Source organism: Mesoplodon densirostris, chromosome 6, assembly GCF_025265405.1.
Source record: "Mesoplodon densirostris isolate mMesDen1 chromosome 6, mMesDen1 primary haplotype, whole genome shotgun sequence".
NCBI lineage: Eukaryota > Metazoa > Chordata > Mammalia > Artiodactyla > Ziphiidae > Mesoplodon > Mesoplodon densirostris.
The window spans coordinates 51,003,007-51,057,400 of record NC_082666.1 but is presented as its reverse complement, the minus strand read 5'-3'; the positions used below and the strand labels follow the sequence as shown (position 1 = coordinate 51,057,400).

At 38.9% G+C, this 54,394-nt stretch overlaps 1 protein-coding gene across 1 annotated transcript; it reads right to left on the bottom strand.

The window, feature by feature from the left end:
• Positions 1-1,243: 1,243 nt before the first annotated feature.
• Positions 1,244-25,358, bottom strand: C9orf72 (C9orf72-SMCR8 complex subunit). The gene is made up of 11 exons (XM_060101060.1): positions 25,203-25,358; positions 20,059-20,546; positions 18,867-18,926; positions 15,057-15,152; positions 14,055-14,119; positions 12,699-12,771; positions 10,820-10,936; positions 7,235-7,470; positions 4,617-4,674; positions 3,110-3,219; positions 1,244-3,004 (listed from the first exon to the last, which is right to left on the bottom strand). Exons 2-11 carry the CDS (start codon positions 20,500-20,502, stop codon positions 2,818-2,820), a joined length of 1,446 nt encoding a protein of 481 aa, XP_059957043.1. The 5' UTR covers positions 20,503-20,546; positions 25,203-25,358; the 3' UTR covers positions 1,244-2,817.
• Between the last annotated feature and the right edge of the window lie 29,036 nt (positions 25,359-54,394).

Here is a 54,394-nt window from a genome sequence, read left to right as displayed (position 1 = left end):
GGTGGATTCCCAACCATTGCACCACCACGGAAGCCCTCATTTAGGTCCTCTTAACAATCATAAGGTTATCACCATGTCCTCATTTCAAATATTTAACAAATGAGCCTCAGAGAGGTTAAATAACTTATCCAAGTAGCAAAGCAGGGAATCACACTTGGGCACTGCAGAGTGCTAGTAAGCCTGTATGTAATACTTGCTTCCTTCCCCTCCCTCCAATTCAACAGCACTGAGTACCTGCTACATGGAGGAATTGTCCCAGGAGCTGTGCCACAGGACAACTCTGATAACTGTTTGGGATGAAATCCAGCTTAACCAACTGAGTGACCACAGGCTGTGTATTATACTTCCTTAGCTCTAGTCTCCTCATTTGTAAAATGGAATTAAGCATACCTGCCTCATAGTGTTGTTGCAATGATAGATTCAGAAAGTCCAGTGGATAGTGTGTGTCACGTGTGGATGGTGAACTGCTTTTGGTACTTTAACCTGCACCCTGCAGATCACACAAGAAATATCAATTGGTACAATTCCATGTAAAAACCAAAATAGTATTAGAGAAGAGTGACATTCACTGTCTTCCTGTTTGACCTGCAGCACTACAGAAATAGACCATAGAGGTCTCATTTTTAATTTCCAGCATTATATGAAGTTTGGGTTTCTTCTTTGAGAATCTTAGCAATGCAATGAATCAGTCTTCTTCTAGAGAAACCTTTCAACTCAACTATTACATTTATGAATTAATTTTGTTTTCCTGGAGTAAAAGTGTCAATCTTCTTTTTCAGATTAAGGGGTTTAGGTTCCTTACACTTTCACTTTCATACTGGACACCTATACTGGGGACCTGGAAGGAATAACTTCAACTTAGGTTGTATTTATATTATTATAACAATAATTTTAAAAGAGAATTTACACAAGCATTATCTTATATCTGATATATTAATATAGAAATTAAAAAATCAAAATGCAGTCCTGGGAGTTAAGCAGACAAAAAAATAAAAAAACAAAACAATCAAACCACATATGATTCCAGCATCACGCAGAACCTTTAAATATATTTTTTTCAAAAGAGGAAATCAATAAAAAAAATTGTTTAGATACAACATGACTGTCAGCAGAGCAGGAAGCCAATCAGTCTTTCAATATCATAGCACTGCTTTTCCAAGTAAATAACTGAAAGACACAAAATTTCAAATATATTTTATTCAAAATTCTCCATCTAGGAGAAAAGATATATAACGATGTACACACATGCTTTAATAACTTATTTCACTGTACAACTTGCATCCTATACAATGGTACAATAAATCACCAAAAGAAAATAATGCACACTTAAATAATCTATCATGTAAATAGCACTGAATACGGGGTTCAACAAGGTGGAATCTGTACATTTTTTCATGACTGATTCAGAGCATCTGTCAATCTAGTTGGGTATGTTTCTAAAAATCGAGATGTCTACACCTTTCTTATTAGTGATGTGAAAGGCTATTAGGACCTATGTTGGTTTTGGTTAAATTAGGTGGGCGAGGGCAGAGGGTGTCTATCACTTTTATCCCTTTCTTATAAATACTTTTTCCCTTTTATGTTACTTCCACAGTTTTAAATAAAAATATATTTTATGCTTGCGTATACTATTTTGTCAATACTGTTCTAGCACAGAATTATGTTGACTGGTTATTTTACAGCTAGCAAAATGGTCCAAGCACATTAAGGAAACAAAAGAAATTGACCACTTAGTTCTGCCAAAGTAGCACCTAGTAAAATAGCATGTCAGTAACATTTGTACTGCTAGTCCTCCTAGGATGCAGGCAAAGAGATGTGGCAACAAATTCAAAAACATGGGCAGAAATTTAAGGAAGAAGATACTATTCTTGTTCCTGAAAAAAACTTACTAGTTAATATTTCTCTATTGCATTTAATAATCTCAGAGTTATAATGATTGCTAAATCAGAGGAAGACTATACAAGAGGAAAACAAGATAAAAATGAGTGACTAGTAAAATCTTAACTTCTTCCAAGAGATTATATTTTCCAAGAACAAAAAAAGGCACAGGAGGTATACATTTCAATTTGGCTCAAAAATAATGAAAATTAACTGAAAAACTTGGCAATAACTACTGAAACATAAAATCCAATTCTCTACATTTTCTGTGACAGAGCTCAACAAACAAACAGAAAAACACCCTGACTGTGGTTCACCATAATTGGGACTATACATACTGCCCGACGTTTCTACACAGACTGAATCCCAAGGACTAAGTCTGCAAAGTAGGATCGAACAATTGATTTCAATAAAATATCTGCTTGATCAATATTTTCTTTCTAAAACTTAACCTATGTTCAAGCTAACTTCCTTTTGTGGAACTGACACGATTTAAACGCTCTAATTTTTAGCTGATTGTAGAAGTATTACAGTAATCCCACATATCAAGGAACACCAAGAGATGGAAAGTCAACTAGTATTATATCTGTGAAAGCTAACTCAGATTTCACTTGGATACTTGTAAACCATGAATCATAAGTTTCAAAAAACAGTAGTTGTGGTCAAGTTTATATCCTATATCTTTAAAAGATAGCAATAATATTTATTATAACTGTAAACATACGTCTGTCTCCCAAGAGAGCACATCTAGGAAAAGGTGCATTTATTGTAACTGCACCTAACATCCCCTTACAGGCTTTCTGTGACAACTGCAGTGTAATTAACTACCATTGCTGAGTAGGACTCTAGGGCATAACCCGAGGGAATCATGTTTCCCAATACCACGGAGCTACTTTACCAGCAATTATGATCATGACGCCATATTAACAAGTTACACATTTAAAAAGTCATTAAAACATCTCGTTCTTGGACACTAGTATAGAAAGGTCTTCCAAAGATAAAGGAATGGAGGCCTGGTTTAATTTTCTCAGCTAGAGCCATTATTATGTTAAGATCGCCCTCTGCTGTTAAATCAAGGTCTATCTTCAGGTTCCGAAGCGATTTAAAGGGCTTTTTCCCCTTCTGCCTACAAATAATAATAAAAAAGAAATTATAATACAGAAAATGTCCAAAGGGAACAAAAGAAAAGCAACGTATGAAGGTTTATCTTCCATTTAGGAGTCTGACTTACGTATCATCTTCTATATATTTTATTAGTGTCAAGGCTTTTCTGTGAAGGACGAGCAGAAACTGTGCAAGGAAAGTACTCCTGAGAGATAGACCGGGTTTCAAATGAAAGACCTGCAGGATAATGAAGCGTTTTTATAAATAATTTGCCCCATTCTACTTATACACAGCATGTTTCTGTCTCAGCACTGACAGTGCCTGGCAGATAACTCACGTTAGAGCAGCTAACCACTTCCATAGATGCGCCCTGACACACAGGAGGAGGTGGAGGTATGGGTCTGGGAGTGATCTAACAGTTCTGTTTTATCTTTAAAAACTGACTCAAATTTTTCCTTCTGCCTTAGACTATATCCGTGTTCATTTTATTTATTATTAAAAATCATGATATAAGTTACTTCTAGCTGTGTTATTTAACTTTTCTCTGTCCACGTCTTCAAATAAAATTGGAGCTACCAGAGGTGAGCCATGCTTAGACTATGGGTTTTTTTTAAAATAAATAAATAAATTTATTTATTTTCCGCTGTGTTGTGTCTTCGTTGCTGTGCGCGGGCTTTCTGTAGTTGCGGTGAGCGGGGGCTACTCTTCGTTGCGGTGCTCGGGCTTCTCATTGTGGTGGCTTGTCTTTGTTGCGGAGCACGGGCTCTAGGCGCACGGGCTTCAGTAGTTGCGGCTCGTGGGCTCTAGAGCGCAGGCTCAGTAGTTGTGCCGCATGAGCTTAGTTGCTCCACGGCATGTGGGATCTTCCCAGACCAGGGCTCAAACCCGTGTCCCCTGTATTGGCAGGCGGATTCTTTATCACTGCGCCACCAGGGAAGTCCTAGACTATGGTTTTGAGATATTCATATTTTTCTATTCTGGGGGGGTGGGGGTACATGTGTAGTGGTAGAAGGATTTTATTTCTGCTTGGGAAGCATGGAATTACATGACTTGGAATTATCCTTGAACTTTGCAATATGTCACAGACCACATAGACCTGGATCCAAAATTCCTAGTCAACCTAATGATTATGTTATTTCAAAGCTACATCTCTGACACTGTTTCTTGGCCTGATCCCCAGAAAGATAATTATGACAAATCTCTGTTATCTTAAGAAGTAAGACCCATATAATCTAAAATTTTCTTCAAAATCTAGATTTTTTTCAAAGGAATGAGACGATAAAGATGCTATCATGTAAATAAGTTTTAAAGACATTTTTTGCTCAATTAAGGCAAATAAACATCTGTATAATATCCCCCTTACCAAAAGAAAACACCCTTGGGTTATAAGTTAGTGCTTAGAATTAAAACATTTATTATTTGAACTGGGGGATGCTGCATCTTTAATTGTTAATTTACAGGCTGCTCCCCTCTAACAATTCAGAAGAAAAATAACTTTGATACTTTAGAAAGGTCAGAGACTCTACAAAAGGACTTAATTCTAAATTATATATATAGTATAGGCAGTGTGGGATATACTGAAAAAGAAAACATGTCATACCATTCACTCTGACAGTCTCAGGTTTAACATTTACCTGATCCAGGAAGGCTTTTACTAGAGTGTCTCTGTGTAAGACATCTTGAAAAATATTCCTATGAAGAAAACAGGACAAATGTTGAAATGATTTCCACAACCTCTCACACCAGTCAATAAATTAAATTCTTAGAAGTGGAATTATAAACATATTTTTAAGAATTAGATATATATATTTGAAAATATAAAATACATACTTATTTTAACTCAAGGATACATTTGTCTATTACTGGAGTCTGTCAGGCCACAGTAATTATTTTATCTTAAATAGTATAAGCAGTCCCAGGAAGGGTATGTATGTATCTATCATACACTTTATAAAAAAATACCAAGAGCCTTAGGCAATTAAAATATAATTACCAATTCCCGCTATCTCAAAAATATAGAACAGCAACAAAAACACACATACCACTACCACCAAAAACCAAAACAAAATAAAAGGTTAACTTCACATACTAATAACTTCTAATAAGCAGTTTAGGAAGAAAAAAAGGTAAGAGGATGAATGCTGGGAAACATTCAAGTGGGATTAAGGAACACACACAGATGGTTATCTGCAACGTCTTGACCACTGGGTTTGTATCCACAAGCCCATCATCTGGCAAGTAACATGAATCAGCTACCTAAGAAAATGTGAGCTACATTGGCAATGAGCAGAGTAAGAAGTTGTAATTCACACTTGAGATAATGTTTATCTACCACACAACCTAGGATATAGTAGGTTCTTAAAAGAGACTGTCCCTTTCCCAACCCCCTTTGATCTTTTCTCTTCTTCCTTCCCTTTCCTTGCCTTCTACTTCCCTAAGGAATTTACTGGGATGCTAGGTTATACTCAAGTCAGAGGGTAATATAACATTTACTAAGGTAAGCAATTTTTTTTTGTGGTACGCGGGCCTCTCACTGCTGTGGCCTCTCCCGCTGCGGAGCACAGGCTTCGGACGCGCAGGCTCAGCGGCCATGGCTCACAGGCCCAGCCGCTCCGCGGCATCCGGGATCCTCCCGGACCGGGGCACGAACCCGCGTCCCCTGCATTGGCAGGCGGACTCTCAACCACTGCACCACCAGGGAAGCCCGTAAGCAATTTTTAACTGAAAAGAAAGACTGAAAATAGTAGGGATCATCATATAACAGACAGGAGTAGCAGGGAAGGAGGTGTGTGCACAGAGGTAATCGGAAAGTACCTAAAATTTCCTAGTTTTAGCAGATGGGTGTTCCCTACTACAGAAGAAGGAAACTCAGAAGGGGCAAAAATCAGCATTTCACAATTACTGGCTGTCCAACTGGTGGCCAGTGTGGGCACTGACAACAACCTTTCTCTGGCTTTGGAGAGAGAATTCAGCTATTTAAGTCTAGTGTTCTGAATATATCTGTTTCATAAATTGATTGTATTGGTCATATGTGAATTAGGTGAAGCAAAGTGTTAAAAAATTCCCCCAAAAGCGCTCTCCAGGAACCCACCAAAAAATAGAAAAAAAAAACCCCAAACACTTCAGGAAAGAAGAAAATGCCTGAAGGATCAGATTAATTTTGAGAATTTTGACACGTGTGCCAAAATTACCTATATGTGAAAACTTAGGGACCCGAAATTCTTATCTTGACCAATTTGTTTTCTAAACCAATTCCCCTAAATCTTTCAAAGGACCCAACAAGAACACCAGAGAGCTGGGAAAAGCTGGGTCCTAATGAAGCCATCTTTCTGCACCTAGAGACACATGAGGCTGGGGATCCCTTGGACATGGTGTTTCCTTGCTATGCTTCTGGGCAACACCTTCTGTCTGACTATTGGTGCTTCACATGTCTGTTGCCTCAGCTCAAAATTTTTCTTCAAGACACAGGACAGGGTTGCTTGCTCCAATTTTACTGCTGCCTTATACACTCGAACCTGGATTATACTAGTTAACATTTATTGAGCACATTCTATGTGCCAAGCATTTTAAACTGATTAAAGAGAACCATGATGGTATACTACAATTTCTTTTCCTGATTTCAGAACATCATTTAAGTGTTTTATAATTCAGATTTATCATCTTTTTTTTTTCTAGTTGAGTCCACATTCAACATGTTATTATCATTACTTTTTTTCTTGTTAATTTACTGATCAGACTTTATGGTAAGAAATGAATAACAATATAAAATGCAAAGTAAAAGAATGCTCTATTAATATATTTTGACAGTTTTGCCATATTTTATATTTATATATCAAGGAAAAACAGACTTAGAATTACCTCTTTAGTTAATAAGGTTTAGCTAATAAGCCTTTTATGACTCTTACACACTAGTCTATAAGCAATGGAAGGAGCTGTGGCTGTCTGGCTGGCTACCATTAACCTTAGCACCAAGTACTGCGCCTAGGGGCTCAATATACATTTGTTAAATAAATACTTAAATACTTATTTTTAAGGACTAATCTAACCTATCTTATGGGAAACACAATTATATTAAGAAAAGCTGACATTTAAGAAAAAATGCTTGATTAACCAAATACTTCTTCCAGTATAATTCCCCTAGTAATATTTCTTTCCTTTTAAACACCAAATGGCTTGTTTTCTTTCTACTCATAAAAGATACAGTTTCCTAATATGGCTTAATGACAATATCAAAAAGCAGGGCACGACATACAAATCAGGAGTGAAGCTTTCGTCCGTGTAGATGATGGTATCCTGAGCCATGTCTTCTTCTGAAGTGGCTCTCCAGAATGCTGCCAGCTCTGATCTCATGTATCTACGCTGATTATAAATATGTTCATGACAGGGTGGCATCTGCTTGACGGTGTTGACGTCCACATCTATGTGTGTGGTGGGATAGGGCGCATACATGACTTGCCGGAAGGGAAGCACAAAGCTTCCAGTTGAATCCTGTTATAAACGAAAAGAAAATTTACTGAGAGGAACCAAGATGGTGGAGTAGAAGGACGTGCTCTCACTCCCTCTTGCGAGAACACCAGAATCACAACTAGCTGCTGAACAATCATCGACAGGAAGACACTGGAACTCACCAAAAAAGATACCCCACATCTAAAGACAAAGGAGAAGCCACAATGAGACAGTAGGAGGGACGCAATCACAGTAAAATCAAATCCCATAACTGCTGGGTGGGTGACTCACAGACTGGAGAACACTTAGACCACAGAAGTCCACCCACGGGAGTGAAGGTTCTGAGCCCCACGTCAGGCTTCCCAACCTGGGGGTCTGGCAACAGGAGGAGGAATTCCTAGAGAATCAGACTTTGAAGGCTAGTGGGATTTGATTGCAGGACTTTGACAGAACTGGAGGAAACAGAGACTCCACTCTTGGAGGGCACACACAAGGTAGTGTGCGCATTGGGACCTAGGGGAAGGAGCAGTGACCCCAGGAGAGACTGAACCAGACCTACATGCTAGTGTTGGAGGGTCTCCTGCAGAGGTGGGGGGTGGCTGTGGCTCACCGTGGGGACAAGGACACTGGGAGCAGAAGTTCTGGGAAGTACTCCTTGGTGTGAGCCCTCCCAGAGTCTGCCATTAGCCCCAGCAAAGAGCCCAGGTAGGCTCCAGTGTTAGGTTGCCTCAGGCCAAACAACCAACAGGGAGGAAACCCAGCCCCACCCATCAGCAGTCAAGTGGATTAAAGTGTTACTGAGCTCTGCCCACCAGAGCAACAGTCAGCTCTACCCACCACCAGTCCCTCCCATCAGGCCTCTTAGACAGCCTCATCCACCAGAGGGCAGACAGCAGAAGCAAGAAGAACTACAATCCTGCAGCCTGTGGAACAAAAACCACATTCACAGAAAGACAGACAAGATGAAAAGGCAGAGGGCTATGTACCAGATGAAGGAGCAAGATAAAACCCCAGAAAAAGAAAATTTACTGTCTTTTACGCCAAAAGGTATAAAGAACTATCTTTTTTTTTTTTTTTTTTTTTTTGCGGTATGTGGGCCTCTCACTGTTGTGGCCTCTCCTGTTGCGGAGCACAGGCTCTGGACGCGCAGGCTCAGCGGCCATGGCTCACGGGCCCAGCCGCACCGCGGCATGTGGGATCTTCCCGGACCAGGGCACGAACCTGTGTCCCCTGCATCGGCAGGCGGACTCTCAACCGCTGCACCACCAGGGAAGCCCTGAAGAGCTATCTTTTAATTAAAAAAAAAAAAAACAAAAAACTGGCTTTAACTTAGCAAGTACAGCTCTAGAAATTTATCCTGGAAAATGAATCATGATTGTGTGCCAAATTCCAGTGATGTGTGTTACAGCACTGCGTTAGACAGTAAAACGCCAGAAACAACCTAAGTATCCAAAAAGAGAAATGATTAAATAAAAATGGTTTATTGTTTAGCTGCTAAAAATTAAGTTGCCAATGTTTATGTGCTCATATTGAAAGATGTTCACAATACAGTGTGAAAAAGGAAGTTAAAACATGCAGAGTATAATCTAATTTTGGGGGGTGGGAGGGGAAGATATGAAAAAAACACTAACGGAAGGAAAAAAGACCAGAAAGATATATGCCAAATATTAACAGGGGTTATTCATTGAATTATGAGATTACAAGTGACTTTTTACATTCTTCTTGATTATTCATATATTCTGTTAAGTCTCAATGAATATGTATTTTTACAGTAAGTAAAAAATGTACTTCTTTCCAGGTATAGTCAGTTGGGTAGCCAGCTACCATATAACAAGTACCTACTGTTATAATGTCAAAGTATTCTCTGGAAAGCTATACAATTTAAACTTGCATGGAAAACTCTTTTAACAAATATTTTTTCATTAAATTATAGTTTCAAGTTTTCCACTATGCATCTGGCATAGGTCCCTTTTAGGGATAAAATTATACAAAAAATGAGATGATGCTGAGGAAATAAAAGTACTAAGTACCTTATTATGCCTTTGATAGGAGAAGTTATAATTTTCAGATTTGTACAATTCATATAAAAAATGAGGGCTTCCCCGGTGGCACAGTGGTTGGGAGTCCGCCTGCCGATGCAGGGGACATGGGTTCGTGCCCCGGTCCGGGAAGATCCCACATGCCGCGGAGTGGCTGGGCCCGTGAGCCATGGCCGCTGAGCCTGCGCGTCCGGAGCCTGTGCTCCGCAATGGGAGACGCCACAGCAGTAAGAGGCCCGCGTACCACAAAAAAAAAAAAAAAAAAAAGAGTTCCCCTTAAGTAGTTTCTGTATTTAAACAACATTATTCTCAGCTCAGAGCATGCACATTATTGAAAATGTAAAAGCTGAAAATAATTTTTATTTGCAACAATTTTTAGTATTTTTTTCTTTCATTTTACTATGCCTATATCCTCAAGAAAGCATTCACTCTGAGAGACTCACATAGCCATTAGGAAATCTACTTCTTCACACCTTTGACTATAATTGAAACATCAATAATAGATTCAATAAAGTGAAAAACAATTCCCCATAATTATTGAAAATAATTGCTAACTTATATTTATCTGTTTTGCTCCTTGAAAAGCAGACTCAAGTAAATAAAGAAAAAATATAAAATAATTTTTTCTTTTGTATATATGTGTGTGTGTATACACACACACACATACATACATCCAGGAATTGCTCGTGTCCTGTACACTGTTTCAAGATAGGAAGCAGCTTAACATTTTTTCAATAAATGAATATGGTACTTTAAACATAAAATGGTAACACAAAAATTCAAATCCGTTCAGTAAAAAAAGAAATGTTCCCATTTAGTTATGGAACCTGATTTAAGAACATATTAAAAAAAAAAAAAAAATCCTGAGGCCAGACAGGCAGCTACAGGAAACCAGAGAGAAACACAAAGAAAGCTATTCTGTGATGTTTCACAGATACTAACTATAAATTCATACGACATATACTCCATGTTCAGACCTGTGTAAAGGAAGTCAGCTCCTTGGCATATAAACATGAGACACATTAAATGCTAATGTTCAAAATATATGTATAAAGATTCTAAAAAATGATTTTTAAAAATTGGGTTGGGACTTCCCTCGTGGCGCAGTGGTTAAGAATCCGCCTGCCAATGCAGGGGGTACGGGTTTGAGCCCTGGTCCGGGAGTATCCCACATGCCGCGGAGCAGCTGAGCCCATGTGCCACAACTGCTGAGCCTGCGCTCTAGAGCCTGCGAGCCACAACTAGAGAAAGCCCGCACACAGCAACGAAGACCCAACACAGCCAAATATAAATAAATAAAATAAATAAATTAAAAAAAAAATTGGGTTCACCGTGTTAAATGGAAACTATACCTTTAGTAGGCCTTGTACAAAGAGCCCTGACTCGTATTTAAATGATGATTCTGCTTCACATAATCTGGAGCATTTTCTCTCTGCTGGAGTCAGAAAAAGGCATAATGTTCTTACTATCTGTAAGTGAAAATATTTTAGCATTAAAATATGAAGTAAAAAGGTCACTGGTTTGCTTATGAAAGAGATCTGAATAGAAATTTCAATTGTTACTGTCAATAAAATCTATTCTGAGAAATAAGTATTCCATAGTCACCTGGAATAGTCTATGAGATATCACACTTGTTGCTTAAAATAGGTGTTCTGTGGTCAAGTAAGTTTGGGAAATGTTAGTAAATTTGCTGTATGGTATCTCAAAACCTTTAACATTTGAATACATATTGTGACTCTCCAGGTGACTGAAACAATATGCAGACTTTCTCAAACTTACTTGACCATGGAACCCTTATTCCTAATCTTATATTAGGAAATAATGACCTAATATAATTATTGATTGTATCTCCACCCAGCAACAAACATGTTTCAAACAAGTAAACAGTTTGGACGAGAAAACTAAATGCAGTTAAATCAAGCAGAATTATGGCTTCTGTTAATAGTTCTATATGTAAAATCCCATTACTATGAATATCTAAGTGTCTAACTTCTTCAACAGAATGAGAATTAATTCTTTCAAATTTAATTTAAAATAAGCAAGCCATTGGTTGGGGACTAGAAACCTATCATTCTAACAGGATTTGATCATAGTTCTATTAGGAAAAATAAAAAGCCATCTAACTACCTTGGAATTCAGACTATATTCAGAGTTTTTATATTAAAGCAGTGGTTTTCAAACTAGTGATGGCAACCTTTTCTTAAATTAAAAAGAGAAAAGATAAAAGAGAAGCTATTAAGCTAGAAGAGGATGTGGGATGAGAAAAATGTTTGAAAAACAGAGCCCCAACCATGGAGGCTTTCTCCCTCCAAGAAGCAACTGGGAAGGCCCTGTGGAACCTGAAGGCTTTGGAGGACACAAATTGAAAGCTACCTTTCTTGGGTAACAGAAACAATAATAAGTCACTAGATGCAATATAATAACAGAGGTAAGCTAACCTGTCATAAATGGTTGTACCAGAAATATAATTTTGGTAAATCAAGGGTCAAGTAATTATACAGGGTAGCTTATTATATTATAGAAAAAAATTATGAATATATTTGTCAAGCAAATAATCATTCCTAATATATTTCCTGTGTAAAACTTAGAAAAATTAGGTTTGCTTAAATTGATAGATATGTGCACTTTTCTCTCTCTAATTAATGATCAGTGAAGAAAAGTACAAAATTCCTTAGTTTATTACCTAATGCTTGGAAAGGTAACTGGTCATTAATTATTTATTAACTCATATAGCACTAAAAGAAATGGTCACAAATGTCACTGAATAAGATATAACCTCCATCGATCACTTAATAGCAATAGGTCCCTAAAAGGAATAGACTTAGGGGGAAAAGCAAGATAGTGAAATCAAGATGAATGATCAGATACCATTTCTTTGTAATTAGTACCAAAAGTACATGGCTATCTTCACATTTATTAAAGATAACATTAGGAAATAGAAGAAAAATATTTTTAAAAACATCTGATTTTAAAATATTCTCAAAACCATTTATACAGTACTGAGACTAGTATTTATGAATTATCACAATGAAACTGATAAATGGCTTCCTATTCAAACAGTTTACTTTAAACTTACTTTTGCCACATGGTGTCACAGTAATTTGGTCAGATTATATTGCCTCCTTACACTATTAGATCATCTTGATGACAACCTAACCTTTAAATGACAATCCGTAATATGTTAGCAGTTTTAAAAAGTCAGATTGTTTGCTGGATTATAAAATAAATTACCTTATTTACTTTCTCCGCACTGCTACCTACTACAACAGAACAGCCACACGTCTGCAAGTGGGAGCTGATGGCACTATAAATTGAAAAAAAAAAAAAAAAAAAGATTAAAAACACTGACTGTAAAACAATTTCACAAACTAAAAAAAATAATAATAAAGTGAGCTTCAAATAACTCTGAATAGCTTTACATAATGAACACCAAAGCTCTGATTATAATGTCATCTTTTATTTCTATAGTACTTTGCATTTTCCACCACATGCCTCTCACACATTCTATTTGAACCTTATAACAATGCAGTCAGTAAAATATTACCATTTTACCGTGGAAGAAACTGAGGTGTAGAGAGGTTAAGTGGTTAAAGTCAAATGGGATTAAAAATAACATGAATGGCTGACACTGATCAGAATCAGGACTAAAGAGCTCCTGATTCAAGCCATGTAAGGCCTGGAGATTAACCAAACTCATGCCTCTAAGACTCCATCATGAACCTAAAGGAGAAGACTGTAGACATAAAAGCGAATACTTTATCCTTTCACTCCTTATTTTTTAAAATAAAATTTTGTGATAATCTGTAATTGTAAAGAAACACTCAAGTAGGAGATGAGATTATACATGTAGGCGTAGTACTCAGTTAAGGGACTTAGCACATAGGCACTCAATAAATACTGGCTATTATTATTGTTATTATCATTTTCTTAGAATATAAATAGAAAATGTAAGCTATTAGCTACTATTATGTGCTTATATGTGCCATGCACTGTTTTACGTGCTTAATATGATTTATTTCACTCAAGGCTTACAACAATCCTATGAAGTAGGTACTACTAATATTCCCATTTTATAAATGAGGTAATGGAGGCACAGAGAGTTCAGGTGGCTTGCTCAGGGTTACACAGCAGTAAGCCAGGAAGTCTGGTTTCAGAGCTCACACTTTTAAGCACTAAAATCTATTGTAAAATGGAAAGGATCAGTACAAATATGAATAATTTTCTTTTCTAGACCGAAATAAGTCTATCCACAATGCAACTTAATTTGAAAGGATTCTTAGTTTCAGCTTTAATGAGAAGAAAAACAAGAAACCGGAACCAAACAAGGGTCCAAGAATTCTTGTCTGGGTACTACGGAAATTCAGCTTCTTTAAATATTAAATAGAGTAACATCAAATATATCATAGGCATGTGATAAGTAAAGAAGTAACATAAAACTAAGCAATAGTTCAAATATGCATTTTTGACCATAGAATAATGAAGGGAGGCATTCTGTTATTATTTTCTTCCTTCCCAATCTTGTCACAGGTGAGCATAAGATTTGCATCTGCTTCACCCAGCTTTTACAAAAAGAAACAAAGTTCTTACTTGAGAAGAAAGCCTTCATGACAACTGTCACCAATATCATCATCATTGAGAACTGTATCAGCTATCTAAAATGAACCAAAAAAAAAATTTATTCTGGCTGTAACAAAACGCTGAAATAACACTTCTTCTTTTTTTTTTTGTGGTACGCGGGCCTCTCACTGTTGTGGCCTCTCCCGCTGCGGAGCACAGGCTCCGGACGTGCAGGCTCAGCGGCCATGGCTCACGGGCCCAGCCACTCCACGGCATGTGGGATCTTCCCAGACCAGGGCACAAACCCGTGTTCCCTGAGTCGGCAGGCGGACTCTCAACCACTGCGCCACCAGGGAAGCCCTGAAATAACACTTTTAATACACAAGTTTTCTGAAGTCTAGGCTCAATATAACACACTGCCCTCATTTCTGAGCATCACAAATCCCCATAAAACAATCTGTGTGCATCACTATAAACTTGCAGAACAAATGATGTGAAAGCTGGTCAGACAGCTTAAGCAACAATGTTCACAAGAACAATTTCCTCTTCTGAGCCGTCACAATCAGGAGACACATCTTAATTACCAAGTCAGGGAGCAACAAGAATAGTTTCCTAAAGATCTCTCTATACATGCATAGTGTGTAATTTCCTAATGTCCTCAACAAATGAATGATTAAGGAAATCAGATTAGTGAAGGTAAGTGAACTTCCATTAACTGCCAGTGATTTGTACACTGCTTTGTTACAAAAAGTACTGCATTAAATACTGATAGATTCTCTAAGGTCTGAAATTCTCCCACTTAGGAAATACAAAAGTGGAGAAATTAACTTAATAAACTTAATTTTATCATATTACCATTACTGACCAAAAAGCCTCTGGCCATAAAATTCAGGATTTTAAGTGTGTTTGTTAAAGTGGCTAATAATTCATATGAACAGTATATATGACAAAAAAATGTATATTACTAAAATTAGAATATTACTAATACACGGCATAGTAATATCCTATTTAACATTACAAGTGAGAACTTACATCTATTTCTTCAGGGACACTGTGGGATTTCATAGATGAAAGCAGTTCCATTACAGGAATTACTTCTCCAGTAAGCATTGGAATAATACTCTGACCCTGCATAAAAAAGTAAAATGAGGTGAAGAAAAATCACACAATATAGGATAAAGTGGGCAATAAAAAATCAAAAACTGAAAGCAAAGAATAACACCCTTTGATAGAAATACTTGATAACTTGTTCAAACACAGCCCCAAACAAGTCTACTACTCCAAAATATTTCTATTTCTAAAGGATTTACATGCTGTTTAAAACTCCTTTTCATTCTTCCAGGAATAATTTTCTTTTTTTCTCTTTTTTTTGGCTGCACCATGTGACATGCGGGATCTTAGTTCCCCAACCAGGGATCGAACCCGTACCCCTTGCATTGGGAGCACGAAGACTTTTTTTTTTTTTTTTTTTTTTTTTTGCGGTATGTGGGCCTCTCACTGTTGTGGCCTCCCCCGTTGCGGAGCACAGGCTCCGGACGCGCAGTTTCAGCGGCCATGGCTCACGGGCCCAGCCGCTCCGCGGCATATGGGATCCTCCCAGACCGGGGCACGAACCCGTATCCCCTGCATCGGCAGGCGGACTCTCAACCACTTGAGCCACCAGGGAGGCCCTGTTTTTCTTTTTTTATTGGGGCTACAGTTGTTTTACAATGTTGTGGGAGCATGGAGTCTTAACCACTGAATCGCCAGGCAAGTCCCAGGAATAATTTCTTTAGTCAGAATGGAACCATTGGTTTATCATTTACACAAAATAATTAAATCACCACACCAAATTTAGAAAGGTTCTCCTTTGAAATTGTACTTGAGATATAAGAACTTTTGTTAATCAAAGGTCACTAATGCATTTTATATTAAAAATGAGGAAAGCCAAGCATAAAAAGGCTTTGAAATCCTCAGCAGATAACTCAGTAGTAAAGTGTGAATCAATACTCAGGACTTCCCTGGTGGTCCAGTGGTTGGGACTTCGCCTTCCAATGCAGTGGGTGCAGGTTCGATCCCTGGTCATGGAGCTAGGATCCCACATGCCTCGCGGCCAAAAAACCAAAACATAAAACAGAAGCAGTGTTGTAACAAATTCAATAAAGATTTTAAAATTGGTCCACATCAAAACAAACAAACAAACAAACAAATCTAAAAAAACCCCCTCAATCTCTACATTCAAAATAAGGTATAATCTACCCAAATGCAAATCAAAGTCATAACATATATTTTTAAGAATCAATAAAGCAGACAAATTTCCTTCAGTGTTCTTTCAAGGTAATGCTACTACTTATTACACCTCAAAGATGTAATTTTAAAATCTGTAGTTTCTAGAATGAAATTGAAAATTCAGTACAGAACACCACACACATAAAGTGTCTCAAATACAGTGCTCCTTCATTTATTCACTGCCACCACCACTCCCCCAAAATGTTTTGCCCATCCTGAATATGTAAACTTTTAGAGGCAGATGAAATTGTCATATGTCTATCAATTTTTAGCTACACGTTTTAAAATCACCTATTATTTAAGATCTAACAATAAAACTTTTCCCCTCATTCACGTTTTATGAAATGATTATATTCAAACTCTTTACATGCATATTCAAATTAGAACCTCTGACATCTTTGCAGTCAGTCCTTTTTTTGAGTGACCAAACCTAGTTTTCAGAGCCCCTTATATCATATTAGTTGCTTCAGAATTTAAATGTGATGCTGTCTCTGGAAATTTTATCCTAATAGGCCCCCTTGCATCACACAGGAGGTTTTATTATTTAAAAAAAAAAAATCCATCCTGTAGTAACTTACAAACATAAAACCACTCATTGTTTTTGCTTTTCAAAGTAACTTTTTAAATGTCTGCTTATAATTACAACAATCAACACATGCAATTCAAGAAGATTAATAACTGAAGCTGTGTTACATTTGCTTCCTTGTAAAACGATTTTATCAGATGACGGCTATAAGCATCTAAAACTAGCACTGATTAAAGTTGTTTTAGACTAAGTATCATCCTCAAACAGTATTTATTGTTCAAAATAAAGTCACTGCAAGCACATGATATGAGATTTGCAAGAACTCGATTATCAGGTGACTCCTCCTTTTCAGAAAGGATAGTTATGGGAAAATACCCTCCCTTAGGTGTAGGCATATATAGTATGTCATACACAGCATCTCAGACATTTATCATCATAAGCAAATGGATATGCTCATTGAAGCTTAACAACAATGACAAATCCTAGACGGCTGAACACAGAAGAGGCCCTAAAAGAAAATGCTTCCAGTTATTTCCTCCTTGGACTTCTCTAACTTGAACTTTACAGCAGGTGAACGTTTCCCCTTTAAAAACCTCCAGTTTGTCCAAGTATACTTTCCTCCTGACATAGAAGGGATAGGATAACATTTTCAAGAAAAGCCCTTAAACGAGAAATAAACCTAAATGTTAATAGTGGTCAACTTTCTAAGTACAGGTTTCTGGTTTGAAAAAAAATCCCAGAAAAAGTAGAATTTTACTGGGTCTTAAATTTCGTTATTTTGAGATAACCTGACTAGTTACTCTGAAACTAGCAGGTACATCTAGAAGTTGGTGAAAGTCATCCCATTCCTTGGCACCCTGCTTACTGACCAGCAAGCAAAGGCTGGACTTCTCTGAGTAAAGGGAAACATTTCCTTGTAAGTCTTAGAACTTGCCCCATAATTACCTCCTTCTGACTTTTGTAAAAGTTATTTACAAAAGCACAAACTTAACAATTTTGTAAAGAAGATCATTTTATAGGGTTTTGTATTTCCCTTGTTCACGTTCCTGTATTTTGACAAACTTTTAGAAAAAGTTATTGTTTAAAATATCATTTGTCTCAGGAAAGCTAAAGAGAACCAGGGAGAAGGCTTGATTAGACTGGAGGTTTTTTTTTTGTTGTTTTTTGGGTTTTTTTTACATCTTTATTGGAGTATAATTGCTTTACAATGGTGTGTTAGTTTCTGCTTTATAACGAAGTGAATCAGTTAGACTGGAGTTATAACAGAGGAGCAAGGAGGGTGGCCAGAAGCAGTGAGAGTAAAAGCAAAGGACACTTTCTCCTTCGGGGATTCACCTTTGGAACGCCTCTGTCCTAGGCTGAAATGTTTTGCAATTAATTTCCATAAGGGAAGCCCTACCCTTGCAATCATGCTTCTCAAACCCTGGTGCCTGCTCCCTAAGGATGTTCAAAACCATGGGATAAACACAGCATGTTTTCCTGGAGACTTGATACCACTGGAAGCCCGAGTGGTAAGAAGGTGAGGAATATCACTGGCAAACTGTAATATTAAAACAAAAAGATATATCATGGAATAAAATATAAATTGCATGAGTTTTAAAGATACGAGACTTCAAAGAAATATTATGCTTAGAGCTGTGTCTGTACCCCCAGATACTTTAGGGGCACTCAGTCTCCTGTTATAACTACTTCTGTGGAAATGTTTGAGAAGCAATACCTTAAAAAAAAAAAACTCATATAGAATTTTAAATTTTTACTATGAACAAGTTATCCAAAACTTATCCCATGCAAACAGAAAAAAAGGGAAGCAAAATATTAATTTGTGGATGCAATTATTATTATCCTTTACTTATTTAACTCTTCAGGTCTAAGATATGGAAGTTTTCATCCAGTTTATTCCATTTATCTCCATAAAGATTCTGTTCGTGCTCAGGCTCACTCTGTCAAACTAGTATGTCTTCAAGGCCTTAACAGAAGCAGCCCTTAGCTTTATACAGACATATGTAGTGGGTTTGGCAGTGTCTTGTAATATGCAATCTGCACCTTACCTGATCTTCCATTCTCTCTGTGCCTTCTAAGACGATCTTCTGGACATTTTCTTGCCTTTCCTGAGGGAGAGAAAATTCATTAAAATTTAAAAAACACAACATTTTGATACTTGCTTTATTTTTCACAATACAGTTAAATGGCAGACATCTTCTTGGGTAATTTAGTTCATGGGAAAAACACGTTCCACTTTAAGGCAAAAAAAAGCGCGGGGGGGATTAACCCAACAAAACCATGCTCTCATAGACAATACGAAATAAAATAAAAACACCCATTTTGTCTGCAGTTAAAAACAAATATGACAGAAAGAGTCAATGTAACATCTGCATAGTTTCACAAAGGAAACTAATGATTTGTACTTTTCAAATTAGATAAGATCCAGACGAATCTAGTGACTATACAGCTTCCAGATTTTAAAGGATTTTCATAAGCATGTGAGAAATAAGGAGGCGAGCCTGCAAACACAGTAAAAAAAAACTCTTCTTTTAAAAGATACTATTTTTCCTTACTATTTGGTAAAAGTCTTATAAAATCAGTAAGGCTTTAGTGGACTTCCATGTTAGTATCAAACTGCAAAGCAGAAAGGAGAATTAAATTTGTTCTTCTCATCTGCCAATATTACAGTATATGGAAATATAATTATCACTATATATTAAACTATAAGATTAGGGGACAACAATGATTTCCTCTAGCTCAATCTACAAAATTAAAAGGAATATCTCCTGAAAACCATTTGGTCCAACTTCTTCATTTTACAAATTTGGGAACTTGGCAAAGAAATTAAAGGGACCAAAGGTTATTTGGGCAAAGGCTTACGAAACTACTGTTCTGAACTGCTTACACCCACACAGTGGTAAGTGAAAGACAGGGTCATGCACTGCAGAAACAAAAAGCTTTTAGAGTCAAAGGCTCCCAAGACAAATCCTTATTTGTCCCAAGACAAATCCTTGTTTCCTTATTTCTCTAAGCTTTGGTTTTCTATTTACAATGTGAAGCTATCATCTCCTACTTTCCAGGGTTAGAAGACCACAGACATCAGCCTAGATCTATCTGTACCTAATAGGGTAGAAGCAAATAACAGCTCCTGTTTGAAGTTAATTGCATATAATTTCTAAAAATTAGATTAAAATGTATCAGAAGGTAAACTTGCAGTGGCTAGGTTAGCATGCTTAATAAGCTTCCAAACGCACTCACCTTGTGCATCCATATCCTTCCCTTCCGGATAATGTGTGTTAATCTGTCCACACACACTCTGTGAAGTGGGAGATAGAAACTCAGTTCCGTCTGGGGAAGTATAATTGATAGTCCATAGGTGCTCCTATCCCCATTCCAGTTTCCATCGAAGATTAATGACACAATAATTACTCCTTTTTCAGACAAGACAAAAAACTTTACGTCTATCGCCCCACTCTCTGCATTTCGAAGGATTTCTCCATTGAGGGTATGGTTGGCAAGAAAAGTTATTTCTCCATCGCTTAGAAGTAACTGTTCTGTCTTTGGAGCCCAAATGTGCCTTACTCTAGGACCAAGAATATTGTCCCAGTAAGCAAAGGTTGCTGCTAATAAAGGGGATTCACCACTTAAAGCAATCTCTGTCTTGGCAACAGCTGGAGAAGGTGGTGGACAGAGAGTCGACATCACTGCATCCCAACTGTCACATTATCCAAAAGCGCCAAGGTTGTCTAAACAATGACATACAAAACCAGTGATTAGGTTCAGCAATTTTAAGTCATCCATCAAAAACGCAAATTTTGGGACTGACATATATACACTTCTATATATAAAATAGATAACTAATAAGAACCTATAGCACAGGGAACTCTACTCAATAATGACCTATATGGGAAGAGAATCTAAAAAAGAGTGGATCTATGTATATGTATAACTGGTTCACTTTGCTGTACAGCAGAAACACAACATTGTAAATCAATTTTAAAAAAGAAATAAAGGGCATTCTAAGGTCAAAAAAACCCCAAACCCTCAAATGATTTACGTATATGTGGTTTTCTCCTCTTCAGTCAAAACGATCTGGAAGCATGTCTCCTACATGAAAGAGACATTAAACTAGCATGGCAGGTGCATATTAAGTGTTTGCGATATGATGATGATGTACTACCATACATAGTAACATGCCACTTATATTCAGGGCATACACTTAGAAATCCAAAATAATAATGGCCTTAAAAAAAGCCTCTGAACCTTAATATAAAGTATTATATACTAAAGCTCATAGAATAGATCCTCACTGTTTCTAAATATCCAGCCTATATGCAATTCTAATATGATTGGATATTTGGTTCCTAAACCATAGGAACTAAAGAGAAACAAATTGAGAAAGGGAGGGCTCAGCTAGAGACCATGACACTTCTTGTGGGCTGAACTATGTCCCCCGCAAAAATATATGCTCAAGTCCTAACCCCCTGTATCTGTGAATGTGACCTTATTTGGAAGTAGGTGTAATCAAGTCGAGATGGGGTCCTAATCCAATGGCTGGTGTCCTTACGAGGAGAGAAAGATTTGGAGACACACAGGCAGGGAAAACAGGGCCATGCGAAGATGAAGGCAGAAACTGGAGTGATGCAGCAACAAGCCAAGGAATGTGAAGGATTGCTGGTAACTATCAGAAGCTAAGAAGAGGCAAAGAACGATTCTTCTGTGGAGCCTTTAGAGGAGCATGCCCCTGCCAACACCTTATTTCAGACTTCTAGCTTTCAGAACAGAGAGAGAATACATTTTTCTCATGTTTACATCACCCAGTTTGTCGTACTTTGTTACAGCAGTCCACACCTGACAGTAGAAAACCTTAAAAGCTGCTTAGAAAAGAGAAAAAAAAAAAAAAAAAAAGCCCAAAGCTTGCAAGAATACAACAATCTAGAACCATAAGAGAAAATAAGCAAAAAGTCCTCAATGCACTCAATGATTCTCTTTGGGTAACAGGGTGCTAAAGCCCAATACTGGTGTTTAAAATGACAGATAAATACATTTAATATGCTATTCAAGAAAGCAGCGTAGCCTTTTATCATTGCAAAGAGAGTTATACTAAACGGGTAAAAAAGCTTTAGTTATTTAAAACATGTAGAGAACTAAATGATTGAATGGGCCCAGTCAACCTTTCAATCTACTGAGAAAACAGAGAAGAGGAACTGCCCAAGGTCACCAAGCCAGGCTGGAATCCAGGTTTCTTGTATATCTTAACCCACCCCATTGTATCACTCTGACAGTGTACATTCAATGTGATGTTAATGTAAAATGAATCATTCCTGCCTAATATTAAAATTGAATACCTATGCATATTCAATACCAATTTCATTTAAACAAGTCTAAAATTGTGGAATCTATTCGTCATATAATGGTGAAAGATAGTAGTTAATAATAGGTGAACTATGATATATCTATCTTTGCCTGTATGATTGCTTTGGGAATTAACATTTTATCTGTAACTAAATTCATGTCAAAGTAAACCATTTTACTTAAAATAAAGAATTTGATCTACATCTTGTCAGGAGAGTTCAGAGATTGATGAAAAGCAAAAAAAAAAAAAAAAAAAAAACCCAACAAAAAACTACTCTAATTTTAGAGTACTGTATGAGCACTTTTATAATGATGTCAAGAATAGTTATACAGTGCTTGGCAAAACGCTTTACAGTAGGTATGTGCAGAAATGGTTTAACACAAGAACAGTTCTTGTGTATTTTTTTATTTTAGAAATTCATTTAGGAAATATTCACTTTTTTAATGTTATATCAATTTAATAGACTTAAGAGACTACACTGGGTATTAGTTGTATAGTTTGTTTAAAATATCCACTGTTATGGATACAATTTAAACAGCGAGTTTATAGTGACAGAATATAGGAATATAATCTGAATTGAAACTGTAATGATGCTATGATAATTAACAACAGCAAACTGGAGGCCAAGGAGACGAATTAAGTAAACACAGAGCTATACAATTATATGGTAACATATTCTTCTTTTGTTCTTCCTTTTTGGATAAAAAAAGGTGAATAATCGTAAAGGCAATATTGCAACTCAAACATTTCATTATTATGTTGAAAATAAAAACACTTCCTTAAATGGAATTGAGCCCTGGAGCAAATATGGTTAGATTGTGGGACAACTTTTTACCTGATTGTGAAAACTCAACTATTATAGACCACTAATTACATTCAATTTCATTGCTAGTATCATTAGAAAGAGAATAAGGGACAAAGACTACGTTGAATTATTTAGCTTTAAATTCTGCCAAAAGTCACAGAGGAGTACAGTTAGGAGAGTAGTAAAATGAGTCTACTAACACTTAAACTCATCATCTTTGGTAAAGAAAGTCCATACATACAGACATGGCTCAAAAAAATCAGTTCAAAACCAAGAGTCTTTTATCTATATATCTTATTTACATGCAGTGCTGGCTACACCAGAGAGTTATCAAACAAAAGCCGTAAAAGTCTCTGAGGGAAGCCAGGATTCAAATTGGGTGACCCAGTGGCTTGCCACATTCCTGTAAACAAAAAACAGGGTTCATGAGGATGTACCCAATATAATTCCTGAAAATCATCCAACATATGTAGATGTAAAGATTATACTAATTATCATCTGTTAAAACTGTTAGCGCAGGGCTAGTTTTGAAGTTTTGCTTTTTCTTAAACTTTGCTAAAAATCATCCATCTCTTCTCTGATTGATATTTAGAAAGTTGGTTGGTCCACTGCTGTTGCAAATCAGAATTCAACCATCATAAGGCCCCCACTTCTTGTAACCATGTTTTCTGTTTATTTTCTCCCAGCTCGAAGAGAAGCAGGATCCTAAACCAGCCCACCTTCCAAACCAGGAGCTGCCCAGACCAACTATTGACAGTGATCTGCTTGTAACACAAGATAGCTTGCAACACTTCAAGACTCAGAGGTTAAATTCACATCATTATCAGACCATCTCTCACAGCTCCAGTTTCTCAAATAGGCAGGCTAACCTACTACTCCTTAGAATTACTTAGTTAAAATAGAGCCCAAGGGCAGGCTTGAAAGATAGGAGTCTCCTCTGGTTTTCTCTCTCTCTGAAAGTAAATTCTGAACTGCTAACAGGGCCAAAGAAAGACACTATTTTATCAACTTTATAAGGTGGGGAAAAAACACTTTAGCCCCCATGTAACTGTTTCCTTGGAGTAGGTTAGCCCTGGCATAGTGCACAATCTGCAATGTGGTCTATCACTTCTCTTGTTTTTGTTTCATATGTGTAAAGAGAACAGGCATCATGAGGTAGTTTCCAACTGATTCAGGGCTTTCCTAGACTGCCAAGGTGCTGGCAACAGTGTCTGTGTCACACAACACCATCATACTTCAAGTATTCTGCCTCCATATTATTAATTTCCCATATATTGTATTCTTGCTTGTGATGTTCCCTTTATGTTAATAGTTTTCCAAAGTCTAAGATCGTATCTAACAGTATTTTCCAATTTCTTTGTACAAATTAAAGTGCCAGACGTATTGTGTCCCCTTGCTTTGCATCACAAGAGAGATGAGAACAGTTTGAATTGAAATTTATCCAACTGGCCACAACCAGACTGTTTTAACGAGAGCCTAACAATCTTCATTGTTTCTGAAAGGGCCATCTCTCTCGGGCAAGTGCATGACCTCCCGGTCTCCTGAATACAGAAGCCTGTTGGAGTTCACCGGGGCCAGTCAGACCCTGAGTGGTCACAGCAGACGCGTAATCAGTGCACTTCTTTTTGCAACCGATACCATCAGTCAAGTGATGCCCAAGTCATAATGGTCACTTCCTTTAGGTCTGTGTATCCTCGGAGAAGTGAAGTAAGCAGGTTATGAACCACAGAACGGGAGCAAAAGACAGTCTAGAATTGCTGCCCAAGTTTGCAAGACATCAGCAGTCCTTAGAAACTTCAACTTCTGTAGACGAGTAATATTACCCCACGCCACGCCGCTTTATCCCCTCTCGGACCCCGAGTTGGTACGGAGCAGCCGCGCGCCGCCCGCCCCCTGGTTTTCCCCGGGCCAGGCCTCTCAGTGCCCGAGGCTCCTTTCCCTTGAGCCCGCGGCACAGGGGGTCCAACGGGTCCCTCTGAGTGTCAGCTCGGGGACTGTGGGAGGAAAAACGGACCGATCCCTAGCCCCCTGCCTCTGCGCCGCCACTGCCAGAAAGCCCGGATGAAGGCAACTCCGCTGGTCGCCGGGCTGAAATTCCCGATGCCGGCTTTCGATCAGGGAAGAGAGCGGCAAAGAGAGGACCAGCCGAGCAGAGCCTTGGCGAGAGCCTCCGCCGCCGCCCCCGCGCGGTCCAGGCACCCGGAGCCCAAACAGCCACCTACACGCCGGCTTCTCACTCACCTACTCGCCACCGCCTGCGCCTCCGCAGCCACCGCCGCCGCGGGCATAGGACCGCAACCGCAGTCCCGCCCCCGCGGCCCTGGCCCCGCCCCCGCGCGCGTTGCGTCCGCGAACTCGCTTCACGCCGTGGTCGTTTCCCGCCTTGTGCTCTTCTCCTGGTAAATTTTATCAGTTCTTTCCTCATTCACCCTTAGCGAATACTGTGAGAGCAAGGGGAGGAGAGAAAGGGCGGGAAAAACAAAGCCACACATCTCCTAAACACACCCCCTGCTCTCTAGGCCCCGCCCCCTTAAGGAAGAAACCGGGCAGCAGGGATGGCTGACGCGTCAAGCGCCATCTTTCACGCGGGCGGAACAAGTCGCTGGTGCTGCGCTACCGTTTCCTCGTGGGACACCGTAGCTACGCCTTGGTGTTTTCGAGATGCGATTATACGTAAACACACGAGGTCTGCGCAAGGCGGGGGTCGGGGCGTACTTGCTCTGTCCCTTTGCTCAATGGCGCGCTCGGTAAATTTAGCGTAAGCTGATAACCAAGCTAGTTCCGTTCCTAACGGGGAAGACTCCTGGGCCCCAAGAAAGCAAAGAAGAGTTGGTGGTTGTGAATGGTTTTTTTTGTGCTTGGAAGGTAGCAGGCGCTCAACAAATGTTTGATGAACGAATGGATTTGGATTTTTTTTTTAACTCTTTTTCTTTTTTTTTTTTTTTTTTTTTTTTTTGCGGTACGCGGGCCCCTCACTGCTGTGGCCTCTCCCGTTGCGGAGCACAGGCTCCGGACACGCAGGCCCAGCGGCCACGGCTCACGGGCGCAGCCACTCCGCGGCACGTGGGATCCTCCCAGACTGGGGCACGAACCCATGCCCCCTGCATCGGCAGGCGGACCCTGAACCACTGCGCCACCAGGGAAGCCCTGGATTTTTTCAATGACACAATTCAGTACACTGTAACTTCACCCCAAGCCTCGTTAGGTAATTTTCTTTCCCACAATATATAGTCACAACAATTTTGTCTTCTTTGCATGTAAGCATTTTCTCAAGGATGATTTTCATGTCTTTAAACATCCTATAAGCTAGTTGCACAATGTGGATGAGTTGGGTGGTTTTTTTTTTTCACCTTTGAAAATGTACTTTATTGTTTTGTGATGTGCTGTAAGATTTTTTTTTGTTTTAATCTCCAGTTAAATCAGCCTTTTGATCTACAAGTGTGTATTTTCAGGTTTTTCGCTACAGATGAGTGGCACTTAACATTTTTCAACTTTAAAAATCGCGTAGGACATCTTTATCATTCAGAGGAAGAAATACACAAAATGACTCCCTCAAACCTATACCCTCTGCAGAAATAGACCCTTTACCTATGCTTTATGCTTATATCAAACACCAAAAAAATCTACCATTTATCTAGTTCCTACTGTGTCTTTGGTATTGTGCTTCTCAGCCTACATAAAGAATTACGCTCGGGGCTTCCCTGGTGGCACAGTGGTTAAGAATATGCCTGCCAATGCAGGGGACATGGGTTTGATCCCTGGTTCGGGAAGATCCCACGTGCCGCGGAGCAACTAAGCCCAGGCGCTACAACTAGTGAGCCTGCACTCTAGAGCCCACGAGCCCCAACTGCTGAAGCCCACCTGCCTAGAGCCGGTGCTCAGCAACAAGAGAAGCCACCGCAATGAGAAGCCCGCGCACCACAACGAAGAGTAGCCCCCGCTTGCCACAAGTAGAGAAAGCCCGCGCGCAGCAACGAAGACCCAACACAGCCAAAAATAAATAAATTAAAAAAAAAAAAAGAATTACGCTCAATCCTCCTAACACATTTAGGATATAGATATTATCATCCCTGTTTTACAGAGGATATGACCAAGGTTCAGAGAGATTATTTACCCGAAGCCACTTAGCTAGCTGATTCAGGCCAGTTTTGTGCAATTCTAGAGCCCACTGAGTCCTGAGGACACCAGGCTGGTACTGAGTGGATGACAACCTTTCTCAGAATACCTATGGGGGACAGTACCAACACCTCCAGCTCAGAGTAAGATTGGGACTCAGATTAAGTGCCTAAGAGAGGAATACAGTTTTTCCTACTTCAAAATTCTGCCTAGGGACAAAATTTCCCTTGTCTCCAATTCTGGTTTTGTGCAATATCAACCCTAGAACAACTATGCTTCCTAAGAGAGAATCAAACACCAAGGTCTAAATTCTGCATGACCATGAGAATAAGATACATATTGAAAGTGGCTCTGTATGCATGATGCCTTGTAGTTAGTGAATGTGCATTTTCCCCCTCACATCTAATTGAACAATTGTTTAGGCATTGTGTAGCAGTAGCTTGTATGTCTTTCAATGGATCAGAGCAGGAAAAATCCAGTCGGAGGGAGAAAGTAGTTGTGACTTAGTACTGTGGTTCATAGTATTTTCATGCTCCAAGGTGTAAAATAGGAAGACAGGTATCCTAGCACACATTGCTTCTTCAGGAAACCAAAAAAAAAAAAAAAAATGATGTTAAGTATGTAGTAATGTGATCCATACTAGCAGCACCAAAGGATGGCTTGGGAGGACTTTAAACCTTAACCCCTCCAAATTCTGTTAATCAGTCCAACTAAGCCACCCCAAATAACTATACTGTTTAAGTGAAAATAGGTTTTGCTACTGAAACATATCTTCAAGCAAGAGCCCTAGTTCCCCATTTCCAACCAGGATGATATGCCTAAGACCCTACTTAGAGATGTTTGAGCTAACCACCAATCCACATATAATTAATGAGCAATTATACAAAAAGGCTTTACCCTAGGGGAGCTGTGGAGCACATGTTTAAGAGCTTGGGCTCTGGCATCAGAGTTGTTGTAAGTATTGTCTCTGCCTTTGATTAGTTATGAGACTTTGGGCAATACTTAACTTCTCTGTGCCTCAGTTTCCTCAGCTGCAAAATGGCAAGCAGAATAATTTCCCGAAGGGTTGTTGTGAGGCTGACCTGAGATCAAGCAAACTAAGAATTTAAAACAGACAGTCAAGAAATTGGGGCTCTAATCTCAGTATTAGTAACTATGCAGGGGTAACAGAAGCAATAACAAATTACAAACCATGTAAGCAATGTACGTATTTATAATTCCAATAAATAGAATGTCAGAACTCAGAGAACCTTCTTGCTACATCACAAATGTCAGTTATGGTCAGAAAGCCTTTTCCCCATCCTCTTTTTATTAATGTATTTCAGAAATGTGTTATGTGTTGCTTCGGACCTGGAGCTGAGGACTTGTTGATTACCTCCTATTTACCAAGATTACAGCAAATTAGATTTAACTGTGACTGGCACGTGAACAATCTGACTTTGGACATCATGGAGGAGGAATATTGCTGAATAAACCACAGTGAGTTTAATTTCTTTTAAGTAATAAGATTTTATGTGGTTGCCTTAATCATTTCAGACTTATCAATATGCAATTTATGTTACCTTTTGGTTGGAATATGAATGAGCCAACACCCAACTGAGGTACTTCCAGTTGGAATCTTGGTTCCTGGATATATCAAGCTAGTGAGCTAGTGTGATATAAATGGTTTAGAAAGCTGTAGTGGGTCCATGATTGGAACTAACAATCTATAGTTCTAATAATGCTCAAAGTAGGCAGTGCCCCTGCAAGAGAACATCATTAAGATCCAATATGTATTTCTTTTCGGGTCCTCCTGGGACTCACCATTCTATAAACAAGTCAGTAAGCCTCTCAGTGGGAGGAATCACATTCTTGGCTAGGTATTAACCTCTGTTCCTTCCATTCTGGTGATCTGCAAGCAACAGTTGTGAGTGATCTAAAGCCTCAGATAAAGAGTCTCCAGGGGAAGCAATTCCTAGTTCACTGCAGCCCCATGTAACACACAACAAGAAAGACAAGAAGTACGAAGACAAGCTGACCATTTTCGAAAATCTTAAGACAAGATCATTAGCTAATTTATTATAGAAGACAGATTATGAAGCTTTAGCTTGATGAGTTTATCATTTGTTTATGGAATTTGGGTGGAATCAACAGTGCACAGTGGTGGTGTTGGTGCTGCCCTACTGGAGGCCTGAGTTGCAGTGGACCAGGAGCAGATAAGCGAAAGTGCTCTCAACGGGCAATGACTCCCTCACTAGCCATAAGCTTCCCAGACCCACCTCAGAATGTGCCCCGGAGCACATCTGCCTGTGGTCACCCCTCTGCTTGCAACTCTCAGCATTTTTCTGTGTTTATACCTGTACTTTATTGTACTTACTAGGATGTTGCTTTGTAAGTAGGTTCCTTATTTCCTGTGTGACTCCTGCCTCTCAGCTTTGTCCCAGGCTATTTGAGACCCAGGGCAGTGTGCTTACAGTTTCATGTTCTGACTCCTTTGTTTTTAGCTCATATCAGATGATGGGCAAATGCCAGGTGGCTGATTGAAACTTCACTCCAACTCTTATTATCCTTAGGCCAGGCTGCTGTGGTATAAGTGCTTCTTTTTGAAACTAGCTTTTGTCTTTATTTAAGAGTCAGGGTCGTTCTGTTTAAGGATCAGGGTCACTCTGATTTAAAGTGGATGAGGAGCTGTGCAGGAGACCATTTCTTTTTTGTCATGTGTCATTTTTCCTATCTCCCTTCTCCACACTATTTCTTTAACCCAACAAAGAAATATAAAACCACAACTAATGTCTCTGAGCCAAAATCACAGGTCACTAAGTTTTGTTTTTTTCAATAAGTTACAGGTGTACAATATAGTGATTCACAATTTTTACAGGTTATACTCCATTTACAGTTATTATAAAATATTGGCTGTATTCCCCATGTACAGTATATCCTTATAGCTTATTTTGTACATAATAGTTTGTACCTCATAATTCCCTACCCCTATCTTGCCCCCCCACCCTTCCCTCTCCCCACTGGTAACCTCTAGTTTGTTCTGTATATCTGCCTCTGTCAGGTCACTTAGTTTTAAAATGTTTTAACACCGGGGCAGTTTTGACATTTATTCTTTTTCTTCTTCAAAATCATCTTGACCAACTTGGTCATTTTTCTTCTGTGAACGTGAGGACCGACTGGCCTGTAAACTTCCACAAATAACCTTTGTGAGATTTTTATTGTTGTTGCATAGAATTTATAGATCAGTTTCTTGTCTTTCCATTTATGAGCATGGTCTATCTCTCTTCTTACAACTTCTCTTGTACTCGTTAATTAGGTTTTATAATTTTCTTGGAAAAGACACTTCACATCTTTTGTGAGATTTTTCCGAGTTATGTTTTAATTGTGTTGCTATTGAAAATTGTTTCTTCTAAAAATGACATTTTAAATTATTTGTTGCTAGTGTTCAGTTTACACTAGCTTTGTATGTTCATCTTATTTTTGGCAACCTTGCTAAATGTTCTTATTGGTTGTAAATAATAATTAAAAACAACAAAACAAAGAAGTAAGCCTCCAACAAAAAGGTACTAATCATTTCGCTTTCATGTTCTTTAACTTTCAGTAGCTGCCCATATTTTTTATAGCGTCCAGGGTCCTTAGTATGGCTCTCAAGGCTCTCCCCAATCTGCTTCCGCTGACTTTTCAAGACTTCATTCTTACTGCCCTTTCCCCTCATTGCTTTCTGATGCACGACTGTTCACTGCTCTGTAACCACTCAGTTCTCTCAGCCTGGAATACCCTTATCCTTCCAATTCTGTGCGAGGAAATCTTGTTAATTGCAGCCACATGTTGCCTCCTTCAGGAAGGAAAAGATGTGTCTTGGGCACCTTAACTTCCACTATTAATATAAAAATGAAACACCTTGTATTTATACTTTACATTTTTAGGGCAAATAATGGTCATATAATATTGAAGTTAGAAACTTTTGGAGATGGTTACAGCAACACAATGTAGGGTTTAAAGGTATCAGCTTTTAGGCTTGAATCAACCAAAGCTTGAATCCTGGCCCAACCACTTTGTAACTTTGGGTGAGTTACGTAACATATTTTTTGGCTTTTGTTTTTGAAAAAGGGTTTCAGAAATAGGTTATAGACTGAGAATTGGAACAAGAGATTGCAATACCATCCCACATCACAAAAAAGCATTGTTTCCTGACATCATGAATTTGGCTCTGTCACAGCAAACATCAAACTGACCAAAGTTAAACAGGTGAGGAGGACTTTGTGCAGGCTACTGCAATAGGGAAGAGAGACAGAAAACTCCATTGAAACAAAAGTTGGGAACTAAGGAGCAGGCAAGCCACAACTAAGGAGCACATGTGCCGCAACTAATGAGCCTGCGGGCTGCAACTAAGGAGCCTGCCTGCCACAACTAAGACCTGGGGCAACCAAATAAATAAATAAATAAATAAATAAAATATTTTAAAAAAACAAACTGACTTGGTACTTGTAGAAAAAAAAAAGTTGGGAAAGTTTTTAAGAGCTGAGGTCTTTAAGACCTGAAGGGTAGTCTTAAGTTACCTATATTTGTTAATTGGCAAAAGGAAAAGCAATCATTCCCTTATCTTTATGACAGGAGGTAGTTTTACAACCTGGAGCAAGGCTGCCTGCCTACTGAAGGTGGGCTCCTACCCTCCTACAGAGACTGGGAGATGGGCTGCTATCTTCCTTGATGAATATATTTCAAAGGTATGATCCCAGAAAGACATTCCGTGTTGTAAAACTTGCAAGAGGCTTTAAAAAATTTACATCTCAGAAGGGAAGATAAAGAATTGACAAGTTTTCTAATGTAAAGACTCTAAGAAAAGGGAGATCGGGGCCTAGAGTTAGAGAGAAGCCAGTTTGAAGTTTAGTCAAGCTGATGGAAACATTAAGGCCATCTTCCCATCTTGATCAACTCATAACAGCATTACTCCTTCAAAGTAGAATGAGGGAGATGGAATCCAGTTATATTCCTGCAAAATAGACTGTTTCTGAGTATAGGGGTGTGTGTGTGTGTGTGTGTGAGAGAGAGAGAGAGAGAGAGAGAGAGAGAGAGAGAGAAAGGGAGAGAGAATGAGATGGAGATAGAGACAGAGTTATTTTGAGATAATGGGCACTGCTTCCAAATAAATATAAATCAGAATGTTAGTAAATACCAGCAAACCAAAACAAAGAGCCATTGAAATGATTAGAATTCTTGAGATCCAGAAAGACTTAAGAAAATTTTCCTTTATATTTACCAGATCTGATTAAATTAATTACTAAATAATGTATTTGTCAACAGGTATAAGTTTTTCCAACAATCTTTTCAAAAAAAATTACCATTTCTTTTTCAGTCTATCTCCAAAAGAAATGGTATGTCATCCAATCTTAATGTAAGCACTGACTATACCACAAAGAAGGAAGTAAATTCAATGTCATTCTTTTTAATCCCCCTCTGTGGAAATGTGTGAAATATCTCAACATAATATTTAGTTTGACAAAGATGCAAACATTTTCATTGTTAAAGTACGTCTATTTTAAGTGATGGTGACTTTTTTTTGCGTATGGAGGAGAGTAGATTGTTTGAAGTGTAAAAGTAGAACTTCTTGATGATAGAACACCAAGGTTAATGACATTATCCTTTTTACAGACCTCAGTTTATATAGCAACACACACAAATATGTTTGTTTATTTATTTGTTATAGGTGATGGTCACAATTTACTAGGCAATAGTACACTGTTTTCTTATGTTTCTTAGTAATGCACTGTGTTTATTTAATCCTTTTTTAACCTTCGACCCATTTCGCCCATTTCTCCCACTCTTCCCCACTCACCACCTCTGGCACCCACATAATCTTTTCTTTGCATCTATATGAGCTTGTTTGTTTGTTTTTTCCCAGATTCCACATATGAGAGATAATACAGTATTTGTTTATCTTATTTCATTTAGTATAAGGCCCTCAAGGTCCATCCATGTTGTTGCAAATGGCAAGATTTCCTCTTTCTTATGGCTAAATAATATTCCATTGTATATATCCACAGTTTCTTTATGCATTCATCCATTGATGGACACTTAGGTTGTTTCCATATCTTGGCTATTGTAAATAATACTGCAATGAACGTGGGGGTGCAGATGTCCTTTCGAGTTAGTGTTTTCATTTTCTTTGGATGAATACCCAGAAGTGGAATTATTGGATTATGTGATAGTTCTATTTTTGATTTTTTGAGGAACCTCCATACTGTTTTCCACAGTGGCTGCATCAGTTTACTTTCCCACCAACAGCACAGGAGGGTGCCTTTTCCTCCATATCCTCATCAACACTTATTTCTTGTCTTTTTGATAACAGCCATTCTAAACAGCTGTGAGGTGATATCTCATTGTAGTTTTGATATGCATTTCCTGATGATTAATGACATTGAGCATTTTTTCATCTACCTGTTGACCATTTGTGTGTCTTCTTTGGAAAAATGTCTATTCAGATCTTCTGCCCATTTAAAAAATCAGATTGATTTTTTTGCTATTGAGTTGTATGAGTTCTTTATCTATTTTGAATATATACACATTTATATGTATCTTAACCCCTTATAAGATATATGATTTGCAAATATTTTCTTCCGTTCACTAGGTTGCCTTTTCATTTTGTTTATGATGTCCTTTGCTGTGCAGAAGCTTGTTAGTATGATGTAGTTTCACATACTTATTTTTGCTTTTGTTGCTTTTGCTTTTGCTGTCCGATTCAAAAACTCATTGCCAAGACCTTTGTCAAGGAACTTACCACTTGTGTTTCCTTGTAGGAGTTTTATGGTTTCAAGTCTTATGATCAAGTCTTTAATCCATTTTGAGTTAATTTTTGTGTATGGTATAAGATAGTGGTCAAGTTTCTTTCTTTTTCATGTGGCTGTCCAGGTTTCCCAGTACCATTTATTGGAGAGACTGTCTTTCCCCATTGCATATTCCTGGCTCCTTTGCTGTAAATTAAATGGCCATATATGTGTGGGTTTATTTTTGGGCTCTCTATTCTGTTCCATTGATCTGTGTATCTGTTTTTATGTCAATATCATACCATTTAAATTACTATAGCTTTGTAATAGTCTGAAATCAGAGAGCATGATACCTCCAACTTTGTTCTTCTTTATCCAGATTGCTTTGGCTATTCAGGGTTTTTTGTGGTTCCATACACATTTCAGGATTATTTGTTCTGTTTCTTTGAAAAAAGTCATTAGAGTTTTGATAAGGATTGCATTCAATCTGTAACTTGCTTTGGGTAGTGTGGACATTTCAACAATGTTGATTCTTCTAATTAATGAGCACAGATTATCTTTCCATTTGTGTCTTCTTGAATTTCCTTCATTAATGTCTTATAATTTTCAGTATACAGGTTGTTCACCTCCTTGGTTAAATTTATTCCTTGGTATTTTATTCTTTTTAATGCAATTATAAATGGGATTGTTTTCTTTATTTCTCTTTTTAAAATTATTTATTTATTTATTTATTTATTTATGGCTGTGTTGGGTCTTTGTTGCTGTGTGCGGGCTTTCTCTAGTTGCAGTGAGTGGGGGGCTACTCTTCGTTGCAATGCGTGGGCTTCTCATTGTCGTGGCTTTTCTTGTTGTGGAGCATGGGCTCTAGGTGCACAGGCTTCAGTAGTTGTGGCATGTGGCTCGCGGGCTTTAGAGCTCAGTCTCAGTAGTTGTGGCGCACGGGCTTAGTTGCTCCGCGGTATGTGGGATCTTCCCTGGCCAGGGCTTGAACCCATGTCCCTTACATTGGCAGGCAGATTCTTAACCACTGCACCACCAGGGAAGCCCTCTTTATTTCTCTTTATGATAGTTTGTAATTGGTGTATAGAAATGCAGCAGATTTTGTGTATTGATTTTGTATCCTGCAACTTTACTGAATTTATTAGTTATAATAAATAATAATGAGACAAAGATGGCATTACATGATGATAAAGGGGTCAATCCCACAAGAGGATGTAATATTTGTAAATTTTTATGCACCTAATATTGGAGCACCTAAATATTTAAAGCAAATATTAACAGACTTAAAGGGAGAAATGGATAGCAATGCAATAATAGCAAGAGATTATAATATCCCATTTATGTCAATAGATAGATCATTCACACAGAAAATCTATAAGGAAACATCAGGCTTAAATGACATGTTTGAACAAACCTATATAGAACATTCCATTCAAAAGCAACAGAATACACATTCTTTTCAAGTGTGCATAGAACACTTTCCAAGCTAGATCATATGTTAGGCCACAAAAAGGCTTAATAAATTTAAGGGGGTTGAAATTATGACAAAATTCTTTTCTGCCCACAGTGGTACAAAACTAGAAATTAATTATATAAAGAAAACTGGAAAATCCACAAGTATGTGGAGATTATATAACATGCTGCTGAAAAACCAATGGGTCAAAGAAGAAATCAAAAGAGAAATGTAAAAAAATACCTTGAAACAAACAATGGTAGAAATACATCAAAATTTGTGGGATGCAGCAAATGCAGTTCTAAAAGGGAAGTTCATAGTGATAAATGCCTCCCTCAAGAAACAAGAAAGGACTCAAATAGGGCTTATCTGGTGGCACACTGGTTAAGAATCTGCCTGAAAATGCAGGGGGCACAGATTTGAACCCTAGTCCGGGAAGATCCCACAAGCCGTGGAGCAACTCAGCCCGTGTACCACAACTACTGAGCCTGCACTCTAAAGCCCGCAAGCCACAACTACTGAACCCATGTGCCACAACTACTGAAACCCACGTGCCTAGAGCCTGTGCTGCACAACAAGAGAAGCCACAACAGTGAGAAGCCCATGCACTGCAGTAAAGAGTAGCCCCTACTCACTGCAACTAGAGAAAGCCCATGTGCAGCAATGAAGACCCAACGCAGCCATAAATAAATAAATAAATAAATAATAAAAATAAATAAATAAATTTTAAAAAGACTCAAATAAACAACCTAACTTTATACCTCAAGGAACTAGAAAAAGAAGAACAAATGAAACCCAAAGTTAATACAGGGAAGGAAATAACAAATATTAGAGCAGAAATAAATGAAATAGAGACTAAAGAGACACTAGAGAAGATTAATGAAACTAGGAGCTTGTTCTTTGAAAAGATAAACAAAATTGACAAATCTTTAGCTAGACTCACCAAGAATGAAAGAGAGAGGACTCAAATAAATAAAATCAGAAATGAAAGAGGAGATGTTACAACTGATATCACAGAAATACCAAAGACCATAAGAGATTGCTATGAACAATTATATGCCAACAAACTGGACAATCTAGAAGAAATGAATAAATTTCTAGAAACATATAATCTACCAAGACTGAATCATGAAGAAATAGAAAGTTGGAACAGATCGATTACTAGTAAGGCGATTGAACCAGTAATCAAAAACCTCCCAACAAAGCAGCCGCATAGCACAGGGAGATCAGATGGGTGCTTTGTGACCGCCTGGAGGGGTGGGATAGGGAGGGTGGGAGGGAGGGAGACGCAAGAGGGAAGGGATATGGGAACAGATGTATATGTATAACTGATTCACTTTGTTATAAAGCAGAAACTAACATACCATAGTGAAGCAATTATACTCCAATAAAGTTTAAAAAAAAAAAAAAGAAAATAGACTGGTGGTTGCCAAGGAGGAGGGGGTGCGGGAGGGAAGGACTGGGAGTTTTGGATTAGCAGATGCAAACTATTATATATAGGATGGGTAAACAGCAAGGTCCTACAGTACAGCACAGGGAACTATATTCAATATCCTGTGATAAACCATAATAGAAAAGAATATGAAAAAGAATGTATACATGTATAACTGAGTCACTTTGCTCTCAGCAGTAATTAACACATTGTAATTCAACAATACTTCAATAAAAAAAATAAATAAATAAATAAAAACAAAACCTCCCAACAAACAAAAGTGCAGGACCAGATGGCTTCACGGGTGAATTTTGCCAAACATTTAAAGAAGAATTAATATAACAATTCTTCTCAAACTCTTCCCAAAAAAATGGAAGAGGAGGGAACTCTTTCACCTCATTTCATAAGGCCAACATTGCCCTGATACCAAACCTAGACAGGGTTGCTGCAAAAAAAGAAAATTACAGGCCAATATCACTGATGAACATAGATGCAAAAATCCTCAAAAAAATATTAGCAAACCAAATTCAACAATACATTAAAAGGATCATATATCATGATCTAGTGGGATTTATTTCAGGGATGCAAGGATGGTTCAACATCTCAAATCAGTCAATGTGATACACTACATTAGTAAAATGAAGGATAAAAATGATATGATAATCTCAATATATGCAGAAAAATCATTTGACAAAATTCAATATCCATTTATGATAAAAACTCTCAACCAAGTGGATATAAAGAGAGCATACCTCAACATAGTAAAGGTCATATATGACAAGCTCACAGCCAACATCATATTCAATGGTAAAAAGCTGAAAGCATTTCCTCTAAGATCAGGAACAAGACAAGATGCCTCACCACTTTTACTCAACACAGTATCAGAAGTCCTAGCCAGAGAAGTTAGTCCAGAAAAAGAAATAAAAGGCATCCAAATTGGAAAGGAAGAAGTAAAACCCTCACTATTTGCAGATGATACATTATATGTAGAAAACCCTAAAGACTCCATCAAAAAACTGTTAGAACTACTTAACATCTTTGAATGTCTGTTTTTTCCTCTTGAATATGGTATTGCTTTGAGGATTAAAGGAGATGATCTATGTAAAATGTTTACCCTGATACCTGCCACATGGTAATTGCTCATTCAGGTTGGCCACTATGATCATATGGTACATACTCAATTGGCATTTGTTGAATAAATCTATTCCCAATTCCTAGTTTACAGATGAAGATATTGAGAGGGCAAAAAAGAGACCTTCTCAAGGTCATACCTTTAGTTTAGGACAGATCTGTAACTAACACTTTTGTGTGCTAACAACTAGGTGTGGGCTCTTTCTGCTTGATCAACATAAGGTGAACGTAAGTTTATCTCCTCACTAGACTAAGCTTCCTGAGGGCAGGGAGCCTCTCTGGTTCACCTTTGTCTGCCCCTTGCCTCCAAGCACAGTGCCTTGCTCATGTTAGATTCTCAGTAAATGGTGAATACAACTTAACCTAAGAAAATTCCCATCAGGAACAAGAATAAATTAAGAAAATTCCTTTAATCAGTGCATAGATTTGACTTTGAAGAATTTTTCTAAGCTCCAAATATAGCACATTATCAGGTGATCTTAATAAGGAAAAGCTTAACTTGAATGTTACTGCATTTTTAGGTGACACAAACAGGCCACTTGCATCAAGATTTCTAGATAAACATTTCATATACTGCTAAGTGAAAAGGATGAGAAATTCAGACACATCATTTTTAACTGGTAATTGTACCCATGGCATTAATCACCAGTTTAAAATTTGATTATGAAAGATGAGAAAGTATTGCCTTTACGGAAGTAATGGAATTTGATGAGTTGTTATCATGAAGGGTAATTAGGAGTCTTTGTGAGAGCAAATAACTGAGTCACAGGCAGTAAGTCTGTTTTCAAAAAACATAAAAAGGAATGAGTTATCATGTCATTGTTTTTCATCTTAAAATATGTAGAGAGATATTCATCTCTTTAGTAGCTTGCCTGGGAAATTACAGAGTGTCTTTTATTTTACCATAATTAAGATTTTGCAGATTTTCATATAAATTATAAACATACAGACATGCATAAATCATTTAGTATAGAACAATAAGCTAGATGGGTAGATGAGAGGTAAGTTATTACTATGAAATCAGAGTATTAGTTCTCTCCAAATTTATTTTCCTGCTCAAAAGTGACATTATTTGCTTGCCCATATTCCATGTGCAGGGGTATAAAAGAGAAATAGTGCTCAAACATTGCTCATTGCATCTCTTGACTATCACCTGCTTTTACACATAGTGCTTTAAGAATGAAAATGCTGTATGGTAAATGGCGTAAGGATCTAATTCTAAAGCACTTTTTCCACTAATGAACTGTACATTATAAGTCAGGCGATATGCACATTTCTTTTCTGAACACAGGGGAAAAAGAAAATAAAAACAAGTGACCCGGGCTTCCCTGGTGGCGCAGTGGTTGAGAGTCCGCCTGCCGATGCAGGGGACACGGGTTCATGCCCCGTTCTGGGAGGATCCCACGTGCCGCGGAGCGGCCGGGCCTGTGAGTCATGGCCGCTGAGCCTGCGCGTCCGGAGCCTGTGCTCCGCAACGGGAGAGGCCACAACAGTGAAAGCCCCGCGTACCACACACACACACACAAAAACACAAAACAAGTGACCCCTTTGATGAATAGCAAATACCTAATACCCTTCTGGTTTTGCTATACCAAGATCCAATTATCTCCCACATTTCTTAACAGTTTTTACAAACTGCTTGTGTATTCAAGTAGAATTACAAGAAAAAAAATCCAAATAAAAAAAAAAGAACAAAAGTAAAGTTGCAGTCCGTATGATTTTAAAGGCCTAAATAATGTCATTGTGAAAAAAACACCATAAAAAGTGCAGTTCCAGTTCATAGTTGGTCTAGGGCAGCTTGTATATGGGCCAGCTCAGTCTGCCAAGTGCTTGTTAAATTAATTATCATACAGCAGCTTTCACTCTCTAAGTGGAACTCACAGAAAATGTGCTTAGAGTGGAGAAATGTAAATTGGGTTATGAGGTAATTTTATACTCTAGGGACAGATTTTTTTTTCATTACTTCATGTTGGAAAAGGTTCATTATTATTTATAAGGCCCCAAAGCCAACCCATCTCCAACCTCATTGTCACTTTCTGCATTCCAAACACCACTAAATTCCCAAATGAATAGGCTAATTCTTTCCTTACAGAGCCATAAACTTGACTGGGGTATTACTAACTTAGGTGACAGCACTTTATTCAAAATAATTCTTATTCTCCAGGAAAAGCATTCATACACCTTATTTCTATGTGGCCATAACTCTGGTGGAAGATAAGTAGGCTGATCTCCTGATTATCACTACTGAATATTGTTTCTTTGAGCACCTGGGTCCTACAATGATGGGAGCTACTCAGGTACTTCAGAGTGCATGCTTAGAAGACAATTAGCATTCTACTTATCATTCTACATGTTTAAGATGCGCTACTGAAAAATGTTATTTTTCAAGTGAATTTGATCACCTAGATGATTAAATGGTACATTTAATATAGTATGCTGTAATGTCCTATTTTGAAATTAATCTAAACATTGTTACCTAATTAATTATTTTAAATGCAAAAGTGACAAAGGTTTGTTTAGAACCCAGTAACAACAACAACAACAACATTACTCATTCTCTGGATGAGTTCAGCAATGGGACTTCTTTCTCTTCTGATCTAGAAGTAATTTTCCTTCAATATTTATTTAGCTCTATTCTATACTATTGATAGTTATCTCTTTTTTTTAACTTCTATATTTGTGTATGTTTTATTTTATTTTTTAAATGTATTTATTTTTGGCTACGTTGGGTCTTTGCTGCTGTGCGGGCTTTCTCTAGATGTTCTTCATTGCGGTGCGCAGGCTTCTCATTGTGGTGGCTTCTCTTGTTGCGGAGCACGGGCTCTAGGCGCGCAGGCTTCAGTAGTTGTGGCACGCAGGCTCAGTAGTTATGGCTCATGGGCTTAGTTGCTCTGTGGCATGTGGGATCTTCTCGGACTAGGGCCCGAACCTGTGTCCCCTGCATTGGCAGGCGGATTCTTAAGCACTGCGCCACCAGGGAAGTCCCAGTTCCAGTGTTTTGATTCTTTCTTTGATAGTTGAATTGTTTATGTATTTTCATGATGCAAAAAGCTATGTTTTAGCATAAATCTAAAATAAAACTGCATATTTTCAAAATTATCTGTTAATCCCCAAAGTCTCTGGGGCACACCTGTTAGGCTGTGGTAGGTCAGGAATTGGGGCACATGCGGCTGTGAACGGACAAGCAGGAGCATCATGGGGCTACGTATCGAATCTGTGAATCTGTGATAAGGTGTCTATGACTGTGTTGCTCAGGCCAGGAGGAGACGCCTGAATTAGGAGGGGGTCTGAGGTCTTAGCCAGGTTGAATGGGAGGGGCATCCAGTGAGAACAAATATAGGACTTTGAATGAGGTATAAGACACTGCTCTCCAAAAAGCAGGTAGGTTATTTCCAATGTTTTAGCAAGTTAAATCTGAGAACAGCATGCTTTAGAAGAGTCTAGTCTATAAGTGTGGACACAGTCCCTTCTGCTTGAAGCTGCTGTGGGATTGTATACCTTTAAAATTTAAATTAATAGCATTCTTTTACAGTTTGCTTTTTTCCCATCTCAAGATGCTTTTGAGATATGTCAGGATAATACATATTGTTTAGGGGTAGAGAGAAACAAAGTAAAAGAATAATGCATGACCCAGCCGCATACCCACTGGGAGATGGAGGGGAAGGAATGCAGAGGGTGGGAGTGGAGCTTTAAATCTGGTTGTTTTAGTCTCTGTACTTTCCTATATATTTTATATCTTTTTAAATTTTTAATTGTGGTAAAGTACACATAATATAAAATTTACCATCTTAACCATGAAGTGTACAGTTCAGTATTAAGTATATTCACATTGTTGTGCACCCAATCTCCAGAACCTTTTCATCTTGCAAAACTGAAACTCTGCACCCATTAAACCAGGGGTCCCCAACCCTTGGGCGCGGACCGGTACCAGTCCGTGGGCCTGTTAGGAACCAGGCTACACAGCAGGAGGTGAGTGGCAGGCGAGTGAGCGAAGCTTCAACTGTATTTACAGCCGCTCCCCATCGCTTGCATTACCACCTGAGCTCTGCCTCCTGTCACATCAGCTGTGGCATTAGATTCTCACAGGAGCGCAAACCCTACCGTGAACTGTGCGTGAGAGGGATCTAGGTTGTGTGCTCCGTATGAGAATCTAATGCCTGATGATCTGAGGTGGAGCTGAGCAGGTGATGCTAGCTCTGGGGAGCGGCTGCAAATACAGATTATCATTAGCAGAGAGGTTTGACTGCACAGACACCATAATAAATCAATTGCTTGCAGACTCATATCAAACCCCCATCAGTGAGTGGCAAGTGAAAACAAGCCCAGGGCTGCCACTGATTCTGCATCATGGTGAGTTGTATAATTATTTTATTATATATTACAGTGTAATAATAATAGAAATAAAGTGCACAATAAATGTAATGCACTCAGATCATCCTGAAACCATGCCCTCCTCCACGATCCATGGAAAAATTGTCTTCCATGAAACTGGTCCCTGGTGCCAAAAAATTGGGGACCGCTGCGTTAAACCACAACTCTCCATTCCCCACCCCACTCTCCCAGCTCCTGGCAACCAGCATTCTACTATTTGTTTCTATTAATTTTTTTCTTCCAGTTTTATTGAGGTATAATTAACATACAGCACAGTATAGGCTTAAAGTATACAGCATAATGATTTGACTTACGTACTTCATGAAATGATTATCACGGTAAGTTTAGTGATAATCTTTTATCACTAAACTTAGGATTTACTTAACAACTTTTATATGTAACATATAGCAGTGTCAATTATATTTATCATGTTGTACATTAGATCCCTAGTACTTGTTTATCTTATAACTGGAAGTTTGTCCCTTTTGACTAGCTTCATCCAATTCCCCCTCCCCCCGACACACCCCTGCCTCTGGTAACCACAAATCTGATCTCTTTTTCTTTGAGTTTGTTTGTACGTTTGTTTGTTTTTGAAGTATGTTCGACCTACAACACTATGTTTGTTAATTGTTTTGTTTTTTAGATTCCACATATAATTGAAATCATACAGTATTTGTCTTTCTCTGACTTATTTCACTTAGTGTAATACCCTCTAGGTCCATCTATGTTGTTGCAAATGGCAAGATTTCATTCCTTTTTTATAGCTAAGTAGTATTCCATTGTATATATGTACTACATCTTCCTTATCCATTCATCTATTTATTGGTACTTAGGTTGCTTCCATATCTTGGGTATTGCAAATAATGATGCAATGAACATAGGGCTGCATGTATCTTTTCTAATTAGTGTTTTTCTTTTCTTTAGATAAATACCCAGGGGTGGAATTGTTGGATATATGGTAGTTTTCTTGTTAATTTTTTAAAAAATAAATTTATTTATCTATTTATTTATTTTTGGCTGTGTTGGGTCTTCGTTGCTGTGCACAGGCTTTCTCTAGTTGTGGCGAATGGGGGCTACTCTTTATTGAGGTGCATGGGCTTCTCATTGCCATGGCTTCTCTTGTTGTGGAGCATGGGCTCTGGGTGCACAGGCTTCAGTAGTTGTGGCTCGCAGGCTCTAGAGTGCAGGCTTAGTAGTTATGGTACACGGGCTTAGTTGCTCTGCGGCATGTGGGATCTTCCCATACCAGGGCTCAAACCCATGTCCCTTACATTGGCAGGTGGATTCTTAACCACTGCGCCACCAGGGAAGTCCCTCTTTTTAATATTTAAGGAACCTCCATACTGTTTTCCATAGTGGTGGCACCGATTTACATTCTCACCAAGAGTGCAGGAGGGTTCCCTGTTCTCCACATCCTTGCCAATACTTGTTATTTTGTCTTTTTGATGATAGCCATTCTGTCAGGTGTGAGATGATATCTTATTGTGGTTTTGATTTGCATTTCCCTGATGATTAGTAATGTTGAGCATCTTTTCATGTGCCTGTTGGCCATGTGTATGTCTTTTTTGGAAAAAATGTTCAGATCCTCTGCCCATTTTTAAATCAGGTTCTTTGTTTTTTTGAAGTTGAATTGTACGACTTCTTTGTATATTTTAGATATTGATCCCTTATCAGATATATTGTTTACAAATATCTTCTCCCATTCAGTAAGTGGCCTGTTCATTTTGTTGGTAGTTTCCTTTGCTGTGCAAAAGCTTTTTAGTTTGATGTGTTCCCATTAGTTTATTTTTGCTTTTGTTTCCCTTGCCTGAGGAGAAATTTCCAAAAAATATTACTAAGACTGATGTCAAAGAGAGTATTGCCTGTTTTCTTCTAGAAGTTTTATGGTTTCAGGTCTTACATTTAAGTCTTTAATTCATTTAATTCATTTTGAATTTATTTTTGTGCATGGTGTAAGAGAGTTGTCCAGACTGATTCTTTTGCATGTAGCTGTCCAGTTTTCCCAACATCATTTATTGAAGAGGCTGTCTTCTCATTGTATATTTTTGCCTGCTTTGTCATAGATTAATTACCTATATAGGTGTAGGTTGTTTCTATTAATTTGATTACTCTAGATACCTCATATAAATGGAATCATACAGCATTTGTCTTTTTGTAATTGGCTTGTTTCACTTAGCATAATGAGTACATGGCTCGTATGAATAGTTGCATGTGTCAGAAATGCCTTTCTTTTTAAGGCTGAGTAATATTCCATTGTATGTATAAACTATATTTTGTTTATCCATTCATCCATCAATGGAGACTTGGGTTGCTTTCACCTTTTGAAAGCTATTATGAAAATGCTCCTATGAGAATAGGTGTACCAAATATCTCTTTGAGACCTTGCTTTCAATACTGAATAGTGTAATTGCTGGATCCTATGGTAATTCTGTTTTCAGTTTTTTTGAGGAAATGCCATACTGTTTTCCACGGTGGCTGCATTATTTTCATTCCCACTGGTAGAGCACAAGGGTTTCAATTTCTCCATATGTTTGCCAACACTTGTTTTTTTCTGTTTTGTTTTGTTTTCTTTGAATAGTAGCCATTGTGATGGGTGTGAGGTGATATCTTACTGTGGTTTTGGTTTGATTTCCCTGATGATCATATATCTTTTTTGAAAAGACTGTACTGTGGACTAGGGTGAGGGAGATGAGTGGAACTCAGCCAGTGCTGAGGAAGGGGTGGAAGAGACATGGGCCCAGTTGGGCAGGGAGAGGGGAGAGAGAAAGGCTGAACCCTTCTGTGTACTCAGCAGATGCAGAGGTGTCTATGAGTGATGAGGACCAGAGTGAGCTGAGTGAGGAAAGAAATGGGGCAGAGACTGGAGGCATTGCCTGAGATAAGTGAGAAAGAATAGTGCTGATGCAGGAAAGGCCAGGGAAGCACTGTAATTCCTGGTTGTTAGTTATATTTTCAGTGAAATTGAGTTCAAGGGTGTTGCTTGGTAACTGCCAGTAACAATTAGGCTCCTTTCATAAGTAGAAACCAGTTATCATCTACTCTGGGGTGCTTGGATCCATCAGACTTGTATGACGATTAAGTTAATGAAATAGTTTGGAGGATAAAAAGGTGTGTACTGACACCCTGTCACAAGGTCTGTGCATGGGGTAGCTGGGGCAATGACTTGTCCCTGGTACACGCTCTGTCTTCTGTGTTCTCCAAAGAGATACACTTCCATTTGTCCCTCAGAGACAAAATAAATGCCTAGAGTTTACCAAAGAATGAGTATTTTTCAATCAGGAGAAAATGGCTGCTTCTTGGTGGGCATCGTCTCTAAGGGTTTAGGAGTTGTATTACCTGTTGCTGCTGTAACGAGTTACCACTAACTGGATGGCTTAAAATAACAGAAATGTATTCTTTCACAGTTCCGCAGGCCAGAAGCTCAAAATCAGGGTGTGGACAGGGCCGCCCCTGCTCTGAGAGTCTCTAGTGGAGAATCCTTTCTAGCTTCTTCCAGCTTCTGATGGCTGTTGGCATTTCTTGGCTTCCTTGTCTTGTGGGCACATGGCTCCAGTCTCTGCTGCTCCAGTCCCACATCACATTTTCCTCTTCTGTATTTTTAAGGGTCAATTGTCATTGAATTTAAGGACCACCTGAGTATTCTAGGGTGACCTCATCTCAAGACCCTTAACTTAATTACACCTGCAAAGAACCTTTTCCCAAATAAAGTAACATTCTTAGCTTCCAGGGATTTTGACATGGACGTACCTTTTGTGGCGGAGGCATTATTCTACAGGAGTATAGAGGCTTTTGGGGGAATAATAGCCCTTACCCACTGACATAAATATACTCACTCTGGAAGTGGGAAGAGATATGGGGGCCTGAGTGCCTTTGTTCAAATCTTTAACAGACATCACCCAAAGTCAGTGGTGGAGCAAGCAAATTTGGCACCTGAGTCAATTTAATGTCCCCACACATGTTGGTAGGTGCTAGAATTTCAAACAGATGTTTTCAGTGCTCCCATTTTGACTGATTCCCAGGGACATAAGGCTTCTTCTGCTCCATTCTTTTCTCATCGCCCCTGCCCAAAGCCCTACCCATTCACTGTATCCTCTCAGTTCTGTGTTGGGGCAGGAAGCGTGTCATACTTATTGAGCCTTTCCTGGTCCTCAGTAACCAGGGAAAGCTGAGACAGAGGAACCCAGCATCCATACTCTCGCACTAACTTATTGGAACCTGCTTAATGAAGAAAGTCATTCCCAGTTGTGGGTGTCTTCCGAATGCTGCCATGCCAGGACCAGTTATGTGTGTAAGGACAGTAAGTCTACAATTTTATAGAAACGATTTCACATCAATAGAAACATCATTATACAGCACAAGATCAATATTTCTGATTATCATGCTTAGTGATATTGTCTGAGAATGACCAGAAATTGTCATTTATATAGAGCTGTGTTCCATTTTGATAATGCTGGAGAACAGAGAATGACTTGGGAGAACATCAAGATTAATGTTTCTAGGGTCAATACTTACCCCCTAGTCAATGTAATATTAAATCCACTAGTACAGTTTACTCGAAGGGAGAATCAATCCTCCCACCCCCATTTTTTTGGTCAAAAATAATATATTATAGGAAGTCCTATGTCTGTTTCACTTACTTTGTAAACTTTTTAAATGGAAGAATATAACACATATTCAGAAGTAAGCACAGTTCATAGATGCACAGCTCAGTGACTTATCACAAAGTAAACACACCTGTGTAATCACCACCCAGGTTAAGAAAAAGAATATTAGCGGCCTCCCCCGCCCCAGGAGGGACCTTGAAGCCCATTCTCTGTCACTAACCCCCTCCCATCACCTTCTCACTGAAAATAGCCACTGTGTTGACTGCTAACAGGTTAGTTTTGCCTGCTTTGGAATTTTATGTTGCATATATTCTTGAAGCCTTTTTTAATCAAAGCATCTGGAAACTATTCCTTTCATGCCATCCCATGTCAGAGGTAGAATAATTGTTTCTTTGTAGGTAGCTCTGTCAGGAAGATGAATAGCTAACCCCATAAATCATTATCATAAAAACATTTGTAATTTACATGAGAAGTCAGCATTGAAGAATAATATCATGACCTTGTTATCTAATACATGAACACAAATGGAATTATTAAATACAAAGATAAATGAGCACCGAAATTTTCAATTTATGAATTAGCTGGTTCTCCTTGCTCTAGACTTTCTCTCTTGATAGTAAGGTGACTCTAACCTTAGGGACATAGTAGCATTCTTTTGATCATTAAAAAAATTTTTTTCGGCGGGCTTCCCTGGTGGCGCAGTGGTTGAGAATCCGCCTGCCAATGCAGGGGACATGGGTTCGAGCCCTGGTCTGGGAGGATCCCACATGCTGCAGAGCAATTAGGCCTGTGAGCCACAATTACTGAGCCTGCGCGTCTGAAGCCTGTCTTCCGCAACAAGAGAAGCCGCGGTAGTGAGAGGCCCGCGCACCACGATGAGGAGTGGCCCCCACTTGCTGCAACTAGAGAAAGCTCTCGCACAGAAACGAAGACCCAACACAGCCATAAATAAATAAATAAAAATTAAAAATAAATAAATAAAATTAAAAAAAAATTTTTTTTCTTTCTACTAACTTGTTCTCTTGTTCAAACGAATTTTCCATAACAAAATGTTATAATATTTAACAGTTTAAAAAAGAAATGGGGCTTCCCTGGTGGCGCAGTGGTTGCGAGTCCGCCTGCCGATGCAGGGGACGCGGGTTCGTGCCCCGGTCCGGGAAGATCCCACATGCGGTGGAGCGGCTGGGCCCGTGAGCCATGGCCGCTGAGCCTGCGCATCCGGAGCCTGTGCTCTGCAACGGGAGAGGCCACAACAGTGAGAGGCCCGCGTACCGCAAAAAAAAAAAAAAAAAAAAGAAATGACTTCAAAGCCAATAATATGTAGAGAGGCTTATATTTGGTGACATACTTCTATAATGAAGACTGACCCTAATTCCTGTGAACCCATGTGAGCATTATATTTACTCAATTCCAAGGGGAAATCAGGTGTGAGATGCAATGAAGAAGGAAAAAGAGCGACCACATGGAATGTACCAGTCAGATAGAAGGTATCAACCAGTTTCAGAAATGTTGAAATGTGTGTGCATTGGCAGAGAGAGTACATCTTGGAATTCAGGAATTATATTAGTGCCGTTTGCTGATGATATCAGCAGATGATATTGGCCAGAGGTGGTTTGATGTTGGTAGAGTTTCCTCTAGAAATAAAAAATTGGAAAAAAATCAGGAAGTCACTCTGGAAATTTATATTGCTGTCCATCAGCTGCCACTGAGGGTAGGAATGAGATACCCCTTAGAGGTAATGGGGACATTTGTGCAAAGTGTCATTTCAGGAGTTCTACAGAAATGTCACTTGCCCTCAAATGTTTGTCTTACTGTCTACCCTTCTTTCCTGCCACCTTAAGAACCATCCACCTTTTGAGTCTGTCTTTGAGTACTGTTTATATAAGATGTCTGGGAAGGGAACCGGGCTCCTGGTTTCTCCCCTAGCTTTCTCTTAGTTCACTTGCATGACTTAATTGTATGTGTTTGCTAATTGTCACTATTAAAAGCACAGATCCTGACCTTGAGGGAATGAAGTGCAGGATAGATACCTCTTAATTTCCTGACTGCTGTCTTAGTTTACTGAGAATAGAAAACTCCCTCCAAGGCCTGTGAGTGCTCCATTAACATAGAGGGAGTTTCCCAAGAGTGTGGAAGAGGAAGCCCAACAGGCCAAGTAAAGCTATTTCCCTACGTTGTAGGTCTAAGTTTGAGTACTACCTCTTTTTCATGGGCTTTAAGGAGTGATCAGTACAAATAACTTATTTGAAGCTGTTTCACTTTGACTTCCCAGTAAATGGATGTATTTAATAGTGCCATTTGCCATATTCTTGTAAATATCCAAGCTATTACTTTCTTAATATTTTTCTTTAAATCAATGTTAGTTTTTCAGGAGTAATTTGTTTTCAAGGAAGATTTTATTTCACTTTTATAAATGGAAAAACACTATCACTTCTCATAAATAAAAGTTACATATTAAATAAAGGCATATCTTTAAACCATCTCCTACTTTGGGAAATGGCTTAGAAGAGTGAATTTGGGGTTTTGGAATCAGAGGACAAGAGTTCTCATCTCAGCTCGGCTACTTACAAGTTCTTTGGTTTAGGGAAAATCACTTAACTTCTTTGAGTACCAGTCTCCTCAACCAAAAAAAAAAAAAAAAAAATTGGGGGAACAATACTAATGCCCTTTGCAAAGAGTTATGAGGATTAGAAACGACACATAATAACTGGCACATTTTAAGGGTAGGGACTCAGAGGTTGACAACTGTTTTTATAATTATGCCCTTAGTATTATTAGTCTATGAACTTGTTGTTTATCCTTGCTTTCTTCTGCAGCTTTGCCTTCTTTCTTTCTCTAAGCAACATTGGCTAAATCAAGCTACAAAGGAAAACAGGTGATTTCTTTTACTTTTAAGCCTAAAGTCAAGCAAGTATGTAGCAAATGGAGTTCACCTGAAGTGCAAATGCCCATTCATGTGTAGTGGTGCCTGGATCACTTTATCGAGAAGGGTTGTGATAATGGTGCTGTGATTGAGTAACGCTGGCTGTGTGCTCCAAGCGTGGGAGGGGAGAAGGCTGGTACTGCATATCTGACAACCCTTAGCTCCTTTCTCCTTTCACCAAGCCCTCATGGCTTGCCAGAATCTAGATCTTGCAAGGTACCTCTATTTCAGCCTGGACTGCTTTCTCAAAAGAGCCCCCAGAGTCACTTCAAGTAAATCATACTCATTAAGTCTATTTTATTTTTTTATTTTTTATTTTTTTTGCGGTATGCGGGCCTCTCACTGCTGTGGCCTCTCCCGTTGCGGAGCACAGGCTCCGGACGCGCAGGCTCAGCGGCCATGGCTCACGGGCTTAGTCTCTCCGCAGCATGTGGGATTTTCCTGGACCGGGGCACGAACCCACGTCCCTTGCATTGGCAGGCGGACTCTCAACCACTGCGCCACCAGGGAAGTCCATTAAGTCTATTTTCAACCCTAAAACAGTCTGCTAGAACAAAGTCCTCTCAGGTTCTTTTGATTCTATAACCTCTTTCCCGAAAGAACTCACCTTCCAGTCCAGCTAATTCTTGTTGATGAGAGAGAGAAGAGCCGCCCATGTAATTATGGCTGTTCTATCACTTTCCTCGCTCTGTGATATATCATAAAGATTTAGCAGGGACTTGCAATTCCCTCTTGCTGGGGCAAAGGAGAAGTACAGGAAGCCTGTGCTCCAGTTAGTGCTGAGGTCTCCGCAGCAGCTTGCCGAATGCTCATTTACTAGGCTCTGCAAATAGTTTTGGGCAGTGCTACCAGGAGTGACACAGTGGAAAATTATGGAACATAAAGAACTACTTAGGACACTTCCCTTTTTTCCAGCTCACACTCTGAAATGAACCAGTACACAAATCATTAAAACAAGAGCAAAATTCTTCTTCTGGGGTTTAAGGCTCTGTCCTAGTAGGAAAAGAGCACTCTAGAAAGAAACTTGACAAAGAATGCTTAGAAGAACTTAACTTTGCGGTACATGGGCCTCTCACTGTTGTGGCCTCTCCCCTTGTGGAGCACAGGCTCAGGACGCGCAGGCTCAGTGGCCATGGCTCACAGGCCCAGCCACTCCGTGGCATGTGGGATCTTCCCGGACTGGGGCACGAACCTGTGTCCCCTGCATCGGCAGGCGGACTCTCAACCACTGCGCCACCTGGGAAGCCCAGAACTTAACTTTTAAATGATGTTTTGATGCCAACAGATTCTAAAAGCTGACATTGACGTTTCTAATATTTGTCCATTACTGTTTAATACGATAGGTTAAGTGTTTCTTCAGGGAGCTTGGGTTGTTCACTTCCAAGAAGGGAGAAGATGCTTGTTATTTTTCTTATTACTTCTTTTTAGAATTTGCATTGCTCTTATTGTCCAAAAACTGCTCTTTGGTAATTTTAATTAGTAACAAACTCATATAACCTGATTGGCTTTTCTTGAAATGGAGGGTATTGAGAAGTCACTCGGGATATAGATATGGAGCTGATGGGATCAATTAAAATGAGTCATAGCCCAGGGAAAGCTGTTTTGTGGAGCATTACAGTGTGACAAAGATGAATTTAGAAATAATCACTTGTTTTATGACCACATTTCACAATCTTGTTCACCCAGATATTTGTGACAGTCACAGTCTGGGCCAACACAAAGGGTGAGATAGAGGAAGACAAACCGTCAAACATTACAATTTAAAAGGAATTGATGTTTATCGATGAGCGCTTCATCATTTCAGAGGGCTTTTAAGAAAAGGCGTCTTCTTTTATAGACAATGAAAGGGGACTGTTAATTCAGATGGCATCATCCAAAAGCTTTTCCACACCTCCTACTTACTTTACTTTCCATTTTCTTATTCTCCTCCCTATTAGAAATCACAGCACCTCTGTGCAATTGCATTTGAAAATGACAAAAAAACTTTGACTAAAGGCCAAGGTTAATTGGATGTGTGAGCATGTGCTGTTATTTTTTTTTATTGAATTGAGTGGCTGAGCTGTATAGTTTTATGGTATTATTTGGGAATCTGAATTTAATGATTATGTGCGAATCTTCTAACATGATGAGAGGTTTAAGTAACTCACTATTGGAATTTTCTTCCTTAACTTCAGCTTTCATCCAAAATCTTCTTTACTCAAACTCTTTCAAGGGGTTGCCTTATTTCTGAGGAACTCTGCCTGGCTTTAAAGACTCAATCTCCTTGCATCTCCTCTTTCTCCTCCTCCATCCTCATCAGGCTTTCTCTGTGATATCCCCCAAAGTGCATCTTCTCCTCCTCGTGTTCCCTTTCTTCCTTCTCTCTCCACTTTCATTCCACCAAGCCATTTCCCAGATTTGACTTGCCTTTTACTCTCTCTGCCTCTCCAAATTCAGCAAGACCTATTCAAGGTCCATTTCTGCCAGGGGACCCAGATTACTCCATCCTCTATAAGTTCCCATTCCTTTGAAATACAGCTTTTAAAGCCACGTTATCTAATAGAAATAAAACACAAACCCTATATGTCATTTTACACTTTCTGGAAATTTAAATGAATTTTAGTAATACATTTTATTTAATATTTCCAAAATATTTTCATTTCAGTCTGTAATCCATTTAAGATTATTAATGAGACATCTTCCCTTTTTTTTCCTAAGTCTTAGAAATCTGGTTTATATTTTATTCTTGTAGCACATCCCTGTTTGGACTAGCCGCGTTTCAGGTACTCAGGGTGGTGAGTGACTACTGTATTGAGCCGTGCAGGTTTTAGAGTCTGTACTACGTTCTCCAGCTCTCAAACATGTACCTCCTTATTTCATATCTTTTCACCTGGACCATACTGCAAACAACTCCTTGGAGTTGGAGGCCACATTTTATACTTTCTCTGCCTTCATACTTCATTCCTGAGTGGACTGTAAGCTGTTAGTAATTGCCTATTGATAGATTGGTAATATTATTCTTATCTTTGACCCCTATTTAAGTAAAACTTACTTCCACTACAATGTCCTCATGCTTGAAATTTCCTTCCTCTTTCCTATATATACAGTATGATTCCATTATCATATTACCTCTGTTTTGTTAGATTTGAAGCTTTGAGGGTATGTTGGATGGGATTATAAGAAATAGATATGCATTTTTTGCAGTTCTATTGCAGTAGAGAGCAGCATTTTCACAGAATACTCATCATTCCGACAACTCAGGCAAAATAGGATTTATAGCTGAAATCAATGGAATTATTGCCCCCATTGTTCTGTTTTACTTTTCTAGCAGAGACTGGCCAAAGACTCACAAGAGCCTCTTGGTCACGGGACCCAGCCAGGACGCAGAGGCTCTCCAGTTTGGTTACATGATGGCAAAGACACAGTTTTACAAGCTGAAACCAAATCACCAGGATGGAAATAGCTTGTAAAATTGCAGGGAGGGAAGGTTGTGGGGAAGAGATGGAAACCCTAGAGAGTACCAGGGACAGATGGGGGATGTGAAGTAGAGGACAGGATGAGGACGGTTCCAAACTCTGTCAGGGATGCTAAGATGGGGGGCAGCAGCAGGAGATGACACACCTTACCTATTCCACAATTTTATGAACAATGTACTGTTGTGTATTATTTCTAGACCTCTCATCAGTTTAATTCAAGGCAAAGGTCTCAAAGATAGAATGCTGGAATTATAACTCTAGAACTGTGCCAATAAGCAATAAGTCAAAGCCCATGATTTTTCTCATCACATAAAATTGTCATATTAAAGTTACAAATGTTACCTCCATGCAGTCTAATGGTTAACACGTCTTACAATCTTTATTAAGAGTCTGTCAATTGGTTCCTAGTTATTTAATTCTAAAGACTTGTTTCTGTTTCTTATTGGTAATATCAATCTTAGTTCCCTGTTGAATTTCTCTGCATATGATAGCAAATGTATCTGCTACTGGACAGAATTGCTTAGCTGGGCTTAATTTTACATTAAAAAAATTTTCCACATTTCATACCTTTGGTACCTTCACATGTTAGTAGAATTTTGAGGGCCTCCCTGGTGGCGCAGTGGTTAAGAGTCCGCCTGCCGATGCAGGGGATACGGGTTCGTGCCCCGGTCTGGGAGGATCCCATATGCCGCGGAGCGGCTGGGCCCGTGAGCCATGGCCGCTGGGCCTGCGCATCCGGAGCCTGTGCTCCGCAACGGGAGAGGCCACAACAGTGAGAGGCCCACATACCGCAAAAAAAAAAAAAAAAAGAATTTTGACAATAAGGTCTTACTATCACAGCTAATTCCATGAAAGCAGAGGTACAAGTCAGGACCCACATGGCTTCAAATGAGGGGCTTGGGAGTTTACTGTGACTGAAGTGTGAAAATTCTGTCAAGCTTCTGTTGCTGACATTTTTCTCTCAGGACTGAGCATGCTGCTCATGGCCTGGACGACTCTCTAATCCAGAGAACAGGCCTGGATGTTTGTATACTGACTTCTGAGGGGCCTGGGAAACACCCCTGTCTCAGCGCATACATACTAGCCAGCTGATGCCTGGCACTCCAAATCAAAGGCAGCTGTCCTTTCATTTACATATTTTGTCAATGGCAGTGGAAATGCCCACAGGTGAAAGATTTTGCTTCTTAGTAATTTATGCCAGTGTT

Bases quoted from the DNA above. Each gene is read 5' to 3' on its own strand.
- C9orf72 (XM_060101060.1), bottom strand. From the start codon at position 20,502: ATGTCGACTCTCTGTCCACCACCTTCTCCAGCTGTTGCCAAGACAGAG. The intron at 15,153-18,866 runs GTAAGGTGCAGA...TTTTTTATGCAG, and splicing joins CAGAGAGAATGGAAGATCAG to GGTCAGAGTATTATTCCAAT. The intron at 14,120-15,056 runs GTAAGTTCTCAC...GGTTCATTTTAG, and splicing joins GTGTCCCTGAAGAAATAGAT to ATAGCTGATACAGTTCTCAA.